The following is a 69,676-nucleotide window of genomic DNA, read 5'->3' as shown; positions in this document are numbered from 1 at the left end:
GCCTCCATAAATTAAAAACAAACTCCCGGAGTAAGTGCCTTAACTTCCCTGCAAGGTTTCCCTGCATCTAAGCTGTGAAGTCTTACCACACATTGTACAGAGTCACCTTAGGAAAATAAGCAAGAGACCTGGTGAGGAGACAACTGGGGTGCACCTGGTGCTGCTTTCAGTTAACAGGATCTTATTTGCAATGGGAGGCTTCCTCGTTTGGAGCAGAGCCACTGTTCGGACAGGGATTTTCCAATTCCACCACTGTGATTAGAAAAGGTATTTGAAATCTTTTGTCTGCTTTAGTACTAGAATTAGTGCTCAGATTCATTTCCAAATTATTTTCTTCTTCTTTTTTTTTCTTTTTTTTCTTTTTTCCCTAGGAAGTGTTTTAACTCTGGGGGCTTTTTCTTATCTTTGTTCATTAAGTAGGGTATCTCATGGCCTCCATGCATTGAGCTAGAAAGTTCTGAAAATGTAAGCTCCGTAGGCAATATAAGATTAAGAACGAAGTATTCAGAAATTCTCTGACTCTTTCCAATTCCTTCTGAGATTGGTGTAACACCAGTGCTCATCAGTTATCCTGTCTAACTGCATCTGTCTGACAAAAACTTGCTGCTGCATGAGTTTCCCCCTCAATGAAGAATCTTTCATCCAAATAAAGAGATACACTGGTATACAGCAGTAATTTTAATGTTCTTTAAATCACAGCAGCAACACTGCCCCAGCTCCTCAAGCAGTTTAAGGACAGGAATTAGCTCATTCGTGCCTGACAGAGCTCTAGCTCCGAAACTGGATTATTACTCAAATATAAATACCTCTAGTACATCTTATCTTTCAATCTACTCTGCCTCCCAGCCCTCATAAACTGAACTTTTGTTGGAAGCTCTGTCATTTAAAGAAAGAAAGAACTACAGAAATATGTCTGAGGACATCTCCAGTCCTCCAGCAATTCTACCCTCAGCAGCACTCAGCTCTGACTGGGAATGCTGCTCGTAAGTGTGGGTAACATTACATGGCCTACAGCACAACACGAAAATGGGATCTAACGATGTGGATAAGTTTCGTAACTAGAAGAATAGTAGAATAAACAGCCACAGGAGGCTGGAGAAATCAGCGTCACAAGGGACAGCCAAGACAAGATCTAACGTCTATCTTGCCTGCGAGAATTTGAGTCATGCAGGAGCTTGCTCACCCAAGAAATCTATTCATAGGGTCTCATAAAACCAACTTAACTGCAGTGCACAAATTAAAAAGCAAACAGTGGAAATCTGTATCGCGTCTAACGCTTCCATGCTCACTGCTGCGCAGCTCCATTGGAGCACCATGGGAGCAGAGCACGGCAGATCTCCCTGAGAGCTCTCGGAGTTGTACCTGCCAGGGAAAGATAGGATCTCAAGTGTCAAAAATGCACAGCAGCTCTTTCAGTAGGAAACATGCTTTGCTGAAAGTAACGCTGGGAATAAGTGACAGACTCAGGGTTTGCCCTGGAACCCTGCCCTGCCTGCAGCAAATTCAAGTACTCTCTTGGTACAGAAAAGCTCCTCTGGATTCAGTTCAGCACAGACGATTAAGGAGTTCCTATTTGGGGCACTGGGAATCTGGATTTTAAAACATAGTGCTTAAAGTTGGCCTAAGAGGAAAATGGAACACGCTGAGTAAGACCCAGTCCTTCTCTCAGCCCTCCGCACATAACCAGCCTGGGACTGTGAGCCGCTCGCAGAGCTCTGGCAGCAGCACGCAGGACATGGGAGCAGCGCAGCTTTCCATCAGCGGGCAGAACAAAGCTCCAGCCCGATCTATAGCCCAACAGGGCCTACTCCCATCCCCACTCATCTGCTGCTTTCCCCCAGCTAACAGACACACAGAAACAAACACCTCTCAACAGAGAAACTCTAGCTACAGGTTTGAGAAGAACGTCTCAAGAGCAAAGGCAAGGGGTTGTTGGGGTGCCTCTCACCTGGTGGCTTTCGCGAGAGCTTCCGAGCAGGGACCACATTACCGACATCCAACAGAAGCACTACTTTCCATGTTTATTCCTGTAAACTACAAACATAAGACATGCTGAATCATAGTTCAGAGAGCAGAATCTCCTTGAAGAAAAAAAAATTAAGTGAAAGCTTCCTCCCTCACTTTTTCTTCCCACTTCAGCCTTGCAGTTACTTCACCAGATCAGTCATGGTTTGGACAGCACACCTCGCTCTGCACACTGGGAACAGCAAGAAATGCAAAAAACACCACCCCAGACAAACACCTCTTCCCAGACAATACCCAAGAGGCAGCTCAAGCAAGTGATTAGAGGAACCAAAATGAGACAATGAAGACTGGCTGAAGCCTCCAGCTCTGCTCTTTGCTGGGTTTCTCCTGGGGTTTTTGTTTCTGTTTTTCTCAGTCACAGAGAAAGCCAAAAGACCAACGCGAGTCCTATCCCTGCTGGCAGCACCGAGCCAGATCCAGCTGGAATGTCAGCCCTGCATTTCATCTGACTTGAAACGTACCCTCAAAATAAAACAAGCTACTTTTTTTAACCTAGTCATAAAGTTTATTAAAATCGTTCATTAATGCTTCAAATGTAGCAAGAATGCATAGATCCCAAAATATACATATGTATTTTCTTATAGAAATAGATTATTCTTTATAATAAAAAAAAACTGTAGGAACATCTTTAACAGATTACTCAATCCATGACTGACAGTTACACGAGATTGCATCATGTACACAGCATTCCCAGCCATGCTTAAAGGATTGCATCACTTCACCCTCGCTCTCCTCTCGCCGTTTTAAATAACCCCAGCGCCCAGCAGAGCCCCGGGGCCGCGGCCTTCCCCCTCCCCCTCCCCGCGCCGCCCGCCGCCCCCTGGCCCCGGGGATAGAGGGGGGAAGCAAATAGAGACCGAAACAACAACAAACAACAACAACAACGAAACCCCCAACGAAACCGAAAACGCAGCCCGGTCCCGTGAGGAGGGCGTAGGGGGGCAGCGCTCAGCTCGCCCCGCGGCCCGGCGCGGGGGTCAGCAGCGGGGCGAGGAGGCGAGCAGGGGCTCGGGAAGCTGTTTGAACAAGTTCCTGAGGGTGCTCAGCTCCCGGGAGAGCTGCTCCACCTTCTTCTGCAGCCTCTCGTTCTCGGCCGTCAGTTCTAAGACTTTGTGCTGCGTCTCCAGGTTGCGCATTTTGGCTTTGTCGCGGCTCTTGCGCACCGCGATGTTGTTCCGCTCCCGGCGCAGCTTGTACTCGTCGCTGTGTTTGTCCACGCACTTCTTGGGCTTGTTCTTTCCCGCCGGCGGCCCCGAGTAGCCCCCGGCACCGGCGGCCGACTTGGAGGACTCGGAGGGGTTCGGGGTGCCGGGGGGGCTGGAGGAGGACGAGGTGGACAGGTTCCCGCTGCTGCCGCTCGGCACCGACTGGTAGCCCAGGTAGGAGCGCACGGTGCTGCCGTAGGGCGAGGACATGCCCCCCGGTCCCGGCCCCGCTCCCCCTTCTTCCTTACGGGGCCCTTTGCAAGAGTCCAGGGTCTCGAAGACAGGCTCCACTTTGGTCTCCACGATCTGGGGCGGAAAGCAGCCCGGCAGCCCCCCCCGGCTTGTGGCTCTGGCTGCCGCACGGGTGGCCGTGCCGGGCAAGGCTGATGTAGGTGTAGTCGGGCTTCTTGCCGCCGCCGCTGCCTTTATAGTCCTCGGCGAAGAGATCGGAAAGGAAATCTTGGCCGCCGCTACTGCAGGCAGGCTCAAAGTTGCCCCCTGCTGCTGCTGCGGGAGGCGGCGGTTGCGCCGGCTGCTGGGATGCTGCTAAGGGGTCCAGATAGGGGCTGAAGTCAATGGCTCTCTCGTGGTCCCCTACGGTAAGCTCGGTCATGGAGCGGCCCCCGGCCGCCCGCGGGTGCAGCTTGTTGAGAGCAGCCAGACAGTCCGCCTCGTAATAGAAATTAGCCACTTCCATGGATTTAAAGGCGGGCGGCTGAATGGGGAGGCATGCTGCGTCCCAGGCCACCAGGCGTTGCATGAAAGCAAAGGGGGATGCGGGGAGGAGAAGACGGCGCGGGGGGCCCCCCCGGCACGGGATCGAGCGGCCGCCGTCGGGTGGGGGTCTCCCGAGCCCGGCGCTGGGCACGGCCCCGCTGCGCTGCCCGCCCGGGCGGCTCAGTCCGTGCGGCGCGGCGGGGCTCTCCCGCTCCCGGAGCTGCGGCTGGAGCTGGCGGCTCTCCTGCGGACCATCTGGTTGCGGGGCCCGTGTCCTCAAGTCTCTGACTTAGGAAAGTTCCTTCGCTCGGTTATTTATAGGGGCGGTGGATCCCATAGCAACAGGCGCGTCATCGCCTGGCCGCATGCCACGCTGCACGCTTCGGAGCTACCGCTCCGGCCCCCGGGACGCCGCCAGCTGCGGGTGCGGGTGCGGTGCGGGCCCCGGGGCCGCTCTGCAGGACGCGGGAACGGGACCGCACGGAGCCACCGCCGCCGGCAGCGAGGCCGCCGGGACTTCACGTCTATCCCGGTCCCTCGGCTGCGGGGAACGCGGGCACCGTTCGGCCCGGAGCGGCTGCGAGACCGGGACGCGGCTTTGCCAGCGCAAGGCCGGGCCTTTTGTGTCTAAAAGGAAGGGTTGGCGCTGTGAGGCTGCGTGTGCCCCGCAGAAGCGGGTGCAAAACCTGTCTGGGTCTCGTTTTAGCCCTGGGGAAATCGAGGCAGAAGGCGTTTTTCCAAGCTCTTTTGCCAAAGCAGGGGAAAAAGCTGCAAATAGGAGACCGATCCTCTTATTCTTCGTCCAGTGCCTGATTGAGTAAACCGCACTGGCAGGCAGAACGGTCCGATACAGACGTGTGCAGAACCATTTTACAAGAGCAAGCGGAGAGCCAAGTGAGCGCAGTTTGGAGCACAGCGTGCTCCCGGCTGCCTTCTGACGGCCGCGAGCAGTCTGAGCCGAGCAGCCGCCGAGCTCCGCTCCCCATCTCTGCATGCAGGGACGGTGACTGAAGTTTGCCTTGGTTTATTTACTTTGCACGGTACGGCGCAACTGTCAGAGTACAAAGGCGACAGGGAATCTGCGCTCTGAAGCCACAGGGGACCGTGTTTAAATTTCTGAAAGAGACATGCTCAGAACCAGGGAATCCAGGCATTTTCAGAATCGCGGGGTAAGTTTGGGAAGGAAGACTGAATCTCGATGTCCATTTTAATTAAAGACACCCACCTTGGGAATCAAACTTATATTTTCACTCTCTTACTCCCACATTTACCTGTCTACAAGCTGGTGATTCATCCCCAGAATAAAGGACTTAATTTAAAACAAAACATATAATTAAAGGAAGTAGGAGTGTCCTTCGCCTCAGTAAAGAAGACCCAGCACTGCAGGGAAAATGACACTGCCTCTTAGAATAATGTGAAGCAATCCTGCGGTGTGGGAAATATGGTAACGTTAAGCCAGAGGAACAGGTATTGCATTATACGATTCAAACAGTCAACTGTTCATAATGTTCAAACCTCAGAACTTTGAAAAGAGGAAGAATTCAGAAATGTGTCGGTGGATCACTGGACTTTTTCTTTCTTGTATTTTTGCGTTTACATTTCCTTTGCACATTTCAGGAGGGTTTTGCTTTCCATAACAAAAGTACCCCAACAGGTTTTTGGGCTTCAAATATTTCTAGTTCTATCTTTATCTCCAAGTTAATCTTTGGTAAATGTACCAGAGATTAAATTGGAACTGGGCCTGGCCAGAGGTCTGGGTCTGGAGGTTGGAGCCCATACCTTCATAAATACAAACATCTGTATTGGGTGCAAATACTGGCAAGTCCCAGTGAGCCAGGGCTTGTTCTCCTGCCTGTTTTCTCTCTTGCGCTGTGTCCTTATCCTGAGTTCTGATCTGGCAGTTGCATCCAGCAGCTGCCCTAACTGGCCCTTGCAACTGAACTCTTGAAATTCACCCTCATGTGCTTCCTACCTCTGAACATCTCAGGAACCCACAAGCAGAAGGTCTCCTGCCACCTGCTGAAATGGCTCTGGTGTTCCTTGGCATTACCCTGACAGGTCTCCAGCTTGCCACAGCCATTGGCTGAACGCGGGCCATACAACCCATCAGTTACATTTCTTGGGCATTTTTTTTTTTAAGATATTCTCAGAGATCTGAATTTGCCCTCTCCAAATTTCCGCCCTATTCTCAGCTGCTCAGCATCCAAAAGCTGTGCTCCAACCCAGGCTGATCTTCCCTAACAAAATAAAACGTCTGTGCAACTGCCATGTGAAATAGATTATATCAGAGATGGTGTGGCCCACACCTCCTTTTCCAGGCCAATGCTGAGTAATCCCATAGTCACTGGAATCACACGTCAGCTGTAGTGGTAATTGAGGTTGGATGCCCAGCTGGTCCCCTCCTTCTCTGCTCCCCACTCACCTTCCTGCTCTGCTGGGATCTCTTTAAACTTTCTCCAGCTCACCTCAAATCCCAGCATCCATTCTCATGGAGCTCTCAGCTTCTCATGGGAACCTTGTTGGCGGGACTAACCACTCATGCAAAGCCCTACATTCAGCAAGAAGGTTTTGAGCTAAGTCTGGTCTCTTTTAAATTGTTTCTGCACTTGTCATAACAAATGCATGGCCAGAAATGGGGCTTTTGAAATGGAAACGGTGTAGAGTGAAGCTCCCATCATGGAGAGCTAGGTGGAGGTCTTGGCACACCGAGCTCCATCCCTGTCGGTGCCACAGGCTGACCTGGTCTGGTCTGATGTACAGAGGCTGCAAATCATCCTGAAAACTCTTTTCCACAGAGAGATAGGAAAAGAGATGCAGGTGATCCTGGTGAAGGGATCACACAGTGAAAAACTCAGGGGCAGCAGCAATTGGTTCCACAACAGTTCTCTTGGCAGCAAATTTCAGCAGAAAGGCAGCGTTTCTCTGAAAAGTGCCTTCTTTCTGGTGATTTCATGATTTAATTTTTCAGCTGGGGAAAGAAGACAGCATTATTCACAAATTACTTAGTGAGAACATCTACATTCCTGAAAAAAAAAATAAATTATGCAATAAAATCCAGATTCCTCTTCATTCATATGTGAAAGAATATAGATAGTGGAGGGGTAAGAAAAGAATATGGGAAGGGGGAAAAAGTGGAGGGAAGAATCTCATCTTCACTGCTCTTTTCTGTCACAAATTAAGTTCTGCTCTCCATTTTCCCTCTTATACAGTAGAAAGACACAGCTTTCCAGCCGCAGGCTGAGACCTATGATAAGACATTGCAGAGACATATTATTCCTAAAAATTGTCTTCTTTTCCTGGATTTCTAGCAGGATCTCTGATTCCCACTCTGCAGGTCTATAGTAGCTGTCCTGGAAAGACAGTAGCTTTGGGGAGATGATATTAATGTAGTGGTCACGGAACAAACACTGAAGCTTTTGTAAGAAGATCTGTGGGCTGAGAGTCTGTACTCTAGAAAAAGGCTGTCTATAATTTTAGATGCTTCTTGCTGAAGACTTGTCTTGCATGTTGTTTGTCTTGCAGTATCTCCTGGCAGATCAGTGAGATCAGAGGTGCATCATGCTAAGCACTGTGTGGACACAGCTCCTCACTGCAGCCTAATGCAAAGCATGGAGAGGTAGAAGAGGGGCAAAGATTAAAGAAGATAATGCCAGAAGTCAACAGTTGCATCACTGAACAAGGCACTGCTGGTAGTGTGCTGGAAGTGAGCTGGAGAGGAGAATGAGAGCAGTAGTGTCTGTGTGTGGGCAGGCTGGGGAGCACAGAGCTGCTTTGGAGGACCTTGGGGCAAGATGTGACCTTGCCTGAAAGTTTGACTTAAGTGAAGCAATGTTGCAGTGAAGGCTGTGAAATAGAGAAGTAAAATTGAAATTTATTTCTGAGCACGCTGTGTGCTCTGTTTTCTCCTTGTTCCCAGCCCCAGGTCCCTCTTCATACAGCCGTGCACCTTACACCAGCACCAACTTGTAAGTTGTACGTGGCAGAGGCTGGATTTCAATCTATTGCTTTCCATACATTGTTCTCCACTGTTAAAAATAAATGAACAATAAAATTTACGAAATGTCAGGCAGGAACAGAGTGAGGTTGGCAGGGACAGTGTGTAAACTGAAAGAGAGATTGGCTCTCCTTCCATCCCTCCCAGCTCTTAGACCAGATTCGAGACTTTGCCTCATTATAACATTAAAAAGTAATAATAACAAAAAACTCAAACTATCCACACTATTTCCTGTCTTAAACTGCAGCTGTGATACTCTGCATTGCCGTCCCCTGTGTCAGGGACCTCCCATGCGAGTTGCAGGATTTATCCAGGCCTCCTTGGGTTCTTTTGTTACAGACCAGAGCCCTCCCCCTCCTGGAGGGCTCCCTGACCCCTCGTTCCCTTGTGACATGGGGATGCTCAGGTGTTTGTTGGTTGTCTGCTGATTTTCTGCTCACCTCTGACCTAGCACGCTTGGCCTTTGCAGTGCCAGGTTGCTCAATCCCCCCTTTATCTCCGTGTTGCTCTTTGCCCTATCCAGTGCTGCAGAGGCGACACCTGGAGATGGCACCCCTGCCTCCAGCCAGTGGGGACTGTGTGAGCAAAATACCCTCCCCTGCTGCACAGAAAATTTTCCAGAGTGAATTGGAGGTCAGAGCAAATTTAAGTGGAGCAATGTTGCAATGAAGGCTACAAAGAAAAGGAGAGAGTGTCTGAGTGCACACAAATGCTGGTGGAAAAGCAGAAGCTGGAGGCTCCAGCCCGGTGTTGCAAAGCACACACTGAAGCCATCTAACCAGGAAGATGTGGGCTTTATTTCTGAGCAGTTTTATGTATATCCCGTTGAAAAACAGAGTGAAGTTGCTGCCCACTAGCGTTCCAGAAGTTCTCCATAGTCATCTGGCATTTCCTATGTAACTGTATCGCCTAGCTTGATGAATTTGGTACAGGACAAGTGTTATTACTTTTTTTCTGGAGTGTCTAGGCTTTCATAAAAATGGTTGGGTGAACAGGATTCTGATCCTTTTAAGGAACCCTAACAAGTGTCAGGACATCCCAGAAATAGATCAGTAGTTATTGATTTTGGAAACTTCTAAACAAGAAGAACTCTTCAGTGATCCTGAAGCTGGGGCCAGATAGCTGGAACTTAGTGCTGCATACTGCTAAGGACAAGGGAAACTGAAGTCAGTTTTAGAGAGGTTGGCAGGAGAATGGGCCATGATGAAGAACAACAAGATTCTTCTGTAAAAGCTTTAAAGGCTGCATGTTTGGCTTTACAATTACTTTTTATTCAGCTGCTCTCATCCTGTGTTGAGCACCATGGGAAGCAGTTAGGACATGTTGGTGGTGAGCACTGGCATGTGAGAACAGCTCCTGGGTCTGTGTCATCTGGCTGCACTGCTGGCTGCAATGCCCAGGAACTGGGTGCAATAGCCACGGTATGCCACCTCCCCACACGTCGCTTTTGGACCCCGTCATCTCCCTGTCTCTTCGTGTATGGCTTTGGAAGGAGCCCTAGGAGTGGCTGTTCCAGCTCTCTCACTCACTGATACTTTCCCATGCCAGAGAGTCCAGCAAAGGAACTGCAGCCAGCTTCTGCTTCTTGTCTCGCGGATCAGGAAGAATTGCATAAGAATGGGTAAGAGGCGAGAGGAGCAAGTCTGACTTCTGGATGTTTTGAACTGTGAGCCTTGTGCAGTACTGCACAAAGGAGCTGGCGTAGCACAGGTCTGTGTTCAAAAATGTCTCCAAATCGTTCTGTAGGCTGGCCTCAGGTACAGATGGGAAAGGGGAAGTGCTTAGAGTAGAGTCAAAATGCTTCTTGTGACGCCTCTGGGCAGTGCAGCAGCGGGACCTCTAGGTGCTACATGCATTGCAATCATTGCCATCCCTTAACCGCAGCAGAGGAGACAGTCAGCTCTGTCCCTGCTGCTCCCCAGCAAACTGTTGAGGAAAAAAAAAAAAGAAAAAAAAAAGAGCAGATAATGATGCTTATGAAGAATGTCTATGCAAAGCCACGCTGTTGAGGTGATGTCTGCCGCAACTAGCCGGCAAACAGCCGCCGCGCCCCGCTGCCCTTCCACGCCAGCGCCGCCAGGCGGTGCTACGGGCGGCTCAGGCCGTGCCCGGGCTCGTGGCGTCACCTGCCGGCAGCGCCGGGATCTCGGCGGGCGCAGCCCCTTCGCGCGGCGCTACGCCAACTTTTCATAAAGCGGAGCTAATTTGAGCGTACGATTCCGCTTAGTTGTTAATTAACTTGTGGTACTCCGAGCATGAAGGCAGACTGTGGAAGGCACACTGCATGCCTTAGCTGGCATCAGAAGCGCGGTTGGGTTTGTAAGACTCGTGCAGTTCAGGTCGGTGCAGAGGGCACTTCCAGCTCTGTGGAGGGGGCTCAGACGACCCGAAGGGACAGAACAGCGTTTTCCACGGAGGTATGATTTGCTGTCAGCACAGCGTCAGGTCCGGGCTGTGCATTCCCGTTGCTTCGTTCCATCCCGTGTTGTGTCGTTGGCAAACACATCACCTTCGAAGTCAACAAACCTCTCTTCAGCATTTCACCCTCTGTAAGTGAATTGTTTAAACCGAATCTACTCAGTCATTTGTACCGCTTCTAATTTCAATGCTGTTCTGTTTGACCTTGAAAAAAAATTACAACGAAACTAATAGACGTTAATAGTATTGGTCGGGGCTTTTTCCCTTGGTATTTTCTATGCTGAAGAGAGCGTTTGCTGGGGATCAGCGAGCGGCTCGGCGCGCAGCTTTTAACGGACGCCACTAAGGAGCGCGGGCTGAGTCACCACATGAAGGGCTGCGGGTAACTGACGGCCCTGGCACGGCTGCGCCCGCCGCGGGGAGCGGAGAGACTTCCACAAACGCAGCGCGCAGAGGCGCCGCCAGGGGGCAGGCGATCCCCTGTCGGGAACGGGCGGAGCGCGGACTGCGGGGCGGTGCCGCTGCGCGCGGGCGCAGTCACCGCGTGGCGGTCTTCCCGTCTGAGCTCTGCTGCCCCGTCCCGGCTCTGCGGCGCGGAAGGAGGCCACGTGGGGGCGCGGCGAGGATCTGCGCGGCCGGCGGCCTGGCTGAGCCTTGGGGCGGCAGAAAGTAGCGCGGCCGGACACAGGGGCGGCTGCACCGCCGCGCCGCGCGCTCCCGTCGCCAGATGTGCCCGCGGCGCGCCTCCAGACGTGTTCCCGCCCCTCCCCCCACGCCATTGGCCCCGCCGCACCGAGCGCCTCTTCCCATTGGCCTGCAGGTCGCGTGGCGGAGCCGACGAGGGGCGCGCGGCGGTGGGGGCGTGTCCAGCCGCGCCCGCCGTCCCCGCTCCTCCTCTCCCTCAATCCCCCCCTCCCCCCCGCGGCTCGGCCCCATTTCCCGATGCTGCCGCGGGCCGCAGTGCTGTCGCTGGACGCCTCGGCGATCCCTGGGCGCCCCTCGCAGCTGCCCATCGGCACGGAGGAGGAGCAGCCGCCCCGGGGCCCGGAGCCGCGCGGCCGGGCCATGGAGAGCCTGCCGCCGCGGGAGGAGGCGGTGGGGCCGGCCGGCGAGGCCTCGGAAGAACCCGAGAGCGGCAGCCGGCGCTGGGGAGCGCAGCACGCCGGGGCCCGCGAGTTGGCCGAGCTCTATTCGCCAGGTGGGGGCGGCGGGGCCCGCGGTGGCTTCTCGGGACGGGGGCGGCGGGGGCGCCGCTCCGCTCGGAATCCCTCCGGGACGGACCGGGCCCGCTGCGGCGCTGAGCGGCGCGGCCCCGCCCGGCGTCGGCTCGGGCAGCCCTGCTATCAGCGCGCTGGGCCACACTGCGCCGGTTGAAGGCGGCCGGGCGCGGGGCTCGATGCGGCGCGGCGCCTCTGCCCGGGCGGGGCTGCGGGACGGCGCTGCGCTGCTGACGCCTTCGGGCGGTCTTTGCTCGGTCCCGTTGGGGTGTTGCACTGAGCGATGTCCGCTCCTCGCTGCGCGCGATGCTGCTCCGTAAGGCTCTGGTAGTGCCGAGTTCGGCCGCGCTCTGCGTTTGGTGCCGCGATCCGTACGTGGAGACTCGCAGGGCGCTTTGAGCCCAACCTCGGCACGTCGGGGAGCTGTCGGTGTGAAGCGAAACTACTTTCCGCACTGCTGAGCTCGGTTCTGCTCCTGGAGAGGCTTTAAACTGGGATCTGCCCAGATGAGCTCTCCGGAGAAAACCTTTCCGTCTAGAAGCAGATACATGAGCTTGCTCGCTAAGCGGGCTGCCTACCAGAGCTTCCATACAGCAGTGTTTCGTGAACTGCCTTGAGGTGCCCATCCCCTCAGGAAGGTGAACAGGGAGGGCAGGCTGAGCTTTTGCTCCGCTCATCTCCCCGAATCTTGCTGTGTGTCAGAGGTCTGAAGCATCAGCAGGCAGTGTGAGCAGCACGAGGTGTTCCTGTGGTTCATAGTACAGGCTTCACATACACATGAAGGCTCTCAAAGGAGCAGATGTGTCACAGCACTCCAAGCTGTGTGCTCGCAGTTTCCAGCAGCTCAGCATGGCATTCAGGTCCTAAATGGAGATGCAGGTGTTCCTGCTTGCACAGAGCCAAGTAATGTTTTTTTTTGTTTGTTTGTTTTTTTTAAAAAAAAAAAAAAGGCACTCATAGGTCTGTCATTTTTCTGTATTGTTTGAGGCACATCTGTGCTTATTGCAGCATGTGTTGGTCATCTCCACGTGTCAGGGGAGAAGAAGCTGTTGGAGGTGATTGATTCCTGTGCTTCACAGAAGAGCAGTCACCAACTTAATGCGTTCCCTATACTCTCACTTATGTGGAAAAGATTTTTCCTCCAAATTCAGCTTGCTGTTGTTATCTGCAGAATGGTTCTCCTGGGAGGTCTGTGCAGCACTGTGTCTGTCTGGCAGCAGTGAATTGCAGTAATGTTTTAGATGTGCAGATTTCTCCAGTCATTACATAAATAACACATAAGCAGCATCAGAATGTGTTTTGGGATAAGCGTGCGATGCTGGACTACTAAATTCTTAATGACATGAGTTACAGCTGTTCAGAGTGAATGTGGCTCTGCAGTGCTTCCTCAGTTTCTTTAAGTGAATCCCTATCTTTCCATGTGCATTGAAATGTGAGTGCTTTTCAAATACAAGCTCTTGGCACTGGCTTCCTGCCCTTCAGCTGTTTGCTCTCCTGATGTGCCAGTGCTGGGCCTGGGGGTCTTTAGGGCAGCCCTGGGATCCCACACTCAGTGGCAGCAGCATTTGCACAGTCTGAGCCCATGGAGCTCCCTGGTGAGGAGCCTGGTGCTTCCCTGCAGACTGCTAATTGATCCACTAGGATGAACCCATTTAGGCCCCCTAATGAGGGTGTGGCTTTCTTAAACAGAAAGTGAGCGTTAATTAACTCTTACTTTTGTTACTCCAGAGATCTCTTTATAGAATCTCCCACATTGTGTTCTGGTGCTATATTGAAATACACTTGTTCTTGTGTCTTAATTTAGTATTAGGGCTGAGGCAGTTGTGCTGGGCCTGGAGGAGGTGGGTGCTGACCTGGCTGGGTTGGGGTTGCAGCCCAGATCTGCCTCTGGCAATTACGTATTAAAGTTTCTGATGCCTTAATCCATGTGGTCTCGCTTTGAGTGTTGCCTTCCTCTCAGCATCAGTGCCCTGTGAGAATCTAGCAGTGATTAGCAGCAGAAAGCCTCTCAGCCTGAATGTGAAAATGGTTACCATAACCTGATGTCTGTGTGTGGGTTTTTTTTGTTTGTTTGTTTTTGAGGTAACTATAGAGGCATTAAGTAGTACAGATAGGTACAAGAGAGAATTTATGCCCCTATTTCGCTTTCCTTATTCAGCCTCTTGCTGTACCAGCCTGGCTAGGAAGTCATGGTTTTCTGCTCGAGAGCAGGAAGGTAAAGATAAGGCTGCAGCAGTTGTGGGTTAAATAAATAAGCCCCAGAAACGTACTTACAATGTTCAGAAAGCAATTCTGGGGCCACCAACAAGCAGGATGATGCTTTTTCCTGTTCACGAGGTCTGAGACTGTGACTTAACTGTGGGGCATCTGAGGCCAGATGTTTGTTCCCAGATTCAGTTGTACTTGCAGCTCTGAATGTTCAGTGCTGTGCAGATTTGAAAAAGAAAAAAAAAAAAAAAAAAAAAAAAAAAACCAAAACAATATAAAACAAAATAAAAAGGCATTCCTATGGGGAAGAGGAAAGCAGGACAATACGAGCTGATGTCTGGTTTGTGTCTGTTACTTTAGGCATGGGCGAGAGAACAGGTCAGCAGTGGCTCAGGGAAGAGGAATGTTGCTTCACGAAATGTTATTCACGGAGGCATGCATAAGTTTGTTTCATTTTCCTGTTGGACAAACGGAGCAGTCGTCTGGGTGGGAGAATAGTCTGTATTATCTCAGATTTCTTTTTGTCCTCTTGGATAAAAGTAAAACTTTTTCTTTCATTCTTTTCCAACAGGAAAAAGACTACAGGAGTGGATCTCTGTCATCTTATGCTTCTCTCTGATCTGTTTCAACTTTTACAATCTTCTCTTCTACTTGCGACTTGAACACACGCCCTCCATTATTGTTGGGATATGTAAGTAAGAGATGACAAGAACAAGGCAAGAATGTCTCTTGTAATGCTGGAAACAAATGTGCAGTCTTTTACTCTTTAATTTTTACTAGGAAGGGAAAAAAATGACACGCATGTGATTGACTTAGTGACTCTGAAACTGAAACCATCTGCAAAAGCTGCAGATGACTGCTCTTGTTTGCCTCCACTTTCCTATCTTTGCCTCGGATGTGCAGAAGTATTTAACTTTGTTGTGTCTTGGCAGTATGGAGTGGTCTTTCTTGAGTGACCCTTCAAATATGGTGTGAGTTGCAAATGCTTGGCTTTCTTGCAATGAACAGAGGGTTTTTGGTGTTATGAAGTGTTACTGTCATTGGTTCTTGGCTGGTGGGTAGATCTGTGATTGCTTTGCTTTTGACTTGGGTTGAAAAGATTGGAAGTCAGCTCTGCAATGCTTCTCTTTGGTTATTTTCTGGTAAGCTTCTGATTTTTTTAATGAGGGAAGAATAGTAGTTCGACATTGTGCAGCTCTTCTTGTATGTTGCTGGTGCGTAACCAGTGCTCTATGAACTTCTGTTTTGGGGTGTACGGTGTTTACACGATTTTTTGAGTTGTGCCATTGAAAAGATGGCTCAATCTGTATAAGCTAGTGTATGGGAACTGTTAAGTCCCAGCCTGAACCACTGATGAAGCACGAGGGGAAAAGACCCAGTCAGCCCTGGGAGTAGAGGTTGAAGGCAATTCAGCTGTGTAAGCAGAAGGGGTGGAGCCTGGCTGCACCTCTCTTAGACCTCACTTAAGGGAAGTGGGGAAGGATCTCCTTTCTGCGAGCCAAGATCTTTGCCTTTACTTTTTGTGTGAAATGCCATCCTATCTGTGCTGGTTCCTTTGCTGTTTTGTTTCTGTACCATCCTTCCACTGCGTTAATCTTTCTGATTGTAACAGCTGGTTACTGGTGTTTGGCTTCTGTGCTTTATAATGAAAGCAGTTTTTTTTTAATAAACTGTGAGGTGCGTTGTGTTTTAGAAGAACAACACCTGTTCATCACAGTTACGTATTACCATCAATTAAAAAAAAAAAAAAAAAAAAAAAAAAACGCAGAAAATTCAATAATATGTGATATTATTATTACCACCCTGTAAACCATTAACAGTGCTGTGAATTTTTGCAGCAGTGCCTTCTGTCTGTTGGGAGGTTGCTGTCTTTCCCTTGGATAGCAGTGTGCTCCCTCTAGGAATGATGCCAGCTCCCTTCCTGCTCTTGGCCAACAGGGCAGCAGCACCGAAAGGAGCCAGGAGGAACTGCTCCACTGCAATGAGAGCAGATATGGGAGGGAATCAGTAACGATTGCTAACCTGTAGAGCAATCTGTTTGCAACTGGCTTTCATCTCAAAATTAATATTGATAAAAGCTTAAGTTCTCTGATATCCTGGTTAGCGGTTTAACTGATAAAGCAGCCAATTTACTGATAATGTTGTTTAAGTAGTAGTGAATGATTAAAGTGGCAGAATCTGGATTCTGTGCAAATAAAGTAGTGTGGAAATTATTGATAGCATGCACAAAAACAAGTGCAATAAAATAATAAGTACCACATGTTATCTTGTTTTTGTTGTCAATGCATTATTTGTTCAAGTAAAGTGTGGGTAGTGTCTGAATGACAGCAGTAATTAGTTTTTGTTAAGTTTGGTAAAACCCATCTGCCTGAATGTGCTCTTTTCTAAATACCATATGTAGTACAACAGGGAAGGGAAGGTGGTCACAAACTTTGATGTGTCGCCGTCCAAAGCTTTGCTGACACTTAGATTAGAATACTGACCTTTGAGTTGAGCTCACAGAACAAATGTTCTGCTAATAAAGACGTTTGAACTTGCTCTGTGCTGAGTTGACATCAGGTCTTTGTATTTGAAAGTTACAGCTGTGGGAGAAACCCCAAAGCAGTCAGTGATCCCATAGGCTGGATCTGATACGCTGCCTAGGCCATTGGGAGGGTTGCTGGATGCCCTGTGTGCTGTTATGTAAATACTTCCTTTCTTTAAATAGAACAAACAAAAAAGCAGGGAGTGGTTTGAACCTTCTGTATCATTTTACTTAGCTCAGGCTCTGTGTCTACAGTTAAAGGCTGTGCCATAGCCTTTTTTTTTTTTTTTTTTTTTTTTTTTTTTTCCCTTAATGCCTTTAAAAGCACACAACTGCAATGTGGGCTACGCTGTGAATAACTTAATCTAGAAATTAGTGGGACAGAAGGTCTGGTCCTGTTCTTGCTGGCTGGGAGCACCGACTCCTGTGCTGGGAGCAGGCAGGCTGCTCAGGGCGCTCACAGCCTGCTGTGCATCGCCGTGCTGCTGAGTGTGAGAAAGCAGGCAGGGACGTTATGGTGCTATTCCAGAACAGCTTTTGGAGCAGGCCATTCAGTGCTGACTAAAGCTTGTCTTGACGAACAGGAGGAGGAACCCATGTGAGTGCCTTGTGTTATGTGCTGCTTTAGCTGTTGTGGGGCAGCTCCCTTCTCCACAAGGTCGGAAGAGTGTAAGCAGAGGATGGATGTCTCTTTTTGTATGTCAAATCCAGTTGTGCTGTGTTCTGAATGTCTTCACCTGCTGATGAGCTATGAAAGTTACCCTCTTCGTGCAAGGTGACAGTTGTGTAGGTTCGGATTCAGTATTATTTGCACACGTGTGCGCAAGTAACCTCTTGTAGGTGGTTAGGAAGGCTGGCTGCAAAGGAGGGTTTAATATTCCCAATTTTCCAGATGCAGCTGAACTGTTCCCCTGCAGTGAGACATCACTTAGTGGAACAGCCTTGGACACTTCACTGAAGCTGAATAATTCCAGGGGACAAGGCTGGCTTATGTGTTATTTGTGTGGTAAGTAGAAGAGCCTTCCAAAACAAATGACGTTAAGCTAGAAAGCTCTTTTGCCTTCAGAGAAGCTTGTGTTGTCTAACATTATTCAATATTCATGAGATATATCTACAGGCATTATGTTAATACCAACCAGGTACAGGGCCTCTTTGCAGCGTGGATTGCAAAAGCTGCAGTATGGATTCTGGTTCTTTTTTTCCCCCTCCTCATTCATTTCTATAGGATTTTAAAGCCTTTTTGCCAAATAGGTTTGCTTGAATTCTATGTGCAGTCATGTTATGTTTTTTAATGGGTAGACTTAGAAATTAGTTACAGTTGTGTCACCTTTTTGTATGCATAAAAGTGCCTCATATGCTGATATCTTTAGGAACATATTGTGACATGGCACAAGATAAAATTAGGTTTTGTTGACTTGAGGGATTGATGGGGAATTAATTATTTGAGACCTGTTAACATGTACTGTTATTTAGACGAGCACTGGCCGGGGGGGGGGGCGTGCAGAAAGAAATTACCCAGTTCATTTTCAAACTTGAAACCTTTTTCTTTCAAGCTTTAGTAGCTGTGCTGCAAGGCCATGCCTCAGTCAGCAGCACCACAGAGCTCAGTGAGGAGGGTGTGATGTATGGGAGCTCTGGCATGCGTTGCAGCAAAGCCGTTCTGATGCCAGAAGCACACCATGAAGTGGGCTGCTTTGCATGTATGTCAGCTGCTTCAGTTCCTGCTGCCTTACAGCAAGAGGCAGAATCTTCTGCTGTAATTCTGTGTTTTTTATTTACTTTGTATTTTAAAATGAGTTACTGCTTGAAATTTTGATTAAAAATGTCTTTGAAATTAGAGTGTGGAAATCTTTATTAGCAAAGGAAAGTTCTCCTTTGAATGCTGGCCCTAATAAGCCACACCTGCATGTCACTGCCTCTGCAGTAACTGCACGCAGCTGTTCTACGTCCTAAACTGTAGTCTCTTTTGAAGACAGACACCACAATTGTTGCCATGGAAGTGGCAAAACTTCCACTAGACATCTTGTTGCACTTTCCCCTGCACTGCTACAACGTACCTCTGTCTTACTTGCATTAAAAGCGGATCAGTGCAGGAGGTCCAGTTCCTTCCTGCTGCAGAGGACCCTGGGAGCTGTGGAGGTGCAGTGACAAATGTAGCTGCTGGCTGTGCTTGGGTAGCGGCTTGTGGCACCAGCTGTGTGTGCTTGGATTAAGAGATGAGCTCTCCCTGTGTGGAGCTGCTCTCTGGCAGAACAGCTGTGGGTGATTCCCTCAAGGGAAGGCTGAGCCTGTCTCCCTGCCTGATGCTCCTGGCAGCAGGGGGATGCTGGTGGCACAGCTCCAGCTGAGCTTCCCTGCTCGCTTGTGTGCTCAGTAGATGTGCTATTGCTCTTCATGTCAGCTGCGGTGGCTGAGAGACAAGGAAGGCTCTGTTTGCTTCCTGTGTTGTTGGGGGCTTTCTTAAAGTTGCAGTAGGCTTTGTCTGGAGAATTTTACAGTGAATTTTATCATTCACCGAGAATGGTGCCTCTTTCACTTCAGAACACCCAGTAGTGCTGGAGGGCTGCCCTAACGAAGAAACACATTTTCAGAAAGAAAGCAATTAAGATATTACTGAAGAAGTACCCACAGTGGTGCTTGTTTAAGAACCTGAGGCTTAGGTAAGATTATCAGAATTTTGCTATTTAAACATGCCAGGTGTTTCACAAACTCTCTATCAACTGGGGAAATAGTAGGAATAGAGGAATAATCCTCTTACTTAGCACTAACAGACTGAGATTGAAGATATGAAAATAAAATTATGCAGTTCCAGTCAAGTTCATTGGGTAGTGAGCCTCAGCCAAGGCATGCTTTTATGAGATGAACATTTGCCTTGGGTTCTGCAGATGCTTGCCTCCAGGACAGATAACATCCTTATTCCTTGGGGGTCTCTTTCACCTGGTATCTTCTGGCAGTGTCACAAGCTGCACGGTTTGTGCCCTAGAGACACATAAAATCCAGACCCTTCTTTTATTTCAAATCTCAGCTGTTCTCTGCTTGCTCACTCTGTCAGCTCTTCTGACTTTCTCAGTTGGACCTCACCAGAATGATTAGCTGTTTTCTTCTTGCTCTTAAGCTGTTGTGCTTTATACCTGCTCAGGGGGTTATGTTCTTGGTGTCGCAGCTTGCCATAGCATCACAGCCCTGCCTGCACCAAGCTGTGACTGACTGCACCAAAGTAAAGCTGCTGAGTGTGGGATGCAGGTGACTGAGTTGTTTTATTTTTATAAGCACGTAAGCAACAAACAGCTGATACTTCAGTATTTTGATTTCTGAACAGTGCAACATTTCTCTGTTGTGACATTGGCCAAACTTCCCTGCCCTGCGGTGCTGTAACACAGTCCTTACATACACTGATTAAAAATGCTGTTATATAATGTTATTAGTTAAGTAAAACTTTTTATTTTTTTTTTTGCAAACACGCAGACTCGCTCTGTCTGTTGCACACCATACCTGAAGCACGCAGCTCTGGCTTCCTTCTGCTGGTGCCTGGGAGCTGCTGGGCTGCAGGAAGTTGTACATGGCTCTCTCAGAAGAGAAGGCCTTAAGCACAGACTGTGGCGTCTTCCCTTTGGTACTTGAGGAGCAGTGAGCTTTCTGTGGCCTTGGCTCCTGCGTATTGCTTGGTGTCCCAACAGGCCACAGCAGGAGCAGAGCAGCCGTGACTCAAGCACTATCTGTGTCAGCATGCTGCCATCCTGAGCCCTGTGCCTGTGAGTAATGTCGTGCCCTGTGTGTTCCCTGGCACGTCCCTGGCGCCAGCGAGCACTTCCTTCCTCAGCAATGCCCCATGGGTGTCTGCCAAGGGTCACAGCTGGGAGAGAACAGCCACTCTCGCAGTCTGATGTGTCTGTCGTGCTCCCTTAGTCTGAAATGCCTGTAGCTGGCTGAAGTGCACCTTCATTCTCTCCTGATTCAGCAGTTTGCTTGCACAGCAAAAAATCCTGCTGCTTTGAGAAGCTTCTGCAGCTTGCTTCTGAACTGCAGCACCATATCTCCCTGTGTTCTCAGCATACTTACTCTCTCCTCAGATGCAGACCTGAGATGGGCTCGACTGTAGGAGGTAGAGAAATTAATGTGTACAGAGCAGTATTTTCCTGGTGCTTTACAGGTCTGTCTTCTAACAGTGTGTAAACCAGCTGGGTACAGTCCATACACATATGCTGCTGTTGTACCCTGCGTTTCTGACCTTACAGTTAAATCTTAACTAATGCTCAGGGCTGTTGGGCTGTCCTACCTTGCCATCCCAGCCTTGATGACAGAGCAACAAGATCAGTTCCACAAGAGGAAGGTAACTGAACACCCATGCTTTGGTTTTCCAAAGGCACACCTTAGTTTTTTATAACTGGGGACAATGCCAAGTATATGAGAACACTGAGATTAACTCTTTGGTGTCTGATATGCCTTCTGAGTCTGCAGGAGGATGCAAGTGTGACCTGCGGTACAGTGTTTTTCTTCTTTTCATACAACTCTTCATACTCCTTTGTTCTTTCCTTTCAGCTTTCTACCATTTGGCATCCACACAATGTATGAGCTGTTAGTTGAGCGGTCAGTTTTTTGCCTTTTAGCTATTCTTCCTGCTGTTGTTGTGTGCTCTGAGAATGCAGTGTGCTGAAGGGGGGTTAACTGGGGGGTTAATAGGGTGATTACCTCAGCGAGAACGGTGTTCACTTGTAGTAGAGCAAAGCGTTGTTTGGATATCTTTCCCTCAAATCAAGGCTGTTCTCTCTTTCGGTTGCTGGATGCAGATCCCAAAGCCACTATGCTGCTCGTGTAGCTTTCATTTTTTCTCTGAAACAAGCATACAGAACTTACTGCTTATAAAGTGTGGGCTGTATTCACTGCAATAAGATGATACACAAACATAGTGGTGGGTGCTTCTTCCTTTAAGAATTTGGGCTGCTTGGGTTGAATCCAGGTGGATTCAGCAGGGGGAATCTATAATGTGGAAAGAAAGCATTTTGGTGAAGTAGGTGCCATGTTAGCCTGTTTCTCCCTTTTTGTAATGAGAGCGACGGAGACAGAAGGAATGTAGAAGTGAAGGATAAGCTCAGCAAAATGTAACCAGGAGAAGGCTGTACGTGAAGTATACTGTGCCATGTGTACCGGAGGAAAGTGCTGTGCCCTGAAGCTTAAGAGCACTTGATCAATAGTGACAGAACAATCTGGTCCTTCTTCATGTTCTAAAAAAGCAAAAACCTGTTCTTCAGCAATCCTGCTTGTGTTATAAGAACTTCATAAAATGGACTCTTGAGGCAGCTGACCAAAATGCCCTGGTTGGTGGTTAGAAGATCAGGTGAGGTCCAAGTCAGGGCTGGTGTAAATTGCATGACTTACAAGGAGATGCACATTGGTTGTTTTTAATTCCTGGCATATCTCCTGCCAGCCTGTGTCACTGATGCCTTCAGTTCTTGAGAGGGAGAGGAGTAACAGAATGGTTTGGAACTAAAGCAAGAGGAACTGGTATACTAATGCTTATAACTTTTGATTTGGATTACAGATGTGTTGCAATTGCCTTGCCTAAGTTCTTAGCAGGCAGAGGTGTACCTGCCTGCCACAGAAAGCTTTGCTCTATGATGGAGAAGCTGCACTTGAGGGAGGTTTTCAGACAGAGAAGCAAATTCTGGCCAGTGGAGGAGAAAGCCAGGAGTTCTGCTGTCTTCCCAGACCTCTGAAGAGGAGTTAATAATGCAGTCAGAGCACAAATAAGTCTCCTGCATTATGAAACTCTGCTGTTTCTTCTGCAGAGGCTGTTACAATGGGGAATTTCATAGGATCATAGAATGGCCCGGGTTGAAAAAGGCCATCTAGTTTCAACCCCCTCTATTGTGTGCATGGTTGTCAACCACTAGACCAGGCTGCCCAGACAAACTGATTTCTCTAAACATCAGCAGGGAAAACTGAAGAACTAAGTTCCAGCCGCTCTGCCCCATCCCTGTGGCTGCGTTGGTGAGGGCAGGCAGGCAGTTACGGGCTCCTTCCTGAGCTTCTAGACGTGCCAGGAGTAACTGACTGTGCCTTATGCTCTGACCATCAAATGAGAGGAGGGGATTGCTAACTAAGATGCTTTGAAACGCACGCTATGAGCACTCTTTGTATTTCTATTGCTGTGACCGTTTTATAGCAGACTGCAAGTTCGGTAGGTAGCACCTCAGCTGGCATGAACTTTTTGTATGATTCTTGAGGGATTTGCACTGAGATCAGACTGTGTTCCCATGTGCATATGTAATGCAGTAGCTGTTTAGAAATCTGGGTAGCACTTCTGCTTAACCAGAGCTGCAGCTAAGAGGTGTGTTCTGCCTTTCCCTGTCAGAGCTTTAATACTCCAGAGAGCCGCCAGGTGTGTGTACATGCACTGAGCAGTTGGTCAGTCTCAGAATAATTGAGCAGGCACAGCTCTCTGCGATATGTACTAACCTGAAAGGACAGCACTGCACTGGAAAAGGACTCTGATTCTTAATCTGATTTATTCTTCAAATCTGGATTTGATTCAAACAGTTCATCTGGTTAACCTCTATAATAAACTGCTCAGAGCAAGGCATGCAGGCTACGACTGGTACCTCTGAATGTCTGTGTTCTTTGATGAGCAGCATCTGACCGTCTTAAATCCTATGAGTGCACAGGTCCCAAGGCAGTGTTCCTCCTCTGTGCTGTGCTGCTACAGCTATATTGCTGTACTGTCTGTTATATTCCCCCAGCCTCCAAGTTACAAACAAGGGCAATTTTTGAATTTTCTTCCTCAAAAGTGTCAAGATCCTGGCAGTAGCACTTACGCAGGAGGGCATCTCAGACTGCGTTGGAAACTATTTCTCAAGGGCTTAGGAACCTGGGAGTAGGATTTCTTCTACAGATGCAGAACAATTGTGTATTTGTGAACAACATCTGACAGATCTGTGACTGACTGGAAAATGTACTGCTGTTCTGATCAAATAACATCTCTTATGTTCTTACTCTTAAGTGTCAGGATTGCCCTGAATCTTGAATAGTGGGTACAGGATTATCCAGAGAAGGAAGGCAGAAATGTGCAAGAATGCAAGAACTGAAAATTATCTTTAATTGGTGCCAATGGCAAGAATTTAGAACCTGTCATCTGGAAAAATTCTATTGTAGCAAACTGTGTTTAATGGTGTACCTGAAGTGGTGTCGAAGTGTGACAGGTGTGGGTTGTCCTGTAGAGTGAGTCACGAACCTGGGCCGCTGCCTGAAGCACGGCAGGTGATAAAGGCACCAAGTTGTTTGCCATTCCGATCTTATTTAGTCAGCAGTCTTCCTGTGCCATGGAGTGATTTCTTCATTGTTGCTTATGTGGAATGTCATAGTTCTGTGTTCCCTGCCTGCAGATACAAGGGACCAAGGGAGAAGAAGAAGGGTCTGCTGGTAGTAGCATTTTATAGTTTTAGCAGCTATAATTGTAGCAAATAATCTGTTAAACACTGTGAATGAAGAAAGGTGGGTAGATCCAGGGAGAAGGCGCATTTGGAAATGATCCAAATGACATGGTTTAAATGTATTAATCTTTTGTGTGCCAGCAATTGCAAAGATTAACAAGCTCTTTTCTAGGAGATGGACAGAGACAAAGCTCATTGTTTATAGTGAAAACCTGTCCACTCGATACCTTCTTAACCATTGTTCCTAGTTACTTGGCCTTAGATGTATTCAGGTTGGGTAGATCTCACCTGGCTGTAAACATCTGATGTAAAAGTAGATAAGCAAATAAATCTGTGAAAACAAGTAGACAGTGTGGATGTATCAGTAAAAAAATGATTTTGCATATCTAACTGTATGTCTCTCTTCATTCAAGTTGCAGGTGTAATTACAGCAGACTTTCTATCAGGATTATTTCACTGGGGGGCAGACACCTGGGGATCTGTGGAGCTACCCATTGTTGGAAAGGTTTGAGATTCTTATCCTTAAACATTAAAAAATAATGAAATCCTGTTCTGAAACACTTCCAGTATTCTCAGCTGTGTTGGACAGGTACCCTTCTTGCAGCTTGCAGGCGTAACCAACTCCTCTGCTTTGTACTCTCCTCTTCTTAATGGCACAATATACTGCTGGTGCAGTGCTCCAAGCACCATGCTTAGATGTTGTCCTGGTGACATGTGCGAGGTGATGCTGTTACATTTTATCACCCTGATTAGCTTTGCACACAGATCTGCAATACCAGTGTTCACAAGCCTTCCCAAGTGGCAGTGAAATAGCTTGTGGCACACAAGTGTAGAAACCTGACTAGACTTATGTAGAGCTTCCAAGAGGTGGAAGTACAGAATTTCCCTGTCCTGCTTCACCAAGAGTTCTGTTCTTGCAGCTGAACTCTTTAGCAGTTCTATAGAAAATATGAAGAAGCTCTAGTGAAAGGTTTTTCTACTTCTTGGTGCCCCCGGCTGCTAGTGTAAATGATGTATTACACACAAAGCTACAAATGCCAGATACTTAGAGGAAAATGTACTGACATAATAAACAGTAACCTGTTTTTTAAGATAGCCTTTCTCATAACTACCGTTAGTTGTTCCTCACAGTCTAATATTAGTACATTCTCTTAAAAAAAAAAAAAGTGTATATGGGATATTCCTTGCAGTTATTCAGAAATAAGAGAACCAGCTCAGTGAAATTCAGCCTGTTGATTTTGAACTTAATTTTGTTTGCCTTCAACAGATTTAGTAGTCCATTACTGTCTGTATCTGTGGAACATGTGTCAAGGGGGAAAAAAAGTGCCGCAGGAAACTGTATTACATAACAGCAGGGCTCACAATGATCAGAATGCCTCTGCATGAACTACACGTGTGTTGGAGGCAAATAACGATCCTTGTTTTACTATCCCTCTCCTACTTACTACTTTTGCACTCTCTCTCTTCTGAGACTGTATATTCAGATGCCATTTCAGGTTTTTCTTTTTTTCTTTCCATGATGAATCTTGGGACACATTTTCTCAACTTGTTTTCTCAGGCTTTCATCAGACCCTTTAGAGAACATCATATTGACCCTACAGCAATTACCAGGCATGATTTCATAGAGACCAACGGAGACAACTGCTTCATGACGTTGGTCCCATTGGCAAACATGGCATACAAATTTGTTTCCTTTTCCCCAGGTAAGCTGTTAGCCACGACTTACGTGGATTTGGCATTTTTGTTGATGAGGATAGAAGAAATCAATGAATGTGAGATGACAAATAATTGCTGTTGGAAACACAGTCCTCCCTAGAGGAGCACGGGAGGGAAACTGTTTTACTTGAAGGGGAAGCAAACATTTTCTTTAGCCCAACAAATCTCTGAAGAGTTTTCTAAGGAAGTATTAGAAGCAAACTTCTCCTACAGCAAGAAATCAAACTAAGCAAGAAAACTCTTTGCTGTAAACCACATTAAATGCTTCATCTGTGTGTAGAAGTACTTTAATTGAATGCTAGACGAGCAAGAATTAAAGATGACTAATTTAATTTCATAGATAAAAATTCAGGGTTTAACTTCCTGTTTACTGCAACTTGGCAATGCTGACACATCCCAGTCTTTCTTGTGATATATGGAAGCTATTTATGGCTCATTGGCTCTTACGACATTTGCTGAAGCAACTTTTTTGAGGCCCTTGATATTTCCTGCAGTTCCAGTCAGGTCTGGCTGAGCAATACCACACTTTCCTAGTAGAAATTTACTTTTTTATGAAAAACTATTTAAAGATACAAATCTTGTTTTGCAGAAGCACTGTATGAAACATGTCCTTGGGAGTGCTATGTCTTTGCCCTTATCATCTTCATAACCATGACGAACCAGATTCACAAGTGGTCTCACACGTATTTTGGTCTTCCACGCTGGGTCATCTTTCTACAGGACTGGCATGTTATCCTGCCTCGGAAACATCACAGGATTCACCATGTGTCTCCACATGAGACATACTTCTGCATTACAACTGGTACTGTCATCTGGTTCATACTGCAAAGTGTTGGATTTTGTTTTTTTGGTAGTCTCGTATAATTCCCATGGCAAGATGTAATTTAGTGACAGCCTATTAAATACAGAAAAAGGCATGTTGTAAGTTTTAGTAAGAGCTCCTGCAGCCATAATTATTATTGTTACATTAAAAAAATGAGTAAGATTTATGACTGGATAGAAGATAACTTTCAGTGAGATAGGCAGTCTTATTGAGATCTAATTGCCCAGTATCTTGGGAACCTCATCCTAGCAACGCATTTTGCTCACTGAAGTGCTAAAGCTACTGATACTTCTTGCTCAAAGAGCATCATTTCATCTGCCAGTGCAGCTCGCCTTGAATTTTCATTTCTAAAGCAAAACTTCTGGATTTTCATCATTTATTCTATCTCATTTGAGGCAGAGGAGAGGACAGACTTGGAGGAAACTGACTGTAGGTTCCTGTGTCTGTGTTCAGTGCTGTGCCTCCTGTGGAGACTGGTATACTCACCAGTGTTGCACAGTTCTGAACAAGCTATCAAGTCAATCAGATGACTGGAAATAAGCTATTGTTCTTACTTCTGTTGTTGGCTTTTACAAGCAGTTTCTGTCAGTTTTGAAATCTCTATCAGGAAACAAATCTAGTTCTTATGACCAGAATTACAATTTCTAAGAAACTTGACTTCACAGATGATCACAAAAATCTTGGCACCTCATGAGTTTTTTCAGTCCCACTATGTCCTGAAGTGATACAGTAGAACACTGAAAGTTGGAGCTGGACTGTTCAGTGTTCTTGAGCTAGTTACTTCTTTGTTCTTGTTTAAAATTTTAAAAAAATCTTCATACCATTTTACTGTGATGTAAAGCAGTGTGATAGATTGTATATTTGATTTTTTTTTTTTTTTTTCAGTGGAGTAGTGTTTCTGTAGTCATAATTGCTTTTCTAGAACATGAACGATGGAAAGGACAGAAATAAGCTATCCATGTGCTATTTAAAGTGAACCTTCACTGTGTGAAATACGAGTAGTTACTGTAATACAGTTGTTAGTTAATAAGTGCAGAGCACATTTAAGAGAAGACAGCCACATCCAAGGAGTATGCTTTAAGAGCTGACCTGTGCACTTCTGCTGTCTCTTTCCTCTAGCAGAACTGCTGCTAGCTCACTGTTCCCATTGTGGTTACAACGTCTTCATTCTGCCTTTCCTTTGCTGTTGTTTCCTTTTGCTTTTTTTCCTTGTTCCAGAAATACACATCAAAGCCCTTCTGAATTCATCGTGAGGCCTATTAAACCTGTATGACTTCAGCCTCACAATCCTACTAAGCACTTAAACTACCCTAAATTTGCAAGCTAGGAAAGATGCATTAAACTTTTGTTACATTATGCCATTTAGTGCCATTTTTACGTAAGTACAAGGAGCCTGTCCCATATTAACCCGTTGAAGCCTTCCTGGTGACTTGGAAGCAGAAGTGAGGTTAGCTGAGCTGCGTGCTTTTGGGTGCATGCTGCTAGCAGTGGTGTCCTTTTAATCCAGGAACTGTTCACCTTCTGCTTCTGTTAAGTGCAGCATGGTGCTACAGCAAGGCTTCCCCACCACAGCTTTAATAGCAATCAGTTAAGCAAACTTAAATGTGTTATGCCTTCCCTGGGTGAAAATAAAAGTACTTTAAAAGGGAACGTTGATATTGGCACTGTCAATGCTTGAGGCTTTTTGTAAGGAAAAGTTTTTACTTTATTCTTAGCGTTGTTTAGGTTCCTGAGATCTCAGTTTTTCTAGAAAGTGTAAGTAGCACTCATAATGCATTTTGGTATTGTGTTACGTGTGTGTATTGTCCTGCTGTACAAACTAGTGAGAAAAACGGGGAAAAAGCCATGCTGGCTCTTGGTCATGGGGAAACTAACCTAGAGGGGAAATAATTGAAATTGCTGGGTCTTGTTTGTTTGAATGTCAGTGCTGAATCTGAAGTGCTGCTAATACAAACATCTTGCTTTTAACACACATCAGTTAAACTTGATGACCTCTTTGTGACAGCTTTGCAGTGGCTGTAGTCCACCTCTTAGCTATTTCCTTTGTGTTTAAATTAAAGATGTCACTGAATACTGCAATACTTTGGATGCTGTGATGAACTTTTTTTTTTCTTCCACTTAGGTTGGCTGAACTATCCATTAGAGAAGATTGGATTCTGGAGGTGTTTGGAGAACATGATCCAAGGACTTACTGGGGAGAAGCCAAGAGCAGATGACATGAAATGGGCTCAGAAAATTAAATAACCTTTGCCAGCCGTCTGCAGTCCTTACCTTTGTTGCCAATTTTTTTTTTTTTAAAGAAGCCATCAGCCAAATTCAAGACCTGCAAAGAAATAACAGACTCTAAAGCACAAACTAAGAAGTGCTAACAGACTGTAATTTAAAGAACTAATTCTTAAAACAATACTTGAAGATGATTACTTTTACTGAGCACCTTTTGTTTAGCCAAGTCGCTTACATCCTAGAAAGTACTTCATCACTGTATTTTGTAAAGCTGTCAGGCAAGCCAGAAGGCAGGACAGTTACTTCATTGGTACGTGGTGGCTTTGTAAACGTGTTGTATCAACATTATTTAACACTTCAAAAATAGCTTGTTGCCTAAGACCTCTGGGGGGGAATGGTGACCACAGTTTGTCACTTCATGTTCGAGTCCAAATAACACTGCATGAAAACAGTGTGGCAGTACTGGAAGCCTATAAAATTGTCACTGTTCAATGCACTCTTTGTTTGGTAAACTTGCAGCTCCATCTTTGCTATCATGTTGAATCTAACTGATGTAATGTGGAACAGAACTTTGAGAATCCCACTCCACCAGTGGGTCATGAATCCTTAAGTGTCCTCAGTTTCCCTTAACATAAAATTGTTCTACTCTCTACATGAAATCGGGCAAACCATTTCTGTATAAGCCTTCAGTTGTACCTTAACAACTGCCTGAGGAAGGGGAGGGCACAGCACATGCTTGCATTTGTTTGTGTGGAGTGCTCACTGCTGAGCCTTCTATTAAGTGTTTCCTACCCTGACAATAAATGTTTGAAATAGTTATAGCATTGGGCACATTGCAAATAGCTGTATTCGAGAGCTCAAGGTATCAAACTTGTAATGTTAGAAGGGAAACGTCAATGACTGATGTTTTGTTCATATTTTTTTTAAGGTGCTTGCTTGTTTCTGTAAATAATATAAAGCCTTAATCTCTTCTGGTGTAACGGAATAATATTTTAATGTGATGTTTGAATGTATATAATATATTTATAACAGAGCAACTGGATAATACTAATCACATTTGTTATGACTTGTTGCTGTTCTTCATTCATGCATTCTCAGCATTTAGTCCAGACTTGATCACTTGATTGTAAAATGCAGTTCCAAGCACCTGAGTATTTTGCAGCCTGTTAAGCCTTGTTTAGGTTGAAGTGGTGACTTGTTCTTCAACTTTGTTAGGAGCTCAGTATTGCATTACACCAGACGTCAGCACCTTTCCAGAAGTGCAATTAGCTGCAATGGCATTGGATGCTAAGGATAAGATTGGGAAAAAAAATTCCCTTAGCACAATATTAAGTGTTTACATCCAACAGGCACTGAATTGAGTGAATGTGGTTTGCTTCTTGTTTAATTCTCTTCTAAATGAAATCTTCCTGAAGGTCAAACCGAAGATTCTCTTCACTAGTTGTAAACTGTATTGAGTTTATACTGTACTTTCCTGAAGTGTGTGGTAAGGGTTTTTTAAGTCATAGGTTCAGACTGACCTTGACCTTGCTGTGTGTGTAAGCTTTCAAGTACCAATTTTCAGTGATGGATGACACATTGAAGGGTTGGGACTTTGCAACTCTCCTTCAGTGAGAACTGATGAATGCTGAAGTCTGAGCTGGCTTCTACAAATAAAGTCACAGTTGGTACTACAGGTACCAAGTGTTTAATATGCTTAAATGATTCAGACCCTTAAGGACAGCATTTTTACTATTATGTGAAATCGTCTTCTCCAATTGTTACAGTCAGTGCTGGGGTCTCCATGTAGCTTTGATGGTAAAGAACATTTTGGTAAGCATTTAGTTGAAACTGAGGAAAAGGGAGGAGTATTCCTTTTATAATGCTACTGAGGAAAATAACTGTGTGATTTTGTGTTGCCCTTGTTGAAAAGGGCAGCTCTCACCCAAGGTCTCCCAAGACCAGCCTCGGTGAAGAAGGCCATGCATAGGAACACGCAGTGCTGGGGGCAGCGGCCAGAATCTGCCAGCCTGGTTAGGGGAGGTTGTTACAGGATGTCAAGCTCTTTGTTAATTAATGTTGCTTCTCTTCAATCCAGGTATTTATGAAGCTTGATTCTGTGCCGTATCTGTTGGGTCAAAGTAGTTCCTAGAACACGTAATGATAAAGCTAGTTCTAATTTCCAGGTACTGACTTTTGTATATCACAGACTGATACATGACTTTAAATTTTTGTGGGAAGAATGGTAGGTTCCCCTATTGGGCAAGCTGATGTGATGTTCGTTACTTTGAATCAGTTAAGTTAGATCCAGTAATATTCACAACTTGTGGCTAAAACTCATTTTAAATTTCTTTGGTGTAACAGGTGTGACAGAAGTTGAACTAAAACGTGATGAATACTGCTGTGGTGGGGATGCAAACAATCGTGGCCCAGAACAAAGAACACTTCTCCCTCTTCTCCCATTCCAGTGTGCAAGTTCCTACAGTTCTAGGAGTATAGAGTACAAAGCTGTGAGTACAAAGAGCAGTAATAGTTACCTCTCATATCTTGACAGAAATCTAAATTCATGTCTCGTTCTGTCCTGAGGCTCCCGTAATTCATATTCTAACAGCTTTCTAGTCCTTGGTTTTCTCTCTCTCCTGTCCTACTCCCTTCCTTTCTGCTCAATTCACTGGAGTTGAGTAAAGCAGTGTCCTTAGCAGAGTGTTAATGAATGCTGGCTTGGTTCTGGTCTTTCTTCTGGATTCCAGGAGCTCCTTCACCTTTTTAAAGCAGTAGGTGCCTCTGTCAAGTCCACATGGCGATTCTGGAGCAAAAAACAACGTGGATCCTTCTCAACAGATGTAAATCTGGCTTAAGATGAATTTGCCTTAAGTTGATTAGGAACAGATTAGAGCTAAAACAAAACCAGCCCCTCTGAGGGCCTGTGCTTCAGTGTGACTGACACTTGTAGAGGTTGCTTGGTTTCACTCTGTCACTTCTCAGAAAGATGCAGATGGCCTTCTGCTCCCTGGGGCTCCAGGGCAGCATGTTGCCAGGCTGGTGGCTTCCCTGGCTTTGTGGTTTTCTCACCATGTTGCTCGTGGCACTGCAAGGAACAAGTGGGAGCAGATTCCTCATTTTTGCATCTCTAGTGCTGCAGAGCAACCCTAGCACAGTTGTTTGGGGCCTTGTCTACAAGGGGAAGCATTAGCTCTGTGAAAGCAAGGAACGACTGCACGGTGTCCTGTAGTTCCCAGAACAGCAGCAGGAGGGGTGCAGAACAGCCTCCAGCAGCAGCAGCCTGGCAAAATGCTGCCTCAATCCCTGCATGGAGCGGGTCCAAAGTAGGAGGTTTGGGCTGTCGCGAAGTGCCCATACCTGTTATCCCCTCCCGCACCTGGCACAGAGGGGAGGGGACTGCTGCAGTGGGGCTGCACTGAGCACCCACCTTGCCCCAGAACTGCAGCAGTTCCAACGGGAGCACCTGGCATCTGCACCCCCAGCTCCGGGTCAGGTTTGCTGAGCAATCGTGCCACCTAGCTTCTGCCCTGTTCGCTTCCTCTGCTGCTCTCAGCCTGTCTGAAATAAAGCCTTAGGATTAAATTGTAGTCTAACCAGCAAGACTGGTGTTGCTATTTTTAAAGCAGCATCAATGAATAACTGGTAGAAACGGTACCGTGGCTGTTTGCAGCTAAAAGCTGTGCTCTTTGGAGTTGATGTAACAGAATAAGGGTTTGAATGACAGTAATGAGCCTTTAAATCTTTTACTTAGTAATAATTTCTGTGAAATTTCTATGTGATGTCTCAGGACAAAATTTTGGGAATATATAGTGTAAGACAAAGCAGAATTCATTAATTCATTTCCTTTCAGGTTTTTGTTGTTATTGTTTGTTTTCTTCTTCTTACTGTACTGATTATAGAGAGCTAAGGAAAAATTGTGCTGATGAAGCACAGCGCTGTAGGTCCTCCTGCTGTTGTGTCTCATCTGGCCTTGGCTTTTCCAGATTCCGTATCTGGATAGTGCCAGCCTTCAGGAGTACAGTGGGGACAGCCATCTGCGCCGTGTCTTCCCTGCTGCAGAAGGGAGGGCCTGGATCACGGGCTCGAGCACCAAGGGCTGCTGCCTGCTCACCTGGGCTGTGGTCACAGGAGCTGCACGGAGCCCTCGCAGCAGCACGGTGCTGTCTGCTCGTGCAGCACAGGTTGCTGTCAGTGTTTGACTGCAACAAGAGAATGTCAGCGAATGAAATGACCGTGTTACACCACTGATATTTTCCTTAGCTGAAAATGTAATGGGAAGACGTTTGGCAAGAAAATACATAAACAACATGAGATTATTACCAAGTGACTGTGGGTAATTTAAGATCATTAGAAGCTAAATGTTGCCTGTGTTCTGGCCATAACGAACGTGGTTTGGCAACTGTTAATTCCATTGGAGTCTTATAGGATGTTAAATACTTAAAAGCCCGTGCTTCAAGCGCCTCTGCAGGAGTTAGGGCTCTGCTTTCCCCGAGACAAGCCGGCTGCCGACCTGGGAGTGCACGAACAGCTCGGGCACCCCCCGCCAAACAGAAAGTGCGCCTAAGCCCCTGTGCGCCCGCCCGCGTGACAAGGCTTCCCGCGCGCACCACACAGCTCGCCGCCGCCGCCGCCTCGCCTTTAGCGCGCGCCCGCCTGCACCGCGAGGCCTCGCTTCCCGCGTTGGGTTGACGCGGCGGCAGAGGCGGGGCTCCGGCGGCAGCGGCGCAAGATGGCGGCCACCACGGGTGCGGGTGAGCGGGCGGCGGGGCCGGGCCGGGCCGGGGGGCGCCGGGCGGGGCCGCCCCTCGCTGCGGGGCAGCAGGCGGCGGGGCCGAGCCGGAAGGTGGCCGCCGGAGAGGCGAGGGCTGCGGTGAAGAGGAAGGGGGTGGCGGGGGCCGGGCCGAGGGGCGCAGTGGCCGGCCGCGGGGCGGCAGGGCCGGGCTCGTCTCCTTCCTCTTCGCCGCAGCCTCGCCGGGGCTGCGAGGCCTCGCGGCGGAGGCCTGGCTGGGGGGACCGGGGCCGAGGGTTGCGGCCGGGCGTGACTCGGTGGAGGGAGCCGCGGAACGCCCCGCGCGGAGGCTTCGGAGCCGCTCCCGGCCGCCCCCGGCCCGCAGTGAGTCCCGGCTCCGGGGTGCGGGCGGAACGCGGCGCTCTCGGAGTGAGCGGCGGCTGTCGGGGGGGTCGGGGCCCGAGGGTGCCGCTTCCGAAGGGCTCAGGAAGTTGAATGCTGATTTCCTGCCTCGTTCTGCTTCTGCTGTGAATGGTTAAACGGCTCATGGTCATCTTTTGCGCATTAAACTAAATGGCAGTAACCAGACCTCGATGTTTCTTTTCTTGCTGATCCTTTCTGGTCAACCTCTGCTGACCAAATAACGCAGTTTCATTCCTGTTTGCCAATCTCACCCATCTGCTCTTGTAAACAGTGCCTGGCGTGCCCTAGCAGCACCACGCTGAGATTGCATTCTCTGATGATAAATGTGGGATCGTCCAAGGGCTGCACCGTGAGGTACAGCAGAAATATCTAGAGGTACTTTCCTTACAGATAGGTTTCTGCTGGTGGCTTTCCAGCCTTCGAGAATAAGTGTCACAGTGCAGTTAATTCCTAGTGACCAAGTTCATAAAAAGGTTCTGTGCTTGGAAGCAGGTGGCTGTGAGGTGTGGAGCACTTGTTAAAGCCCATGGACGGTGCGGATTTCCACTACCGCATTATCTCACTTCTCCACTCCTGTAACTGTATCAGTCTGCTGACTTTCCATTTCGTACACGTCTGGAAAAGCAAGGCCAGTGATTGTTGCTTCTAAACCAGTGCAGCTTCATGAGTTATTGCCTGGGTGGTCATGGGGGAGGGGAGATGGAGATCCAAACTCCAGCGACTGAGTCTGGAGCCAGCCCTGCACAGTTCCTCCGTGCTTTTGGGATGAGCTGTATGCTGGTAGCCACTGTTCATCAGCTGCACTGTGCCTTCGGAGTGCTGTGTTACCTTGCATCCTCCTGAATTTTCCCTGGCCTTCAGTGTTGGAAGCAGTACAGAGCCAGAGAGATGGCAAACAGGTGCTCAGGTCCTTGCCCCTAGAACATGAGCATCAGACAAGCACTGCGCATAGCTGTTCTTGAGGTCCTGTTTGTTGAAGTGCTGCTGGCAAGAGGAAATAGTGCAAAACAGTATGTGTCAAAAAAAATGTGTTGCTGAAACAGTGAACTTGGGCAGTAAGCCCCGTGGTTGGGACTGAGGAATTTTGCATACAGATCCATGGCTTGCACTGGTGTGGGTCTGGGAGCTTTGTCCAGTTGTGAATCCAGACTGCTGTACTTACCACCAACCTGCTTTGTCTGGGTGTACCAGTAAAGTATGGCTGGAGATTGTCCTTTCTGAAAAAGAGAGCAACATAGTGTCTAGTTCCTGACAGCAGTAGTGGCTCTACAATGCAGGTCATGATTCCTCCTCACCAATATGCTGAGGGCATTGGTAACACAGAGCCAGGAAGTGACACCTTGTTGTTCTGCACTGTGCCTGATTCACTGTGGGGCTGCATGCAGGCATCACTATGTCTTCACTCATTTGCAGAACAGGTTTTGCTAACACTTGTTTCATGGCATCTAAATGCATTCATATTTACTTACAAAGTACTTGAGGTGTTTGATATTGTAAGTTTATAGTTCATTGAAAGAGCTTAAGAAGAGGTTGTGGATGAAAAGTATTCAGTCATTCTTTGAAAGCAGCTACTGGCCCAGAGGAAGGAATGACAGATTACAGCACTGCAGATTTAAAGAAAAAAAGTCAGGGCTGATCCTGGGAATTAGACAAGTAAATGCCTTGTCTTTTTATTTAATAAGCCAGTAAGAATAATTAAAAAGGGGAAAAAATGTGAAGAAGTTAGGCTCACCAGTATCGTTTATACAGAGTTCTGTGTTGCAGATGATAATTTTTCTCCTTTCTCTTTTCCTCACAGTTAATATATGAATAAAGAGTTGGCTTTAGTCGTCCTAATAAGGTTTCACAGTAGACCACAGCACCCGAGCAGTAAGTGCTTGCCCAGCTCTCAGGCTGCATGCTGCACAGGTTGGCTCCGTTGGCTCAGGGAGTGGGCACGGTGCAGCCAAGCCCTTAGAGCTGCTGCAGGTGGGTACCTCTGAGTGTTCTGCCACAGCTTGCTCCTGCTCCAGTGTAGCCATGCTCCAGTGGAAGGACATTATTATAAGGGGTCAGAACCTGGCCATGTTGGCCTATGAAATCCTGTTTTTCCAACTTCTGTCATGAGAAAAAGTGTAATGACCTCATTTAACTCACTGTTCTCATATAGGTCTGTTGCAGGGCTGTGGTAGACACTGTGTTTACCAACAGCTCACAGGAACAGAGTGGTAACACAATTTGCCCAGATACAAGTTACTCAAGCTCAGAGGAATGTGGAAAACCTCAACAGAATAGGACAAATAATTCAGTGAATGGGCGTGATGGTGGCAATCTGTGTGGTTAATATTGCTGAGAAAGAAAAAGGCAGACTGATTTTAGTATGGTGTATGAAAAACTTCTCTTTGTAATTGTTGGCGGACCCATAAAATCCCTACAAACTCAGACTTGTTGGTGAAAAGAAGAACAGCCATTAGAATACAGAGGAAGCTGTTTACTGAAGGGTATTGGAGCCTTTGCCTGTGTAGTGCACATAGTGCTCAGTATTATCCCAATAAATATTGCCAGCCACCAAGTGCCTTGTAAGTCTGTCAATAAAATACCTGTGTGAAGGAGAAAGAAATGAAGAAGAAACTGGAAAGGCTAATTCTGCATTCTTAAATAAGATGGAATATAAGAGTACTTGAAGTAGCAGTTGCTGAAGAAGTTGGCAGCAGAGCTTCTTGGTGTCACGCAAGAATAGAATGGGAAACAAGGGTAAATAGTTCAGGAATCTTACAATAAGACAGCTGAATCTTTTTGTATGGTATGGTTATGTAATGTATTGGAAGAATGACATTCTGGCTGAAAACTTAAAATAATTCATTAGGATATTAAAATAAAATAATTTTTAACCATGTAGCTGATGAGTCCAATGAGGTGTGCTGAGGTGTCAGCGTGCCTTCAGCAGGGCAGGGTGCTCAGACGGTTTTCCCAGCTGTGGGATGAGTTCAGGATGACTTCTCTAGAGCACTAACTGAGCTGGTAACCTTTTGCTTTTCAGCTCTGATACAAATGATGGAATGTGTCCCACCCTCCTTCTGCGGGCAGGATGTTGGGTTTCAGCTCCGTGCCAACGCCTGCCTATCTCAGGCATTCTGAAGCCCTCTTTAAGTAATGTGCTTCCAGCAATGAAGGACAGAAGCTCTAGCTTCTGCACAACTGAATACACTGAATTATTTCAGGTGCTCAAGAAGTTATTCTGAATTCACAAGCTATTTCAGTACCCGTCTGCAGTGTGAAGGAGAAAGTGTCTGTAAAGAAGATTCAGGAAATCAAAGGTTCCTGCATCCTGAAAGCTTCTGTGACAACTGCTGAAAGCCTTTTGCTGTTTTAAATATTACATCACTTCAAAAGCTATATATGTTTTTGACAAGGAACAATTTATTTATTTTTTACACTGGTAGTACTGTAAGGATAAGCTGTCAGATTTCCAGTTTGCAGAGAGGTGAGGATTACATTGGAAGAAGTGTATTAAAGGCCGAGTAACAAATGCTCAAAAGTAAACAGCAGAAAGAATTTTAATGTATGCGAGCAACGAAGGCAGTTAAAGTTAATGGATTTCAGTTCCCTTGAAATAATGTAGGTGAGGAACTGGTACAGAAAGTTAAAATGGCCTTGAAAGGGGAGAATTTGGGGTTTCCTATTATCCACGAGTGTGTAAAGAAACCTGCAGCAATTCTTTTCAGAGCCCCTGGCAAGTTGTCGGAATGTCAGGTATGATGCCATGTTTTGGTTCTAGGAGAAGAAGAATGTTGATAGCATAACGATGCTGATCGTTTCTACTAAGCAGTGCTGTACAGAGCCAAGACGTCAGGGAGCTGGGGGGGAACAGAATTAGGACAGCTGACTTCTACCTGCCAAAGGGATATTCCATACCATACAACATCAAGCAGAAGGAGTTTAGAAGGGGGTGGGAGTTCATCACTCTCTCTTCTACTGCCTGAGGGGCTAGCTGCGTATCGGTGGAGGAGTGGTGAGCGATTGCTTGTGCATCACCTGTTATGTACAAATGTATATATTTGTCATAAATACTATCTTTTTTCTCAGTAAATAGTTTTAGCTCAACCCACAAGTTCTACTGCATCTTCTCCTAATTTTATCCCCCATCCCACTGGGTTGGGAGGAGGTGAGTGTAAAACTGTCTGGTGCTTAGCTGTCTGCTGTGTTAAACCACAACAGTAGTGAAGAGCGTTTTCAGTGTGCTTTGTTAAGCTGTTTTCTATGAAATATTTGTGCTATAATCCTCAAGATTTCATTGAAGAAAGGAAAGAGAGATTTACTGACATTTTTGTGAGGCCTTTATTTCGTTCTGCTCGTGCCGAGGAGGAGCATTCAGGAGGAGCATCTACTCTCAGAAGCATTGCCCACTTCATTTCAGTGCTATTTGCACTGTGATACAGTCTCTGAATTCAAGATTGCTTCCCATCTATAGCTGGGAAAATTAAAATATTAAAAAGCAGAGTCTGTCAGCAGATATTATTTTTAACTTGTTAAAGACATACTGTGTACTTCACAAGAATGTGAATTTGAGAAAACCTCGGACTGGTAAGAATATTTTAAAAATAATTCTAAGATGCATGAATTTCTGTATCTCTGCATCCGAAGTGGTGCAGGGAGAAGTGGTGCTGAAGGCGAATCTCAGAGTGCTTTAACTGTCTTTCAGAAATAATTCTGTTTCTTTGGTGCAGAACTGCAGTGGGTTCTGGTGGCCACAGGCTCCTGGTCCCAGTGTGACTGACCTGGCCCAGCCTGTGGCTCGTGGTCCAGCAGACAGCCTTTGTGCCAAACGCTCATTGGTGCCCATCCATGCAGCAGCACTGGAAGTTTTGGAAGCAAAAGCTCCTAATTCTATTTGAAGGCTGGAGAGATGTCATCTAAAACCTAGCAGCTCCTTAACTGCAACTTTAAGTTCAGTAAAATTCATGTCTTGACTTTCTGCAAAACTGCACCTGTGATTCAGTGTTATTCTCAAATTTCCTTTAAAAGTATTTCACGAACTACTTAAAGAATTAATGTCCGTGTTTGAGGCTTCCTGTATGCAAATTTACTAAAAATGAACTTCTTACAGACTGTACAAAGCTGTGTGGTTTGAGAGTTTACCTTACTGGTGCAGTTACGCGGCTCAGCTTTCATAGGTTTGCTCTTGTGAATGGAAGTAAATACCTGCCTTTGCTCTGTAATGCTTCTTCAGTTATGTTTCTGGGAGCATTTCTGCAAGATCAGGCAAGCTGTGAGGAGCCATTATCTGGGTGGAATTGTCTGTTTATGCCATAAATGCTCCCACTGTATGGGAGTCTACTTGAGCCACAGTGAAGGCTCTATAAAAATGCATAGCTGGAAGTATTTTTTATTAATTTATAATTACCCATGACTTTACCAAGTTTTTTTTGTGTTACACAAAGGGCTTTCAGAAAAACAGGTTGGTTTGGGAACTGCCTGGGAGAGCTCCACTGCTGCACTGTGAGCGCTATGGGAGGTGATGGGGTGGACCAGGGCATCCCCTGGCACAGCCTGCTCTGCCTGACAAACAGTGTGGGTGCCTGGAACAATTCAGACCGCTTTCTAGGAATTCTGCCGGACAAAAGCATGACGGTTTGTTTGCGTACAGCCAGCAATTACAGTCCTGCCCAGGTGTTGTAATCAGGATGCGGCAGCTGTCTCTGCGTGGCCCAGGCCATTGCCTTCAGCTTTGTGTGTCCTCCTGGGCTGACCAGCAGCCTGCATCTGATCCGTTCCTCTGCCTTATATAAGGACAGGTCATTTGGAAATAAGCTTATGTTCCTACAATGCTTACTGGAAAGCAGTTGCTGTGGAACTAATAACCATTTCTGTTCGCTTTTTCCATCTAATAGGAACCAGGATGAGATGCAAACAGTGAGTGCTCTGCAAACCTTGGATCTGTCAGGGACCTCAGAGATGCTGTTTGCATTGTGTGTCTGTGGTTCAGGCAGAATCAGACGTGCTGAGCACCCATGCCCTCGGGGAGCCCTGAGGTCAAGCTGCTCTTTCTGCCTGTAACATTGCAAAGCCAGACCTAACTGTGCTTAGCAGTAAAGCTGCCCATTGGTCTGATTATGGCCTCGCCAGATGATGGAATTTTTAATTACACAAGCACCTAAATTTTTTCATGCAGGATTCCTGTCTCTTTCATTGAGTAGAGTGCTTGGTGCTTAGAGAAAGGGCAGGTAGGCAATATTTGTGATTTTCTTTGATGTATGGCCTGTGTCTGCTTTCCTTAAAGCATGCAGTGCTGTCACTATGGTACTGATTCCTCCTCGGTTGTGATTTTGGTCTCTCTCAGTTTCAGCGAGTTTCCTTCACACCACTGGTGAATATGAGGCGGTATTAGCAAACACTGACAGAGAGGCTCAGATGACATTTGGTGGGCATCGCAGTGGTGCTGCCCAGGGAAATGTGGTTTGGTGGCATGATGTGCTCAGCGAAGGTCCTGCAGAGCAGCAGCACGTGCAGGTGGTGATGGCATCTGGTCCCATGGATTTCAGTTAGGATGGAATGCCTGATCTGCCTAGCCCAGTTGTGAGGAGCACACTTGGAACTTTCCGTGCTGAAGGCTCACAGGCTGCATCACAATTTGGAGGTTTTGTGCAAGGGAGATGGCGGCTATCTCAAAGAGGTCCTATTCCTGCTTAGGGTTTGGGATCAGCCTCATGGTGATGGCTTCACAGCCGCACTGACTCATTTCCTTTCACAGCCAAAGGTTTGTATTGCTCAGCAGTCACGGTATCAGCTTGATTAGCATGAAGCTGCACTGGACTGTGCCTTGCAGCCCCTCCTGCATTGGTGCTGCACTGGTGGAACTGGGCTCCTGTCTGTGTCCTCACTACAGCTCTGTCGGTAAATCTCATTTACCCAGAATATTCTGGAACTTGATTATTGGAGATGTGGTACCAAACGGGCCAACAAACTGATTTCTCCAGTAATTTGCTTTTTTTTGTAGTGAATGAAATTGTGGCAACTATAATTCTGGAGCAAGAGTGACTTTGACATTTAATTTGCGTAGGTCACTAATATACTTAGGGATTTTAAGAATACCAGAGCCACCAGACTTTAAAAGCCACTACATTTTAGAAAGCCTTAGGCCTTCTGCCAGTGGTTGCCCATGTTTTCAGGGAGCTCTGGAGATTTACAGAGAGCTCTGTCTTGATTTCTTTCTAACGGCCTCTGTGTGCAACAGAGCATGTGTGCATGCTGTGAATGCTGGATGAGGTGACGTCTTAGGAGAGGTCCACTGGGTCCACTTTGGATGTTTCAAGGCGAGTTGCTCACTCTTTTGCTGCTGTGCTGCATCAGTGATGATGAAGAGCATTCATTAGGATTTTCCACTATTATGCCTTGGTGCATAGTTCATTTTGGGTTATTGAGGTGAAAAAATAATCCAAATCCCAAACTTTTTGTATGTCAGGTGAAAATAAGTCCATCAAATGTATCCTGGCAATAATTTTGTTTCCACTGGAAAGACTTGTGCTCCACCTGGGTATCTGAGGTAGAAGCAGTGGCCTGGAGTGTGCATCTGCTTTGGTGGCTGAGGTATGAGCATCCTGGGGAAGAACAAATAATGAAGGGATCGAAGACCTTCACCACAAATGCAGCATTGTGACCACGAGCGTCTCAATGAGCCCTTGTGCCATTGTTTTTCATTAATGTAGTGGAGATGAGAATTTACTGTGTACGTTTTAAGGAATAGTGCGCTAGCAGTTCAGAAGTGCTGAAGTTCTGTGGTGACAAGGGGTCAGAGGTACTAAAGGCGGCATAGCTACTGACAGAGCGCACCGGACTTCAGATTAACCTTTTAACGTTACGAAAGTGTGCTAGTTGATTGTGGTGATATTTTTAAAAGCTGTGAGAGACTTCATACCATGAGGGACTTGACTCTGCTCATTTTTACTATCTCATGCATTTTCATGCTTTAGATCATTAAAACAACTGCTAATAGAGCTCTGTAATGCTGTTTGTGTCTCTGAGTGGATGGAGAGGTTTCCTGGTTTTGCTGCCTGCCCTAACATCTGGCCTTTCAGACTTTCAGCATGTTTGGTATCACTTGAAAACTCCATGTTAAATAAAGGGCTATCTGTACACTGTTGAGAAACTGTGGTATTTTTAAGGTTTTATTTAAAATGTTGTTCTGATTGTTTTTTAGGTGTAAAAGTTCCTCGTAATTTTCGTCTGTTGGAAGAACTTGAAGAAGGTCAAAAAGGAGTAGGCGATGGAACAGTTAGTTGGGGCCTTGAAGATGATGAAGATATGACACTCACAAGATGGACAGGAATGATTATTGGGCCTCCAAGAGTAAGCATCCACTTAAATATTAAAATACAAGTGTTGCTTGTTTTTTTCTTCCTCTTTTCCTTCTCTGAATCTAAGTACTGAAATAAAAACAAAACACAAATGAGTGGCAAAACTCTTCAGTAAGTGACTTATGTTGAAAGATCAACTGATGTATACAAACGGGTTTCATCTATCTCTATGTCTTTTTGCTTATGATCTGGAATACTTGTAGTACCCACTTCTGGTTAGTTCTGTCACATCTGCTTTGTATTTACAGATTCATTAAGACCTAACTTTTGAGATTCCAGGATTCTAATATCCTCTGCTCTTGAATGCAGTAAGGTTCAAAATCCTTCAGCTAGTGAGATTACATTTAGAGCTAACCTAGGTAAAATGTGGATGTCCTGTCAGCACTGCTGGTGGTCTTTCTGCTGCATCCTCTTGAGTTTGTGAGTTCGTTTTGATTGCAGAAGTATTGACATGCTCCTTTACAGTTTCAACTAACTCAGGAAACTTGAATTTTAGTGAATTCAGTTACTTTTTTGAATGTTCTCTCCCAAAGTAGCTTCTTGTAATGCAGTCATAATCTTTTTGATAGCACTGATGTGTATTCTCTGTCTCCTTTCCCTCCCAGAACCTTACTCAACTGAGGGTCTGTGGCAGTAAATATTAGGGCTTGATTGTGCATCATATGTATGCATGTATTCTAAAAACAGAAGGTGTCTGTGGCCCCCGTTTCTGCCGTGTATTTGTTTGGTTTCCTTGTTATCCCTGCCATGAAGTGCAGGTAGTTAGTTCTCCTTCCTGCAGTAGTCTGTGTTGTCCTCTGTGTCTGGCTTCAGTATCACTTCTCAAAAATTCCAGTTCTATCAATATGGAAACCTTTACAATCCTTCAATCATGCTACCGCCTGATGTGTTTCCATTTTGTCAGTTGCCTTTTCTGACTCAAGATGATGACGTGCAGGAATTAATAACACTTTACACGTGCAGTATTTTCTATCTCATCTAGAAGGGTTCTTCTCTTTTTGCCATTTCTAACATCTGCCCATACATGACCGTTTCATTTGTTTATGATATGCCCAAATTGTTTCTCAGAATGACATTTGATTTTAGAACATTAGGAGAGCTTTAATGAGCCTACGTTAGGATGGTGAGGTAGGCTCACTGTGCACTTACATGCTATGCAAAATTTGAACAACCTTGAAATCTAATTTAGAAATTCAAATAGAAACAAACATGCAAATAGGCATATGTTGACTTGTCAGCAGTGATAGAAATCTGTAGCTCACGTCACACTGCTAACCAAGGCTAGAGGACTGCCACAAAAGAATTATTCAGCTGTGCCTCTTTTGTCTTTCTGACACACTTATGAATACAGATTTTTTTTTTTTTTTTAACATTCTTGAGTTGAGGTAATTGTTTGAAGACCACAGGCTGCAGTGAGGGAGATTCTGGGAACTTTCAGACATTCTTATTTGTGAGGAGGTTCCTCTGCTTTTAGGTCTGTTCATACTCAGTGCTGTAATTACCATTTTTTTAATAGGATGTGAGAAATACTGGCTTTGGAAAAAAATCAAAAAGTCCTGTTTTCTTCTGAGTAGAAAACAGTCATGCTTGTGGCAGATGGAGGAATCTGATGCTGCGCATCCCGTAGGGAAAAAAGAACTGTTGTGCTGAGCGGGGTCCGCGTTGCTGCTCTGGGTGTCCCTGCTACCATACATGGAGGCGTGCTGCTCCTTCCCAGGCTCGGTGCAGACGGTTTTGCAACCAATCATTCCTCTTGCTTATACAAACTATTCAATAACAGTGGTGCTGTCAGAACTTTGACTTTGTCTGCACCTGTTTTATACGGGCTGTAGACCTGTGCATGATGAAGACTTCCTGTTCACTAGTCTTAATGTGATGTGGTTACCTGCAAGGACCATAAAAGCCTGCAGACTTTGGTGTGTTAATTGCTCTGTGCACAGAGCTTTCGTGGTTCCGTCAGGAGACTGGAACAGTCCAGGCTGAGCCAGGAGACTGTCTCCCAGTCTCTGGGACAGTGTTGATGCTGATTGGGTTCAGGATGTACAGGGCTGCTCCAAAAGTAATGCCTCCTATTTTGTGATGTTGGCCCGTGATGTCAGAGGCGGATATTGGTGGTGTGGCAGTAGGGCTGAACCTTCCCACCAATGTCCCGTTACATCTTGTTGCCGTGTGACAGCTGGCAGCAGAGGGGCAGTCTGACAGAGTGGTGTCTGACATGGAAGTGCTTATGGAGCAAAGGGAGGAAATTGGATTCCCCTATGTGGCAAAAAAAAGGCACCCATTCACATCCATCCATGATTGCTGAACATACATGGAGACCAAGCAGTGGATGCTGGCACAGTCATGGTGGTGCCTTTCAGCACTGTCAACAGCAACATGAAGGATAAGCCGTGTTCCAGAATGGCCTTGCACAGCTGTCATACAACAAAGTGAAGAGCGCCTTGATCAACTCATCTCCACGATTCAACTAATGGTGGGGACTATGTTGAAAACCAGTGTTTTATAGCTGAGAATTTGCTCTATCAAATAATGTTACTGTGCTTTATGTATCTGTTGTAGTTTCCATGAAAATAAATAGGAGGCATTACTTTCAGTACAACCTGTGTACTTTGAAATATACTAAATTTTGGAGCATTCATCTTTCAGAGAGCTCATGCATTGGGTTGACCATTGACTAAAGAAAGTATTTAAGTGCAGCTTTAGGACTGGCCAACTTCAGATAGCTCTCTACACTAAAGCCTTAGTTTTGATTTCAAGTTCATGTTTGTGATTAATGAATTGATAAAAACAGAACTGATTTATAAAGATTGGTTGAAAAGTAGATATCTAAACTATATGATGATAACAAAAATCATTTCAGGTAGTGAACAGGAAGCAATGCCAGCTTCACTTTTAAGTGAAAATTCAATGTGTGCTTAAAAAAATAGTGGAACTTAATATGCAGAAGAACAGCATTTAGTGCTTCAAATATTGTAAAATGAACCCAAAACAGAGGGAGCCAGCATAGTTTGCAAGTGACTGCCTTTCTGTTTAGTGGTTTGGGTCCCTGAAATAACCACTGTTTTAACCTAGTGATTGTTGAACTGCCTGATATAATTGTTCCCCCTCCCTGCTTTTATTCCCCCAGACAATTTATGAAAACAGAATATACAGCCTTAAAATAGAATGTGGGCCTAAGTATCCAGAAGCACCTCCATTTGTAAGATTTGTAACAAAAATTAATATGAATGGAGTAAATAGTTCTAATGGAGTGGTAAGTTTTTGTTTTTATTATTTTACATGACTTTCCTGTGCAGCTTCAAATGAATGCTTTATATTTGCAATTTGCTTTAATACTTTCTGTTTGCTCGTACCATTTCTTAGAGTAGAAGGAAAGGGGAATAGAAGGGAACTGTACAAACTGAGAGAATACTGGAATCAAAATGTACTTTTCCTATACATTTGCAGCTTGCAAATAGATATGCATGTATTAGTTATGCTTTCAGAAAAGCCACTTGCTTGCTTTTGCATTCTTTGTTCTCTTGCACTCAGACTTCTTAAAAGATCTTTGGCTGGAGGGTGTGTGTGGGAGTTATCTGTATTGATAGTACTGACTGTGACAGAAATGGTGTTTTTGTCTGTTCTAGGTGGACCCCAGAGCCATATCAGTCCTAGCAAAATGGCAGAATTCTTTTAGTATCAAAGTTGTTCTGCAAGAGCTTCGGCGTCTAATGATGTCTAAAGAAAATATGAAACTTCCTCAGCCACCTGAAGGACAATGTTACAGCAATTAATTAAAAAAAAAGAATCATGCCCCTTTATTCAATTTAAGCTGTCTTCATTTTCCACAGTAGTAAATTTTCTAGATGCATCTTGTAGACCTCAAAATACTGGAAAGGAAGTTCCCATTCAAAGAACATTTTTCTTGAGATACTGTAAATGATACTAATTTTTTTCATTTGAAATATAAGTTGTGCTATAACAAATAATCCTGTCGTGTAACCACTGTCCACATAGCTGAACTTCTGGTATCAGGAAAAGTCAATTCAAATTGATTACTGTCAAGACCAGTGTGGCACATCTAACTTAACTGTGAAGCATACATCCCACAATCACCTTGCTGTGTGTCTGGCCTGGGTTGTTTTGTTTATTTCCTTTTTCTGTCTTCTGCAATAGCGTTGAAGCTCAGGGCTGTTTATTAGAATAGACACAAAGGTTTTTGCTTCCAGTACGACACTGGGCTTAATGGACTACTAATGGGGATGTGTGCTAACCTCTGTCATCCCTCCCTTTGTGCTATCTCTAGTAAAGGCTGAATGTGACTGTGGTCATTTTTGGTTTTATATTTTTTTAATGCCCTGTTAATCTGGGGCAAGCTTTCCTCTGGCCAAGGCATAGATTGTATTTCTCTTCCTGATCTTCCTCACCAGAAACATGAGCATTGGATGAGGGATTCAGGGTTCTTTTAATCTCTTCCCTCTTCCCCTCTTTTTAGTGGGGATGCTGCTTTCTTTTTGCCCCTCTCTGTCTCTTCTCACCCCTGGATGGCAGGGGTAAGCACTGGGGCAATAACTTGACGTATTCCCTTCTGCTTATTGTTTTGATTTTGCAACAAATTTAGTCTTCACCAGCCTGGGAACCAAGAGTATCTGTTCTGCTCGCAAGTGTGGATTTTCTCTGTTCCTCTGGCATTACTGCCACACCACCAAGCTGGCTGCGGCTGATGTTGTTAGATAGGCTTTTGACATGGTGAAAAGAGCAGTAATTTACCAGGATGGCCAAAATCTGCTGCCAGATCTGCGCGTAGATTCAAAACACACACTCCAGTTCCAGTCGCTGTGTTGTTGGTGCTTTGGAATGACCCAGGAACGTTGATTAACTGAGTGCAGCATCCAGGTTGGCCCTTCTAAAAGTCTGACAGACAAATCGAGTCAGCATAGATTCCGTTAGGATTCTCTGAGTGTTGGAAGAGAAAACCCCTCAGCAAAGATCTGGGGAAGTGGTGCGTACAGCAGAGTAAGGACCGGTACTGGCTTTGCATCCTGGCAAATCGCTGCCTTTTCTGTTTTACTCTTTTGGACCACTAACTTCAGTGTGGATGCAAGCTTACATGCAACCAGCCTAGTGTGTCTGAAATTTGATGAAAAGATCAAGTGTTTGCGTAAAAAAAAAAAGAAAAAGGAAAAAAAGAATAAAAATACGTTTTAAAGCAGCAGCTATCAAGTCAATGAACAACAATGTTTCCATTAACTCTTTTGAGAAAAATATTAGTTGTAAGGATTTATCATCATCTGTAATTAAGATTTAACATAACAGTATTCCATAAGCAGCCTTTTTATTGTATCAGACCATTGCCTGATTTTAATATAATAAAAAGTGTGCATTAATATTAGAAGGCTTTAATTGTATTTATGTTTAAATTTTGATCCCCTATGGAATTTTTGATTTGTCGGAAGTATCTTCCTACAGATCGCACTTAGTTAAGAGCATGAAAACTGGTGGTGAAAGGCAATTGTCTTTATCCAGCTGCTGCTGCTGCTGTGCCAAGGAGAAGCTTTAGATTCAGTGTAGCCCTCAGACAGACCTGCGTAGAGTTGCCCGCGGCAGTGCCAGTGGTGCTGAGGAGCCCGAGGTGCCGGCACTGCAGTGACCTTCTGTGCCGTAACCCCGAGGAAGTCGACTCCACGTGTGGTTGCATGCAGCACTGTCAGGTTAATGAAGAACTTTGCAGCCTGAAATCTCACCTGATTCTCAAGTGGTGAACTGTGAAAAACAGACCTTTGTAAATCTGGATAAAGATGGAGCTGCACAGTTTGGGCTTTTTTGGGTTCAGACTATCTCTGCTAACGAAGATTGCTGGAAGGTCTCCGTTGTGCTTTAACTTCGGTATTGCGATGAAATGCGGAGTTCTGGGTGTGGGGACAGAAAAGGGAACGAGCTGTACGTGTGAAACTTGTGCTGTCCTGTGGTCTTTGCCAGTCATAGCTCAGAGGGTGTTGTGAAGACAGACGAATACTGTGTCAGCATTGTGTGTTTTTGAAGTTGCTCTGTATCTGAAGGTGTTAAATGGGAACCGGGAAAATGCTTGGTCATTGCGGAGTGGTTCTTGAATGGCTCTGTTTTACTGAGCTGCTGTGAGAATGCCCATGTGCTGCTCAGGAGGGTGTGGTTGGTGCGTGGTTGGTGCTTCCCCCGCCTTCAGAATGCAAGTGCTGGTTTGAAAACTCCGGAACCGTCAGATTTGCTTTGCACAGGTTGGTGTGTTCTACTTTGACCTGAGCCACGCTTCATTGGGATCTGTGCTAGCCGTTGTCCTTGTGGTACAGTGTTGGGAGATGCTTTGGAAAAAAAAAGTGGTTGACTGTTCATTGTCTTATGTAGGAGGTGCGCTCAGGAACACTTGGTGCTCTGTGCACTGGTATTCCATGCTAAGTATGAGCAGCATAGAAAAAATAGCACACTAAGACTCAGATGCTATTGATTCCATGTGCTGTGGTTCTGTCAAATGTGTGTGACCTCAGAGCTCTGTGGTGGTAGAGACTGGCCATCCCTGCCTGCCATCTTGTGCCCCGGGCCTGTTCACGCTGCGGACATGGAGGTGGGCAGTGAACCTGCATCCTCCTGCGTCCTCCTGCGTGCGTTCCTCCTCTGGCAATGCACGACAGGGTGCTCTGCTGTCCCCGCTGACCTTGGCTTGCGCTCCAATCTGGTGTCTCGTGAAGTAAAGTCTGGAGAAGAGGAGGCTCAGGGGAGACCTCATTGCACTGTACAACCTCCTGAAGGGAGGTTGTGGTGAAGAGGGATTTGGCCTCTTCTCCCAGGCAACGAGCAGAACATGGGGCAATGGCCGCAAGTTGTATCAGAGGAGGTTCAGGTTGGACATAAGGAAGAATTCTTCTCTCAGAGAGTAGTCAGGCACTGGAATGGCCTGCCCAGGTGGTGGAGTCACCGTCCCTGGCAGTGTTCAAGACGTGTCTGGATGACATGCTGCGTGATATGGTTTAGTGCTGGTGGTGGCAATGGTGATGAGGAGACGGACTGGATGATCTTATAGGTCGTTTCCAACCTTGTGATTCTTGTGATTCTTGTAAAAGGCGTGAGCGATAATAAACACTCCTGTGGCCACGAAATAGATGCTGCTCCTGGGGGCTCGTTCTGGAGGTGGCTGCTCAGCGGGCAGGCAGTGCAGAGCAGCCCCCGCTGCTGCCCTCCCCCGTCGGGGCTCACCCGGGGCAGCGCCGCGACGCTCCGGCTGTGCGCAGTGCCGGCCCGGCCGCTAGGGGGAGCCATAGCGCTGCGCAGCTTCTCGCGTCGGGGCCTCTTTCCACGTGGATCCTGAATCAATTTTTGATTTAAGAACCTGTGGAAAGCGGCTTTTTTTTTTACTGTGCCGACATTAGGGGAATGCCACCAGGGTAGTGAGATTTGAGTTGCTAATAAAGACAACTTATTTGCTTCTTGCTCGGATGTAATTAAGCTTTGTGTATTTATATGGGGAGCACATGCTTAAATATGCTTTTTTTGTCCTTTTAACCTTTTAACCTAGTGCTTAGGATTTAGAAGTTAAGTTTCTTCCATCATCGTTAGTGGAATAACTTTTAAGCCAAAAGATGCCATCAGCAGCTCTGTGTGAAGCAAGTGGCTGAGCTTTAGCCTGGGTTTGGACCGGAATGAGGGGCAGCAAGCGAGAGCAGAGTTGGATGTGGCCGTGCCCCTAATTCTGGAGCACACAGCTGGGCCAGGAATGGACCCCAACGTTTTATCTCAGTGGCAGATGGGATGTGGAGGAGCAAAGTTGTTATGCCAATTTTAATAAGGGAAGCAAAGCCAGAGACTTTTTCACATTTTTCTGATAATGTAAGGAGTGTTCAGATGTGCTCTACTTCTCCAAATATCAGACTTTGCAGTGTCTTGCCCAGAGCTGTGGTGCTGTTTGTGGCTCACCTTGTATTTGTAGTACTTGGCCACTGGCAGTTGGGGGTTGTACCTTATCCTCAGGACAGTGTTTCCTACATCAAGGAACAGCACACTGAATTCACTACTTTATTTTAAGCTTGCATTGGCTTACACTGAGACGAGGTAGTTCCAGTTCTTCGTGTACCTGTAAGCCTGTCTGCTTCAAGCTCTTGAGCTGAAAGGAGTTGAAGAAAGCTCAATGATGATATTCTTGGTATATAATCTTTTTTACGTGTTGATTTGAATGTAAGGAACTTCTCTGGTGGCTTAGAGTTTCCCTAAGTGAGTGGAAACTGACACATGGCACGAATCTTTGGCTAAGATGCTCTTCAAAGGCAAGCTAACGTTGCTGTTGACCAAGAGTCAGTTTCTCAGTTTCTCTGGTCTTCTTGTAGCAAATTGCCAAAACTGCTTAACTTTCAAGCTTGTGAAGAGCTCCATGAAGTCAAATGTGTATTAGGTGCATGCTTAAGTGCTTTGCTGGACCAGAGCAAGCGTGCTGGGAGAGAGACTTCTGTGGCCTCTCCTGAGGATCTTCTTCCCAGCCCTCCCCTCACAGTGCCATTTCATTTCCTTGGTGTTTATGCCTTTATGTTTTCCCAATGTCTCCCATGTTCCTTGAAAAAAAAAAAAAACGAAAAAAAAAAACAACACACCACGAAAGAAGCAGCAGAAGACAAGGTAGAAGATAAGGTGATAAGGTGGTTTCTCGCGATTTTATATCTGTCAAACATTTTGTCCCCATTTTCATCCTTGTCTCTTTTTCAATAAAGCCTACAAAGGGTTTTCAGAAATGTGGGTTATGTCCTAATTTGCTGCCTCTCAAGCTGCGTTGTTGGTGGCTTTGCTCTGGGATGTCTAGAAGGCCTTGTTGTATATGGGTAGTAAAAAGGGAGAATAAATGTCAAATGGTCTGCCTAAACGTCCCTTCCTGACTTGGCTGCTGAACATTTATTCGTTTGTGTTGTCTTGTCGCACTAGCTCTCTGCTCTTCAAAGGCAGTCTTGGAATAGCCAAAGCTGAAATTGCCTTTGAGGGAAATGAAAACCAAGAATTCTAGAAAGGGAAAGGAAGCAAAATTCTAAGCCATAGCGATCAGAATGAGTCCATTTTCCCTTGTCCCAGCTCTTTTTATAGGTGTGTTCATAGTTTTCCTGATCCTGGTCTCCAGATCTACAGAGGAGGGAGGTTTGTGGCCTCAAGGTGGAGGACCCCACGGAAGGTTCCTGCATGTCTGCGTCCATGCGGTGTGAATGCTGGGGCTGGACGGGCCGAGGGCAGGCAGGGCTGGCAGCACCGGTGTGAGCACGCTGGAAGAGCAGTGTGGCTGTGAATGGACAAACAGCTGCTTTCTGTCCATGGAGCAGGGGGGAGCACATGTCAGGGAAACACACACACAGTCCCACACCTTCAGAAGTGTTCCAGGAAATTGCGAGTAATGCTTAATTACAGCTTTTTGTAATCGTTGAGGCTTGGATGCTGTGTAAATAGGGCCTTGATGAAGAACGACTGTGTCTGACACTGCAGCAGCGACTGAGACTTGAGAAACAACCGTGGAAAAACAGAGATCTCAATAAGATATTTGCCAAACTTCTTTCCTTCTGAAGAGGCTTCTTAAATCCCTGGGCTACCAGATTATGCCTTGTCTGGGGTTAGCAACCAGATGTTTCTCAGCTGCTTGGACTGCTTTCCAGCTGAGACCCAATGAGTGGCTGTCCAACATGTAAATATTAATATAAACATTTTAGAGGCCTTGCCTGGAGCCAGCCATTAAAAACTTCCCACAGTACTGAGAGTGATGCTGGCTTCCTTGGAGAGTATCAGGGGCAGGGCTGGGAGCAGGGCAGGCAGGCAGGCTGCCACCTGCTGCAGCGCGGGGCCGCCCCTTGCTCCCGTGGCGCCAGAGCAGTGTGGTCCCTGGAATTTGATTATTTACGTTAGCAGATAATTTAGGCCAGGAGGCTTAGAGTGTTCCTTCTGTGGATGTCGTCATGCTTCCCAGCAGAACACAATCCTGGGTCCTGTGTCTCTTCCCCTCACCCCACAAGTACAACAAAAACGCTTTCAACTTTCCTTCTTCTGAAGGGCCCCTGTCCACTAGGTTTAAGCTTGTTTGCAGCTTGCCTGGGCCTGCCACGAGGGGAGGAGCGTTTAGAGCCATGTTTTTAATTATTATATATATTTTTTAAAAAGTTTTTAATGGAGAATTCTTCTGAAATATTTTCTATTCCACCCACGAATCCAAACATGAGCTCTGGAAGATGCTGCTCTCCTGTCAAGGTGCAAGGAATAGCTCCCAGTGTCCTCGTTACTTCCATCGAGTTTCAGGGCGTCACTTCTCCAAGACCTGAACTGCACTACTCCCAAACCCATTGGCGTTTTGCACCAGGCCTAGGTCCCATCAGCCCCAAGGGACACATCCGTGGAGCAGGGCAATACCATGGGCTGGAGCTGGGGCACAAGTTGGACCACATTCTTTCTGCAGCGAGTGCCACAGTTGCCCTTGTTTCCCTTCCTTTCAGAATGCTGTCACCAAACGCAAGGTGCCACGTCCCTGCCAAACTAACTGTCCTCGAGTGCTGGGTGATGACCGCTGGCTTCAGCCATCTGCTGAGTGCTCGCTGCCCACCTTGTTCTACCTATGCAAAAGGCACATCTCTCTGTGGCCCTGCAAGGTTTTCTGTTGTTTACATGGGCTCTTCCAGCCCTGCACTCTGGATCCATCTGTCTGGTGGCCTCATGATAGTCTTTCACGGGGTGTACTTCCTGTTGTATAACTACTTGTAATAATAATAATAACAACAATATATAATAATAACAATAACAATAATAATAAAGATTTGGAAATGAGAATTTGAAAGCAGCTTCTCAGGGCGAAGTTGCACCCAATCAGTTTACATGCTGTGATTTAGATCAGTTCTCTCTGTTTACAAGCAGTGAATTTTTGTAGGGCAGAATTGTGCTCTTTCAGCCTTCCCAAAGATGGCAGGTTTTGGAGCAGAATGACTGAGACGAGCCCCCTGTGTGCTGTTAGTGTCTGCCCACAGCTCCTCCGCTTCTCCTTTGCAGTCCAGGAGGTGTTTGTGCTCTGCCCTTGGCTCCCTGGCCACACGTCCCCAGCTCTCACTGCTGTGCTGTATGCTGCCATTATAGCATGGAGCAAGGACAGTGCAGCAGACAGCACACTGACATGGGATACAGCCAGAGGGAGCGATCAGCATGAGGGTTCTTGTACACCTGTGTCTCATTGGAGCAGAGCAGTGCCTGTTTTCCTGAACTTGTAGTCTGTCTGTCCACAGCACAGCGAAGCTGAGGACATCTTTCTTCTTGCACGGCAGTAAGAATTCAGCCGTGGCCCCATGGTAGGGCAGCAGTACTGGTGCAGTGTGCCAGAACCCATGCAGTTCCTTGTATGCTCTGGTAGTGCGCTGAGATCCGGCTCATCAGCAGCCCCAGCCCTTCCCAATGGGGGAAGGCATCCCTGTAACTCACATGCACGTCTTCGCATGGGGTGGTCAGAGTCATGCTTTTGGGAACAGTTCTAACTTTTAACTTCACTAGGGCATGTTTTTTAGCACTTGTGTAGAATAGCACCTGTAGTTTTGATGTGAGCTGGTATGAATGAGGCTAGAAGCCTCTGTGTTTTTTCATTTCTGTTTTTAAAAAAACACTTTTAGTAATGTTAGTTAATGGAGATGTGATGAAGTCCCCAGAGGGATGTGAGAAGCAGCCCATCCCAAGCCAGGTTACTTTGTCTCCTGCTGGGAGGAAAAGCAAATCCTGAGCCCTAGGGCTGCTTCTAATCCCTGCAACACTGCATCCATTCAGTCTGTCGAAGGTGGGATGGCTGTGGGGTTAGTAGGCTGCCTGTCATTGCTCAGCCGAATTCTGGCCACGGGGCTTTGGGACAGGAGGTACTCGCTGGTGGCTTCTGACATCTGTCAGATCAACTTGAGACCAGCCATTTCTGCAAGGAAAATCCTGACAAATCCCATTCCTTTATGCCTGCGTGCATCAGTGAGTGCACGCAGGCACAGAGCTGTCCGGCCCAGACTGGGACCTGGCTCTCTGTTTCCATGCCCTGCGTCCCTGTGCAGGAGGAGGATGTGGCATGGTTGAAAAGAAAGCAGAGTAGTTTTTCCCCTCTGTCTCACAAGCTAAGGCATTGTTCCAAGAAGGAGCTTTCTGCCCTGGATACTAAGATGAGTATTTTCAGTCATTCAGTTTCCTTGTACTTTTCACTATTTTTTTACTCGTTCCAATTTATTTTTAATGACCCTCTACACACTTGTTTATAATAATAAGCAGCAAATGCATGGACACAATGAAACCATTTCAGGTGTGAGTGTTTTTAATAATCTTGCTGTGAGAAACAGACCCAAGTCTAAATGTGAAGAAACACGATGAAGACTCTCTCCCGCTGCAGTGAAATATGATTTCAGAGCCACTGCTGTGCACGCTGCCCAAGGCAGCTATCGGAGCACCATGCTGACTCCCCAGAAGCCCTTCAGACGAGACTCCCCTCAGTGCCACTGCAAGCCATTTTCATGCAGTGCTTTTATCTTTCAAACATAACCTGATTTAAGCAAATAAAAGACAGGGTGTCAGGTAAATATATTTTATTAATATGACAGGTTTAAGTTAGAGAAAAGCATAAAAAGCTGGAGATGACAGAGAGCAGGCAGGGTGGAGACTTGGGGGGGGGGGCTGAAGATAGGGGTAAAGCTCTGGCCCCAGGCTCTGCTTACCCTTTCAATGGGAAATGCCTGTGCTGCAAGCTGTGCTTCACTGGCTCTGCAAGTGGGGAGACCCAGAACCTCGCATCCCTCACAAGCACACCTGGCCCCAGCTGAGGGATGGATGCAAAATTCCCATCTGGGTTGCTGTAGCAATACAGTGTAAGAGAAAAAGTGACAATCTACAATGTTAAGCCTTGCACTGTTTAATTAAGTAAAATGTTATCAGCTATTTTCAGTGGTGTAACAACTTGGATGGAGTCATAGTTTGCCAAGAAAAATAATCTTTTGGGTCACCCAGAATCCTAAGCAGGTCCATGGCTGCAGTTCAAGGCAGAAATCCAGAGCCAGATGAGAAAAATGTTACCCTGTGCCTGACACTGTGGGTCTGACTTTCAGGAAAAAAAGCATTGGCTGCCTACTGCCACCTCCGCTTGGTCTTGCCGCCTCACGTGGCTCCATCCCTTCTGCTGGCTGCCCCTCTGCACTCCTGTGGCTTCTGACCATGCGCAGAGCATGAGTGCCCAGCTTTATGCACCCAGAGCTGCAGATTTATGGCCACATGTCTTTGCCCTTCTGCCAGGTTTATCTTCTCATAGTGATGTTCCCCCTCCCTGCTCCTTGCAACACCTCTGAAAAATAATAAATGACAGCAGGCTTTGTAAACAGAGCCTATCTCTATAGCTGCCTGAGATGTAGACAGGCTCAAGTGAATGGGTGGAGTGTGGACTTAATTGCCATCCTGTCTGTCAACGTGTGGCACCGAGTGTTAGCAGGGGAGCACCAGGACACGGGAGATGGATGAGGGCTGGCCTGGGGTCAGCATTACAGAAACCGCATCCCCGCTTGATCCCCACCAAGATAAGTACTTCCTGATGGCAGCAGAGCCCAGGTTACTTCCAACCTGTGAAGAAACGATCTAATCTACTCTGTCCTGTGCTGACAAGCCCTATGCCTGGGTCTGGAGGGCTCAGGGCCCAGTGGGGCTCAGAGCTGTGATCTGCAGCCTGGCACAACCCCGTGCTGCACAAGCCTGGTCCAGCGCAAGCCTACAGGAGAGTTCTGGTGCATTCTGCATCAAGCAGGGAGAAAGAGGAGCAAAATAGGAGTTCGCCCTTCCCTTCCCCAATGCACAGAGTAGTATGTCATTTGTGCATTACAGAATGATCCTGCAAATCCCAAGTAATCCCTGAGATGAAGGCCCTGTGAGGACCAGATGCATCGCTTTGGGATGCGGGGAGGTCAGTGCAGCTGGGAACAGCCAACCCACAGAGCCCTGATTAGGGCTGTTGCAGTGCAGGGATGGCTTTGAGGTGGAAACAAGGGGATGAGAGTCCCCCACGGCTTCACCTCAGTGATGTGGTACGGGCCAGGGCAGCCCCATCAGCGTGACCTGGGCTGTGCCCGCCCCCCCTTGTGTGTGGAGCCCAGTGTGTGGGTGAAAGGAAGAGGAGAAAAAAACAAAGATCAGTGAGCCCCAGTCTTCAGATCACTGTTTACCCCTCAAGGAGCACAGAAGTATATTGTCCATTTAATAGAAGCCTGTAAATCATTGAAAAACATTTATAAATTAATTGAAGGTAATGGGAACCATTTGTTTAAATAACATCACATTCGTGCCCCAGAGGTGCAATAAAAGTTAGATTAATTGATAGGATTTTATATCTCACTGTGAAAAACCAAGTTTCCCAGTTTGTGAGAGCTGCAAATCCGTCAGGCACCCAGCTTCTATCAAAATAGTCTCTTCCATGCAAAGAGGCACATTTATGTGACCCTGAAGGGTTTTGGGATGAGAATTATTTACTTAAACTGTGAAGTGAACTAGCCAGTGTGAGATTCTGACCTAGATTGGATTTTTTTTTTTCTTCCTCTCCTATCTGCTGTTTCATTTTTTCCCATTATGATAAAAGGCAAATAAATATCTTTAAGCCAAAGGCTCATTTCTAATCCAGGGCTAAGGTTTCCTGCGTCTGTCTGTGCCCATAAGAATGGCCCCACAAAGCAGTGGAACCGAGGGCCAACAGCACCCTGTGGGGCTGTGCATGGAAACCTGCCAGGTGCCTCCCAGCCACTGCCCCTGTAACTGCGCTGTGTGGTTTAAAGGGCATAAAAGTGGAACAAAGTGTGGTTTTAGTAACAGGGCAGCTCACAGGGTGATGACACCTCACTGCTCTCCCAGGATCCACATTCAGCCACAGCCATGCCCTTTTTTTCCACAAGCACACTCTGATTTTGATTCTCTCCCTTCCATTTATAGACTTGCCAGCTGGAGTGAGGCCAGCAGCATGTGAGCTCTGTAAGGTATGATGGTGGAATTTGGGACTGTCACCCCCAGGCTACCCCATCATCTGGGGCACCTGAGTGACACCCATCTGTGTTACCAAATTTGTTCTTTCAGAGCACCTTCCTTGTGGTCCAGCCATGGATGCTGATGCCTGGAGCTTGCAGAACAGAGGGGCCCAAAGTACATTGCCCCACAGAGCCCACACTGATCTATCTGCAGAGCCTGACTGAGGTGCAGCCAGAGCACGCCACGCAGCCTGGATTCACATGAGCTTTTGATAAAGGCACCCTGTCAAACAAGGACTGAATAAATCATGATGTGTTACCAAGAATGCATTACAGCTTTTAAAACAACCACCATGGCATTCTACCCCACGGACTGATGAGTCTGGGGATGCCAGATCCCTGGCGCTCCGCAGCCTTGCTGGAGCCAGCTCACATCTGGAGTGCAGTAAACGTACCCAGAAGCAAGAAAGCAGCTCTGTAAGGGTCAGGAGTACAGAGAGCGGCTGCTGACTCCAGGCGCCACCCCAAAACCCACATGCATTTCCTTGTGTAAACACATGTGGCCAAAAGGCAGCCACGGTCACCTTTCTCCAACGTGAGCCCTATAAAACCGCCAGCAAAGTGAGGAACAATGTCACTATTATTGTTTTAGAGGAATTCCTCCAAAGCAGAAAAGCATAGCCGGGCTGCCTACAAGAGTGTCTTTAAAAGCAGGGCTGACAATTGACTCCAGAGCTGAGGGAAGGAAAAAATCCCCCTGGGGTTGATCATTTGCAGTTGTTGGGGCTTACCAAGCCTGTCAACCTGTGGGGCCCGAGATGGGTACAGGGTCCCCACAGTGCTGGGGCTGGGGGGGTCGGTATACCCAGGGGTCCCTTTGCTGTTTTTGCTTGGGGTGAGATCTTTGTGTTCCTGGACAAGAGAAATGGCGATGCCTTCAAGGGGGGCAAACAGAGCCTGGAGTGGATTTTGTGCAGCTGGATCATGCCCTGCAGCTGCTCCTGGTGAAGCATTGCTCAAGGCATGGCCAAGCACATGCAGGCAGAAGCAGCTGAGCTGCAAGCGGGGCTGGGTCCTGCCCATGCACAGGTGTACATTGAGGCATGCTGGCAGCTGTATCTGGGGACAGCAGCAGTGCAGCAGGTAGTTGGGGGCTGCTGGAGATGTTGCCCAGCTGCTGGGCTTAACACTGCACCCGTCGAAGCTGAGCAGGACAGCACTGCTGGCATCAGGCAGGGCCTCTAACTGGAATCATATGGGAGAGAAGAAGCACAGTTAATTAAATATGAGGCTTTGCTGATTGCATCTTCCACGGGCAAGGCACAGAGGATCTCCTGCAGCAGAGAAATAAAATCCAACCCAATCTGCCAAGCATGAGGGTTTCCTGTACAGGGGGGCACAGTGACAGCCCCTGAACAGGGGCAGTGGGGCTGCCTTCTTCGAAGGGGCACCAAGAGTGCTTTGTTTGGGGCATCAGGCACAAAGGAGCTTTCATGGAGTGAGGTTAGGCTGACGTTACAGGCAGTGAGAGATGGGTTTGTGCAACCACCAGGAAGGGTTTTGTGGTGGCCAGGTGGGTTTGCTTCCCCAGCATCGCCTTCATCGCTGCCCAGAAGTTCTTGGGGCAGGAGCAGGAGTGATCACGAATATGCAGCTGGGCTGAAGGCGTGGGGATGATAGGGATATTCTCCATACTTAACGCCTGATTGAGATGACCTTGCTCCTAGATAAGGGACTGTCCTCCTATGGGACAAGAAGGATGGACATTTGAATTTCAGCGATAAGCTCATCAAATAGTTAAGTGTGTTATAGGCCATATGACTGCCCCACAGAAAAAAATTCTCCAGTGAGTCAGGGTCCCAAAAATCCTCCTTTAAGGAGCTTATCTTATCAGACAGAGAATACAGCACTTGGCAAGGAAACAGGGCTAGCTCAGCCTGAATAATGGCCTGAGCAAAAGCATTGCAAAATGGAAGGTACATTTGGAGGAGTCTTGGCATTGAGGACAAAGGGGTGAGGTGAGGGGAAGAGGATTAGTCACGCGGGGCCACAACCCAAAGATGTGGTGATTCTCCAGGGCAAGCTCTGTAATGCCCTTCCTTTACGTTTGACTTCCCCTATTTCCCTGTGAGAACAACCTGGGGGCTGTTCCCAGCCAAGTCTGCTCTCTAATTCCGTCCATCAGGGCTGGGGCCAGTGAGAGGGGAGATAGTGGAGTGGGGAAGCCCCATTCTCTCTGGCCACTGAGCAGTGGGACTGTGGCGTTGGGCCTCCAGGGGGACCTCAGCAACAACGATGGTGGCTGCCCATGGCTGATTTCCCCTCCACAGCATCAGAAGGCTTCTCTGTTCCCCTGGTCCCTTTGTCTACATGAGCTGGGCAGTATGGGAATGCAGAAGTCACTGTGAATAATATGCAAATGGTGACCAAACTGTTTAAAACAGTCAAATTCCTGGGAAAGGAGAATGCCAGCATCTGGGGAATAGCACCTGAAAGCATTCCCAAAAAGAGGAATATAAACTCTGAAATCTATGCATTCCCTGCTTCTCATTTGTCCCCATGCTGACTGGGATAATGAATTTCCCCCTACTTGGAAAATTCTTCCCAATTGGCTTCCCATTGGCAGTTGCCAATGTTAAATTAAAACCTCCTTGGAGCCTTCTTAAAAGCTATTGCACATCAGCAAACATCTGAAAGTGCCCCTGTGTGGTGGAATGCGTGGGATGCATTGTGTATGGTCCCTGTGAGCAAGTGCTCGATAAATTCCTCCAGGCTGATGGGACGGGAAGCATCTAATCTGCAAGAAGCCTTCGGTTTCTGCGTTTGCGTAAAGCCTGAGACACTCACCCACTGGGAGTTTCTCGTGCTGGGCTCTTCTCAGGAGGAGGAAGTGAGGAGGGAAACAGTGATTTGATGCATTGAGATGGTGTGAAATGGAGGGCCGTGCCCCACCCAGAGCCATGTCACTGCGCTGTCATCCCAGGGTAGGTGGCCAAGTCCCACTGAGTGGGATGTATCCCTGGTGCTGGTGTTGCTGGAGGGCTCCACGGTAGGCATCTGCAGTGATGGGGGCTTCTCAGGCAGCAGCCAAGGGATGAATGTTGTGGTTCTCTCCCTTTCATTTTTTTCATTTCACAATTTGGCTGCCCTTAGGAAGGGGTTTAGAAGAAGTCATGCAGGAGCCTGTGGGCTTTGCTGCTGGGTCTCTGTAAGGATGAAATAAAAGTGAGGTTTTCATGTGGGCTTCTTGGTACTGAAACAAAAAGGCAGCACTTCTCAGTTATAGGGGAAGAAAGTGTCATAGGTGATTGATGGTGTTCTGCGCTGCCAGAACTATGGTTCAAGCGGTCGAGTAGAAAATGCACACGGCCCATTCTGCTGGCTGGGGCTGCCCCAGGGACATGGAAGGGCTGCATCCCTGTTCTCAGGTGTCCCACAGATTCCCCTGGTGCCTCATCCAGTGTCATTCTGGGTGCCAGGTTACCCTCATGGGCATGGAAAAGAGGCACATGGGACATAGAGAGCAGCTTCTGGGGACTCCATAAGGATTTGCAGGAACTGGGCTTCCAGTATCCACCAGCATCACCAACATCCACTAGCACCACCAGAATCACTGGCAGAACCAGCAGGACCACTGGCATCCACCAGCACCAACACCAGCAGCATCACCAGCATCCACCACCAGCACCAGCACCAGCAGCACCAGTATCCACTAGCATCCAGCAGCTACCCTTTGTAATACTATTTTTAAACCACCAAAGGAGAGCTCCCCTGCGTTTGTGAGAAATTTGTCTGCATCCCCTCCTGGTTCCTGGGGCAGCCAAGAGCCCTGCTCAGTGTCAAACCAGAGCCGGAGTTAGTTTTAGATATTAAACTAAACAAACAAATAGAGAGGAGCTTGTTGTATAAAAAAGTTTCTCCGAATTAGTTGTATCTGGATCGTGATCCCTTTTATTCTGAATGCTTAATAACAGCCAGGTGCAGTCAATAAGGGATGCTTGCCTGTGTTCTGGAAACAGCATGGGAATGTGCAGGCAATGGCATGAGCATCGCTCAGTGTGTGGGCCGCTCGTGCCCTTCCTCTGCTCCCTTTCATCTGCAGCCCTCGGCCTTTGTTTCCTCCCTGCCTCACTCAGAGAGGGAAGTGCACGCATGGCTCTCAAGATCGGCATGTGCATCAACACAGGGCTGTTTGTGCATGGAGGACCATGCATGTGTTGTTGCACATGCATAATGCAGCATGCACGTGACGCACACACAGGTCCGTCCATGCAGGCACGTGCCATGGACGTGCTGTCAGGGCCAGAAGGACTTCTCCAGGCTCTCGTGGCGCCGCTCATATGCTGCTCCGAGACATTTTTCCATCCTGGCACTTCCAAACACATCTGCCAGTGATTAAGCCCATTTCCATCCCCCAGTATATACGTGTGGGGTTTCACTGCATTAATTTTAGAAGTACACTGTCTTCTGAGACGATGATAAAAAATCGGTGCTGGGGAGAGAGACTGTCCAGAAAGAAGGCATCGCTCTCCTGGAACATGCTTCATGTCTGCGGCGTCAACAATGCTGAGCCCTCAAAAGAAACTCAAGAGAAAACATGTGTTTCCACATGACCAATGCCTTTATGCCTGAAAGCATAGCATTTGTTAGATAATGTTCTGAGGGGAGAATTCATTATGGGCTCCTGAAATCAGGGGCAGGTGCTGTGTGCAGATGAGGTGCATCCAGGTGCATCAGCAGGTGGGTGCTGGGCTGACACTGAGCTCAGCAGGATGCATGCCACAGTGTCAGCCCTTGATATCACATGGTGACATCACTTGGGAAGCACTAAAACCACATTTCCTCCAGTCTGGCAGCACAGCTCCATGATTCCTCATGTAGGCTGGGGATAGTCATGCTTCCAAACTCTAAAAGGGTGATAACATTGCAGGTGCAGCAGCACTTTGTCAGAGCCAAAGCCATCTTCATTATTTCAAAGCTTCAGGTGCACACAGTGCTGCACAGAAAACCTAGTGAAAGGCTCGGTCCTTTTTCGGGACAAATGTTTGTAGAATTAGGGCCTATTTAGACATGGCATAAATGGGATCCCTCAACAAAGGGCCAGAGGAAGGAGGGGCTTGGTGCAGCCTGTGCTGTTTCTCAGAACTAAGAGCATTTCCAGCTTTGCTCTGCTACCTGCCTGTATGGGTAAAGCTGTCCAGACCCCGGCACCCAGCATAATTTCCATTTTAGGAGGTTGTGCAAACAGAGGCAGTGTTGCAGCTCCTGCCCCTCCTTCCACATTGGCAAGGTGGGCTTGGGACTGAGTGTCTACTGCGGGATCCAGCTGGGGCTGGCACACTGTGCCTGGTGCTGTGCATGATGCTATGGATGGTGCTGTGCACAGTGCTGGATGTGATGCAGCTGAACCAGCCTGTGCAGCTTGCCAGGATGGGGATTCCTTGCCTGCTAGCCCCTTTTATTAGTCACAGGGGGAAGTCTCTTTTTCATTAATCAACAGAAAATAAATTGAACTTAAATGCTAAATTGCAGCATTGTGAGCAATTCATACAAATTGCAGGCAGGGACAGAGATATATTTACCTTGGGACTGTGTAATTAATAGCAGGGGCCATGCAATTTGCTGAACGTCGGAGTGCTCAGAGCAAAAGGGGCCAGAAACTATGAAAGAAATGAAGATGTCAATGTTGGGGCTGAGAACAGCCACATGCTAGGTCTGATTCAGCTTTGGCTCAGGTTTAGAAATAAAGGTGTGTGTTGGTAGCCTGCCTCTGCCCCTGACACACCATGGGGGCCCCTCAGGCATGATGGGGGCAGTGGCGGCACCCGCTGGAGTGAATGATGTCCCATCCCTGGGATGCCCATACACGTCCACCTTCCCTTGGCCCTTGGCAATGTCTCAGGGAGCAGAGGGTCTCTGGGAGCTTTCCTGACCTCAGCTTGTGCCAGCTGGAGCACAGGGCCATGCGCAGGGTCCTTTGGCAGCAGCAGTGCTAAATATGCCATACACCCACAATCAATTTGTAGTGTCTGGCCAAGACTTCATCTTCTGTACATGGACATTTGGCCTGTGCTGGAATTTGAACTCGAAGGCAAATGGGAAATATGAAAAGGCCTCTGTGGGATGCACTGCAACCCACCTCCAACACAGTGCAGTTTTTTCCATCCTTTCAGTCTGTGCAGGGAGATGACTTCCAGCCACAAGCACTGCCTTCAGCTGGCGGCACTGAACTCTGACGCTGAGTCAGGATGGCCCCAGCTCAATGTAATGCGCTCCTCTTTTCGAGCCAGGTGTCCATGGCTTCCCATTTTCACTGGGTTTTGTGTTTGGGCGCTGCTGCAGTGTGGAGCCATGGCTGTGCCAAGCACAGTGGGTTTCTGCCCTTCGTCCTGGAGTGCTGCAGTGTTCCAAGCCTGCAGCCAAAGAGCAGTGGGAAGGACCTCCCAGCCTGCATCGTGCATTGTTTCTCAGCAGTTACAAGCCTTGGGTGGGAGCATGGAGTAGGGACAGAATGCAGCAATTCTGCTTTCATGCAGCAGTGAAGGTGTGGGGCCTCAGCCCCTGCACCTTTCCCTGGCCCAGTGCAAGTTTTCTGCAAAGGAAAAAAATCATTTGGAGAGTAGATAGAAGAAAGAGATAGCATCAGGCAGTCATGGCCTGTTCTCCACCTGTTGTTATTTCGGTCTGGCCCAATCAACCTGCTAGCCAGGCTGGAGCCAGAGACCATCTGGAAAAACTGCCGTGTTTATAAAACTGACATGGAGCAGCACCCCAGGGCCCTGACCTCCCACACAAATCTGGAAATGATTAAAATGGCCCTGGTTGTCTTCGCTGCTGAGCGCTGCCTGCAGAGAACAGCCCACCAAAGACATTTGGAGTTCTCATTAGCTGGGCTGGAAACATAGTGCTATCCTCCAGGGTGCCTCTACCCTGCATGGAAACTCAAAGCCAAGTGTGGGAATGGCAGTGGGCAGAGCTCAGAAGCTCTTCTGGGAGACTGATGATGCTGAGGGATGCAATGCGTACAAATAGGATGTGGAGTGGGAGCTGCCCCATGCAGCAGCCCCAGAGTGCCAGCACTGTGCCCCTGTACTGGGCACCCTTAGGTCTCTGCTGCCCTGGGCATCCGCACTACCAACCTGGTTTGTAGTAAGCTGGCATGAAAAAGTGAAATAATGCCAGAGTGAAACAGTGAAATTATGCCAGAGTTAGTGAAATCATGCTGGTGAGGCTGATTTCAGTGGGAATTAGAGACAAAGCTTCAGCGCCAAATGCACAGAGTGAATGCTAACCACCAGAAAGCTGGCCACAAACGTGGCAAGCTCCTCCTGTTGAGTGTGTTTTGAGATAAATGCACCGTGAGGCTCCACAGCACAGAGCTCATCCAGATGCTCACCTTGAGCAGAGAGGCTCTGACCATGCTTTGCATTGGCCCTGATTTTGGAGGAGTCCCCCCAGCACTGCCCTTACTCCAGAATGGTGACCTGGCACTGTGACTGTGCAGAAGCTGGATGACCTGCACAACCAATGGAGACTCACTCAGCCTCTGGGCAGCAGTTTAATGACAGAGGTGCGAATAATGAATTATCTGTGACTCCAAGACATCCGTGGAAAAATCACATCAACCTGCTTCTGTTTTGTGAGATGTCAGTGAGCTGTGTGCCAAAGGGAAGGGGGAAGGATCCAGGCTGCGCTGTTCCAGGTGCAATGCTGGAGCCATGGTCCCATGGTCACGGGCACATTTTAGGGTGTACACAGACCCTTCTGTTGTCTTTGCTGCCTTACTCTACTGCCCTGTTACCTGCTCTGCTCTACGTATTCTGCTCTGCCTGCCCTGCTCTACCCTGCTCTACAGCTCTGCTCTACCTGTCCAGGCAATAACTGCCCAGGTGCACTGAGCAGTGCCCCAACTGTTCCCTGTTTTGTCAGAGAAGGATGAGCAGATGATGGGGATGGGGAACAGGAAGGGGTAGCTGGGCTGCAAGGAGCCTGCATTCAACAGTTTGAATGTGGCATGGGTGTCCTAGGCACAGCTGGCACAGGATGCCCAGGGCAAGGCTCTGTCTCTACGGTTTTACCAACAGCATTCTCATTGTCCCCTCCATGATGAGAAGTTCTAATGGAAGAGCATGCTAAAATGTTTAGCCTGAATTTTAGATACTTTTATTGGCTACTGATAAGGTTGGGGAGCCCTGTGCTGCTGCTCAGACTGAAGGCTTTGAAATGGGCAGAAAATAGACCTGTCAACACTCTGTCCATTGATCTCCCTATCTGATCAGCAAACCAATACATATTAACCAAAGCAAACACATAGTGAGTGTTGAAGAAGTTCAGATAAGTCTTTTTCCCTCTCCTGGGAATCCAAAGACAAAGCCCCAGGCAGAGCCAAGCAGTCCCTGATGCTGTAATGTGCCAGGGGAAGATGAGCATGTGGGCAGCCGACCTGAAACCTCACGTGAGTCTGCATGCGTGTGAGCACAGTGCCATGGCATGCTCTGCCCGTTCAGGTTGTTAATGTTAGAACCCCACCATTTGTGAAAGAAAGAGCCAGTGATAAACCCAGGGACAGCAAAACAGACAGGGAACTGCAGCACACAGCCCCACAGTGTCAGCGGCCTACTGTCCTCCACCCCACACTGTGCCTATTTGAGTATAACCCAGGGCATTTCCTTGCCATCACCCCATGCAAATGCCACCTCAGCATGCTCTGGGCTTCCCATAGCCCTGTCCTGCAGGTGCTGCTGGAAGCAGCTTCCCAGCAAGCTCAGAGCAAAGTGCAGCGCTTGGATGTGGCTATTCTGATGATGTTCCCTGGGAGAAAGCCCATGTGGCTCCTGGTGGGGATTTTTGCTGTGAAGATGCCCGTGCCTGTTTCATTTCCACATGATTGTCTTGTTCTGTTCAGTTTTTCCGCTAAGCACTGTGATACACACTTTTGTGTTATAGCATTTAGCCCAGGCACCACGTGGCTCCCTCTAGCCTAGGCGTCCATGCTACTCTGCACAGAGCTCCTCATCCCTTCTGCTCCCCAGCATCTAGCCCCATCTCACAGTGCGAGAGGAAATGGTGATGGTGGCAGGGATTCTCTGCCAAACAGAAAGCAGGGAGAGGGTTGGTATCAGCACCGGGTGACAGGGATGGTGACAGCAAAGCCATTCTCTCCATCCTGCTGCTCCACTTCCTGCGGGATTATCTCTGCTCTCCGGCTGCCGGGAACTTGCTTCCAGCCGGGATGAATCCTCAGGACAGGATATAAACAGGAAAAGTCATTGGTGTGACGCCAGGGTGCTGGGCAGCATGTCTTCCTGAGCAAGTCCCCAGTAGCACTCCACAGAGTAGGCATAGACAGGGGTCACCTGCAGACCCCTCAGCCAAGCACATTCCCCACATGGGTGAGCAGGGGCCCATGGAGTTGGCCTACATCAGCCTGCAATTTTTGGGATGTACCTTCCCTCTGTGGAGTGGGGAAGGAGCACTCACATGTCTGCTGCATGTGATGAACAGAATGAGGGGGTGCAGAGGGGAATGTTCCTGGCTCATCCGTGCTTCCATTGAGCATTTGCCCTAAGGGGACATCAGTGCTCTGCTGGGGGAACAGCAGAGTTCATACATGAGAGGAGCAGGTGGGTGCCCACATCGGGTCTTGGTTTGCACCTTGCAAAGGCTGGACAGGAACTGGAGGAAACCACGGCTGCCGATAAGCAGTGCTGGGTGTGGGGAAGGAAGTGGGAGCAGCCCCAGCCCCTCAGTGCAACCTTTCCTCCCTTGGCGAATGCACTGCCTCAGCAGGAAATGAGCCCTGTGCCGAGCTCAGCTGAGTGGGTCGGGGGGATCCAACAGGTCCTGGGGAGCCAGAAGGACATGGGGACCACATGGGATGTGGGAAACCAGCAGAATGTGGGGACCCAGCACTCCCCCAGCACCAGCTGTGCATGATGCCCAACGTGTCCCTGTGCCTGGTCCCCCCACACGACCCCCACACTGCAGAGATGTGTCCACTGGGCATATGTGGGTCTCACTTCTCTCCCATAGTGTGGCTTACTTGCAGCAGTTGTGGCAGACCCACACCCCATTGCTTGGTTTTTCACTTGAGGTGAGACAAAAGGGATCTCTAGGAGCAGAATCTCCCTGCTGACTTTGCTGGCTTTCACATCCCACAGAGGGATTTTCTGAGTTGCAAGTCATGTTGATGGACAGTCAACCTCTCACAGGGGGTAAGAGAGCCCCTTGGGAAGCAGAGAGTAAAGGCTGGGAAAGGCCATTGCAGTGCTGGCACTGCTGCAGACATGAGAAGGTCAGGCAGCTCCATGGCTGTAGGTCAGTCTCTGTGTATGAAGCACCATGAGGAGCACTGCAGCTACAAGTGAAATCCACCCGGTGTGGGAAGCAGGAGCCTACCGCAGTGAGGAAACGGTGAGAGCACTGCCAATCTGCAGCGCTGTGTTGTCACGACCTGTGGTGTGAGTTGGGCTCTTCCTGCCAGCATCCCGGGATGGCAGTGCAGGAACATGCCACAGGTGTTCGTGGGCTGCAGTATAGCACATTGCTCTCAGCAGTGCCAAGGAGAGAGGAAAAGCACAACAATAGTGGAGACGCACTGGACTGTGGGGGCTGCAGCACCTCTGGAAGGATTTGGGCTATGGGATGCTGCAGACACGCTGAAGCCCACTGCAATGCTTGGAGCATGCAGATGGGTGCAGTGCCATGCTTGTTTCTGGTGGGATCAAAGCACTGCATCCTTCTGCTGTGCTTGGTGCCTGTATCATCTGAACAAAAGAACAGCAAAGCCTCTGAGCAGACTGTGCCGAAGCCCACGCTTTGCCCTTCTCCTAAAAGCACTGAGACACCTACCAGATATTGCACCCTGAGCCATCTGTGAGTGAAAACACAGCATCAAGAAATGTGCGGACTGCAGGTCTGCTGCGGATGGAGGCCTTTGTGCACTGTTCCCCGTACCCTGCTACCCGTGACCTGCCAAGTCCCTGGGGCCGAGGGGCCACAGGCAGGAAGCAGGTGGAATAAATATTTGTGCAAAACAGGAGAGTTTCCCTTGAAGAACGTGCAATGTGTTTCCCTGGCTGTGGCTGTTGATGGGGAGTGTGGGCTGGAGTTTGGCAGGTGCTGCACAGCACAGGAGGACCCACTCCTATGCCTCAGAGCAGCCCCAGTGTGCGAGACCAGCACAAGGCTGGACCCCGCCCAGGGCCATTGGCAGAAGGAAGCAAGAGCTGCCGCCACAGCAGAGACAGATGTCCCCCACTTCCTGCCTGTGCGGATGCTGGAGGTGGCAGGGCATGAGAGGCTGGTGCCAGCCAGGGGAAGGATGTGCTGGTGGGGCTGGGGCAGGTACTGGGGTCAGGGTCTGAGTGCTGATGTCAATAGGAGGAAGGGGGGAAAATGCACTGCAAAGCTGCGGCTCCTGGCTCCTGGAGAGTATCTTCAGCTGGAATTAAAGCAGAACAGACCCGAGACACCATACAGTTTCCTGTGACTCACTGCTCAACTAAGCAGTGAAAAGAAATGGGAATTTTCTGTCTATATCAGCAGGGTGAGGAGGGAAAGCAGAGGATACAGGCATTTCTAAGCCAGCATACACTCATTACAGCCCTGACATCTGCTTTCTGACCTCTGGAGCTCCTACTGCTGACAAACCAGCCATGGCTACCCTCCCCACCTGGATTTCTTCTCCCTCCTCCCTCCTGGAGCAGGAAGGAGCCACAGTGTTGGGGTGCCTGCAGCAGCTCCTCAGCTCCCACCAAGCCCTGCCTGGCCCCAAGCACTGGCATTTGGGGCTGCAGAGCAGGGATGTCTTCTGTGAGTTTATTTAAGGTCAGGATCCTTGATCCAGGTCCCCCTGGAGGAGCCCTAGTAGTGCTGTGAGGTTTTGGGGCCCCATGTCCCGCTGGGCTGATCCCACCCCACCATGGATCTTCTCCATACAGCCAGCCCTATGCTCATTGCACTCTCCCCGTTTTCTCCTCTTTCCCCTCTCCCCTTCCCCCCGAAGCTCTTTGTCTCCTGGCTCCATAGAGGAAACAGACTTTCTGAAAATAAACTCCTTCTGCTTTGATCTGCTTTATGGGCACACACTGTTTATAGCCCCGCGCGTATGACTTGACACCTTCCCACCTGCAGCCCCAGCAACTGCTTCTTATCACAGCCACTTTGGATATTAAGGGGCCGGTGGGGAGGGTGACTGGGAGGTCCCTGTGGATCCTACATCTCTGCAATGCCACATCAGGTGTGAGGGAGATGGGCTGCTGTCCCCCCCACACTAATTGCATCAGCCCTTGCTTATTGGGATGTTGATTTAGGCCAGCGATAACAAGAGGGTCTGTGGGGACTGGATCTAGTTGTTAGCCATAAGAATGAGCCCATGGGGACCTATGGCCTCAGCGTGGCCCAGGCCTGTGTTGATGTACGGGGTCAGGACCAGGCCTTGTTCCCACATCTCCTGTTGCCATGTCCAAAAGCTGAAATTTTCCACTGTTTCTCTATCCTGAGGCAATGGAGGCGGGGATGGTTGGGATAGTAGGGGCAGGAGGAATGTGCTAAGCACTCCAGGGTCGTCCCCTTCACACCATGAGCCAGGCCCCAACTCACCCCCCAGCGCCAGCCATGGTCCCTCCAGGGGCTTTGTTACCGCCCCAAGGACAGACAGGTGCTGGGCCTGCACCAGGAACAGGTGCTGGTGGTCCTGTGCCACCCATGGGTGCCCGCCCTAGGGTGCCAGCTGCAGGCTATGCACCATG

The 69,676-nt window shown here is 47.7% G+C and overlaps 3 protein-coding genes across 10 annotated transcripts; 2 read left to right on the top strand and 1 right to left on the bottom strand.

The window, feature by feature from the left end:
- Positions 1-2,507: 2,507 nt before the first annotated feature.
- On the bottom strand, positions 2,508-4,079 carry CEBPB (CCAAT enhancer binding protein beta). Its single transcript, XM_042834329.1, is given in 2 exon segments — positions 2,508-3,566; positions 3,568-4,079. Coding segments are annotated over 2 exon segments (987 nt in total). The 5' UTR covers positions 3,991-4,079; the 3' UTR covers positions 2,508-3,002.
- Positions 4,080-11,301: 7,222 nt separating this feature from the next.
- On the top strand, positions 11,302-57,236 carry LOC122168759 (plasmanylethanolamine desaturase-like). Of its 6 annotated transcripts, XR_006171356.1 has the most exons (11): positions 11,302-11,557; positions 14,356-14,475; positions 17,201-17,314; positions 24,149-24,240; positions 25,294-25,438; positions 26,041-26,253; positions 28,397-28,807; positions 30,841-30,986; positions 41,808-41,956; positions 56,893-56,936; positions 57,034-57,236. XR_006171356.1 is itself a non-coding variant. In XM_042834315.1 (7 exons), the coding sequence occupies exons 1-7, from the start codon at positions 11,302-11,304 to the stop codon at positions 28,516-28,518; spliced, it is 1,056 nt and encodes a 351-aa protein (XP_042690249.1). In that variant the 3' UTR covers positions 28,519-29,563. The 6 variants fall into 6 exon arrangements, 4 of the variants coding, with proteins under 4 accessions (XP_042690249.1, XP_042690248.1, XP_042690251.1 ...); XR_006171357.1 differs by lacking the exons at positions 41,808-41,956; positions 56,893-56,936; positions 57,034-57,236 and adding an exon at positions 32,463-32,806; XM_042834315.1 differs by lacking the exons at positions 30,841-30,986; positions 41,808-41,956; positions 56,893-56,936; positions 57,034-57,236 and having other exon boundaries at positions 24,155-24,240; positions 28,397-29,563.
- Positions 33,170-47,335, top strand: UBE2V1 (ubiquitin conjugating enzyme E2 V1). 3 transcript variants are annotated; one of them, XM_042834319.1, is made up of 4 exons: positions 33,170-33,230; positions 41,808-41,956; positions 45,092-45,217; positions 45,591-47,335. In XM_042834319.1, exons 1-4 carry the CDS (start codon positions 33,209-33,211, stop codon positions 45,735-45,737), a joined length of 444 nt encoding a protein of 147 aa, XP_042690253.1. In that variant the 5' UTR covers positions 33,170-33,208; the 3' UTR covers positions 45,738-47,335. The 3 variants fall into 3 exon arrangements, with proteins under 3 accessions (XP_042690253.1, XP_042690254.1, XP_042690252.1); XM_042834320.1 differs by having other exon boundaries at positions 33,189-33,224; XM_042834318.1 differs by lacking the exon at positions 33,170-33,230 and adding an exon at positions 35,497-35,599.
- Positions 57,237-69,676: the final 12,440 nt, after the last annotated feature.

The sequence above is a fragment of the Centrocercus urophasianus genome, unplaced genomic scaffold (assembly GCF_019232065.1).
Source record: "Centrocercus urophasianus isolate 14NV4802_14NV808 unplaced genomic scaffold, USGS_Curo_1.0 seq_46, whole genome shotgun sequence".
Taxonomy (NCBI): domain Eukaryota; kingdom Metazoa; phylum Chordata; class Aves; order Galliformes; family Phasianidae; genus Centrocercus; species Centrocercus urophasianus.
This window is presented reverse-complemented; position numbering and strand designations above follow the sequence as displayed.

Excerpts from the sequence above, each read along its gene's own strand:
- UBE2V1 (XM_042834319.1), top strand. The coding sequence starts at position 33,209 with ATGGCGGCCACCACGGGTGCGG. Across the intron at positions 33,231-41,807 it reads GGCGGCCACCACGGGTGCGG|GTGTAAAAGTTCCTCGTAAT; the intron begins GTGAGCGGGCGG and ends ATTGTTTTTTAG. Across the intron at positions 45,218-45,590 it reads TAAATAGTTCTAATGGAGTG|GTGGACCCCAGAGCCATATC; the intron begins GTAAGTTTTTGT and ends TGTCTGTTCTAG.
- LOC122168759 (XM_042834314.1), top strand. The coding sequence starts at position 11,302 with ATGCTGCCGCGGGCCGCAGTGCTGTCGCTGGACGCCTCGGCGATCCCT. Across the intron at positions 14,476-17,200 it reads CTCCATTATTGTTGGGATAT|ATGCAGCTGAACTGTTCCCC; the intron begins GTAAGTAAGAGA and ends CCAATTTTCCAG. Across the intron at positions 25,439-26,040 it reads ATTTGTTTCCTTTTCCCCAG|AAGCACTGTATGAAACATGT; the intron begins GTAAGCTGTTAG and ends CTTGTTTTGCAG.